We start from the raw sequence: 61,827 nt of genomic DNA, 5'->3' as shown, positions 1-61,827 counted from the left end.
ATTCCCCGACAACCCAACTCAGGCATCATCTCTTCCCCGACAACCCTAATGGGCGAGTGATTGATTCAATCATCACCACGCATCATCATCACCACACGTGTTTCTTCTTGGTAGTGCACTTCATCATCACCACGCATCATCAACATCTTTCATCAATGGTTTAATTAAGCTCAATCATGGCAGTTGGATTGATTCAATTTCATTCATACCGTACAATTTCACAAGCGAAATAATGAAGATTGAAAATATCTTACACTCAACCAAACAAACAGAGCCTATATTTGAAAAGGAAGAGGAGTGAAAGATTTATTATCCTTTATTTGGATAAATCATGAAGATTTGAAGACAGAGATTGAAAGGCTGAATCTCATTGTGTGGTTGTAACTGGGCACGGGGTTCGAGAAGGTGGTGGGTTGCCATTTTGGGAGTATCATAACTCCTATGGATTAAGGTGTGCCAATCACAGTGAACTCGGAAAATAACACAATAAACGTATATAAATGTAAGAACAGGTAACAGATTGCAAGGAAGAAAGAGTGAGAAATTAATTAATATTTTCTAATTTCTTGATTATGATTTTAACTCCAATTTTTAAAGATAATTGAAAATAATAATTTTATATAAACGCTCTAAGCATAAACCCACAATCGTGAATCGTGATAACAAACAGCTCACCAATCTAATCCCAGGAAATCAATCAAAACAGAGGCATTGGTTTCTTCCATCTAATCCAATTCAAAATCTCTAATGATCTCAATTAATATAAACTTAAATTTAATTAAATGGATCTAATTAATAATTATGTAAAAACTGTAGCAAATCAATTGAATAGTAGCAAATCCATGGCATAAATAAACAAAAAACAGACCTTGATCTCAACGATGAATTAAAAAAATAAAAAAAGTTTGACCGGTTTAACCGGTAATAGGTCAAAAGGATCGTTAATGGAAGATCCATGTTAAAGGTGGGATTGTTTCTAAAATTTCAAAAGGTGGGATTGTTTATGGAAGACCGACTAAAGGTGGGATTATTAGATTACAATTTTCCTTTTTAAAAAGAAATTTCCCTTCTAAAGTCCATATATTTTTTTTCCTAGATTCATTAATTTGCCTAATAATTTCAATCATCATTATGTATTTACAGCTCGTCTTATGTTTGGATGGCCACACCGTATGGCCACTTATATAAAAATAAAGTAACTCATATAACACTAACCAAGTAACTCTTGTAATATTGACCAAGTAACTCCTATAACATTGACCGAATAACCCTATAACCATGAGGAAGTAACCCCTTTAACAATGACCAAGTAACCCCTATAACACTAACGAATAGTAACCACTATAATAACTGACCACACGGTGTGGCCAGCCACATATAAGAATTTGTGATGTATTTATCTATATACCTATATTAAAGTGGTGTTTTTAAGGGAATTTTCCTTCTTAAACTCTATGTATGGTTCTTTTTCTTTATTGCAGATTTAGTAATTTTCCTAAAACGTTCATCATTCAAATTATTGTGATGATCATTAAGTTACATTTTTAAGAGACTTATATACAATTACTATTAATTCCAAATATCGAGCATGGCTCAGAAATAATATCCTTAATAAAGAGATTTTTTTAAAGTCATATGTTGGACACGTGATGGTTAGTGGCCGGAAAATAAATCAATCGTCGAAATCCGGTCAAAGGACCTCCTTACAACTTTAATGGGATGTAAGGAACTTTTTTGACCCAAATTCGATGTAAATAAATGTTGAACATAATGTGCACATTTTCTGATTTTCCAGAAAAATCAAAAAAATTTATTAGTTCAAAATCAATTTTGCACATTTAGTGAAAAAAATATGCACCTTTAGTGAAAAACTTGTGCACATTTCATCCTTCTCATTGGATCCTAATCTCCCCCCCCCCCCACACACACACAAAAGAACCTTTTCTCACAAAGTAGACCATTTAAAAGGACTTTTTTGACAAATTTATTACATATTACACATTACTAAATGTGAAACAAGAGAAACACATGACAGCGTTAAACTAAAAATTTTCCCTCCAAAAGTATTTGCAAAAAAAAAACCTTATTCTTACAAAAAAATATTCTTACCAAAAAAAAAAAAAAAAATAAATAAATAAAAAAAAAAAAGGATTGTATCTAAATTATAACATTCGCATTACATAAACTCTAAACTAAAATATTAACTTATTTATTATAACTATTATTTGTGGTTTTTTTTTTAAATTATACTTCATACTCTTTAATAATTGGTGTGTTGGTCCTTAATTTCATACTGTTTTTATTTGTTGTCATTAAAAGTATTTAACAACCGTGCATCTTCGGGATTTAACCTAGTTTTTTAGTAAAATAATGTTTCATTATTGCTTTCATGAATCATACAAATAATGCATCGATCTTAACTTTACAATGCCTTTTAGGAATGGATATACGTAGTTACACAAATCTATTAAACTTCAAAAATTACAAGGTAGGCGAAAATTCAACAAACATCAATGTTGATAATTTAAATCACAGAGGGCTAAATGCAATCCATCTTTGCAACATTGCTAAACATTCTTGCGACTTATATTCAGGGGCAATATGTCCCGCTCCCTACAAAATTAGCAATTTGACTAAGTATTAATTGTTCTAACTAAAACGAGATTAATGAACTGTGAAATTTGTCTGGCTAGCGTTACTAAGTAAAGCAATAAAAATGTTATCTAATTATTTAATAAAAATAAGTTTAGTTCGGTAAAAATAAATTTAGTTCTGAAAAAAGGTAATAAATTTAATTCAGTAAAATTAAGTTAAGCTCAGCAAAATTCAAGAAGTTTAGTAAAAATAAGTTAATTTCAATACAAATAAGTTAAGTTTAGTGAAATTAAGTTTTAATTAGTAAAATTCAATAACTCCAAAGAACAAATAATATATAATCAATAAAATAATTTGTTATTAATAAAAGCTATTTAAGTTTAGCAAAAATAATTTAATTATAAAAAGCTTATTTAAGTTTGGCAAAAGTACTAAAAATGATTTAAGTTTAGCAAATATAATTTAAGTTTAGTACATATCAATTACTAAATGAGTATTTAAAGGATTAGTTTTTTTTTTATATTTTTTTTTATTTTTGTTTTCTAGAAATTTAAAGGATTAGTTTAAGTAATGCTTATACCTTGATTGTAGTAAAGGTCAAACTGTAGTTGCCATTTGAATATTCTGTAACATATCTGTATGAAACAAGAAATTCTCAGTCTATAATATAACTACTTACATCATATACATAATGACCAAAATACCCTTACTTCCTTACAATATCAAATTAAATAAAAAAATTGCTAATCACCACCACACTCAAGCTGTCAAGCACCACCCACTACTAGCCACCAACACCACCAAGTCACCAACCACTCCCATGACTGACCGCCATATCATAGAAGCACCACTCTTCACTTCATCCAAACCACCAACTATTAGTTGCCACTGACTATCGTACATTCACTCACCTGCTCTCTCACGATCGCAACGAAAAATAACTTTATTAGATGCCACCGCCATGGTAGAAATGTCTAACTTAATTAGACACCTCAATAAAGATGGCATTATTAGGCTCTAGCGGTCTGAAGCATGGTACGACTCGACACAAGAAAAAAAAAAAAAGCACGGTGTACAAGGCACTTGGTATAGGCATACACGACATGTTACTGTGCGTGCTTAGCCTTGGCCGCGTTTATTTGAAAGAAGCACAACGAAGCACGCTAAACCAATGGAATTTGGCTTAGGCACCCAAAACTTACACGTCCCAGCATAATGGCATGTGGGCTTGGATCGTACGTGAGCCAACCTATTCAAACTTTCGGTATGACACATAGCTTGTGAGATAGTTCCTAATTAACTAAGCCCAAAGCAGGAGGTTGGCTTCAACATGAAGCACGGCCCACAACCGTCTTTACACCTCAACCACATAGGAGTTCAATTTTTTTTTATTTTTGCTATGGTTGTGACATTGTTGGCAGGGACACGAGACAACAAGTGGCATGGGGTGATATTTTAATACTAGCTTTTGGCCCGTGCAATGCACAGGTTGTATAAACTTGGGTTGAAATTAATATTTTTTTAAATATGATATGTATTCATTGACATTATTAAGTTTTAGAGAATTTGAAAGAAACATTATTAAATGCCTAGATTGAATTAGCAATAAAAATACAGAGTATTTTTTTGTTAAAAAAAATTAATTAAAGAGAACGATGACATTTAACGCTATTGGTTTGAGTTTTTATATAATAAGTATAGATTTGTCCCCTATAGTTTCCTTCAAAAGGATTGATGAAAAAGTGGAAACTAAGTAAAAAAACACAACAGACCAAACAAGATAAATAAAAAGATTCTTATTGGTTTATTTTTAGTTTTACACATAGCTTCTTTTGAGTTTCAGCAACTTTTGTGTGTGGCTGGCCATACCGCATAACCAGCTAACACACAAGTAATCCTTGACAGGTAACCCCTGACCAAGTAATCCCGGACCAAGTAACCCATGACTGACCGAGTAACCCTTGACTGAGTAACCCCTAACCAGGTAACCTCTGAGTAACCTCTAATCGAATAAGTAATTAACCCCAAATTGATCGAGTAACCCCGACAATTCTTAAAAAGAATAAAAATATATGTGGCTGGCCACACCGCACGGTGTGACCAGCCACATATAAAAGTTTGTGTAATTATGTTGTAGCGTTAGATCACTTTTGCCACACTCATCAAGATATAGATCCACTTAGATCGTAAATTCTCTTCTTTTATTTCACTTAATAAGTTAAGGTTCAGTCTATAGAGAAGACCCTGATGTATTTTACTTACCCCCCAAAAAATAAAGTAATAATTCAAAAGACAATTTCAAATAATAAGCAGAGAGAGATTTTGTAGGAACTTAATTTACCCTCCAACTTGGCCATTAAAAAACCAAGGCCTCCAATAATCATCTTTTGAGGCGATATTTAGCTTTTTGATCCAAGTCAATGTTGACATATATGGAACCAACATATCCTGGTCACCACTGTTAAACAAAGTCAACCAGTAAGCATAGTTAATGTAACGAACCAATGTCCAATTAATTGGATACTGTAACAATCTACTGCACTAATTTTCTGTTATAGTTGATATGTTTCTTTTACCACATTTGTTAATGCCACAAGTTTAATAATAATAAATAAAAATGCTATAAATATAATATATTTCTTCGTATTATTAAAAGTTGATATCCATTAATAAAATATAAATTGAGAAGATTCAAATAAGATCCTATATGATTTTGTTTAATCATAACTGTAAATCACAAATGCTACTCAAAATAAATTTTATGAGTGCTATCATAAGTCGAAATATGTTAGCTACAAAAGAATAGACGAAATACTAGTGAAAGATAATCTAATCATTTTAGTGAGATGAAGGTAGTGTATATGAGATAATAATACGAAGTATTGTAATTGTTATAACTAGCAAGTTACTTAGATCATTTATGGCCTTGCAATAAGGCATCCTACTAGTAGACCAGAGGTTCGATTCTCGTTAACCCCAACTTTATGGTTAGATATTGGACTAGTTTCATGGGTAAAGCACAATTTACAAATAGAGAGTATATATGAATTACCTGAAGATTAGTGCCCTAAGAGGCTTGGTGGTAAGATTTTGATGATAACTAACGCTACTTTCAATTTCATAATTGTACTCAAATATATCATCGCTACGACGACCGCGACAGCGAAACCATTTGTTAATTGTTCCCTAAACACAATCAATCTCAAGATTAGACCGCAAAACAGGGCAACATGATAATAGTACAACAACAATCTAATCAAAGTACTAATCTTTGGAACGTTCATTGATATATATGATTATCAAGATTAGAATGATGTTTGAAGAATTTTAGTACTAAAATCAATAAATAATTCATGCTGACCTAAAATGATACCTCGCTCTTGCATATCCTACTAGTAATATCTGTGCATGCATGGAACCAAACTAGTTTTACTAATAATTGCGAAATTTTGACACACCTGAGTGTGAGTGTGGAAGAAGAATTCAAAAGAGGTGTACAAAAATTAAAATTAGAAAGTATTTTTATTTTTATGGGAAAAACTATACAAGACTTCAGGAGATCCTATTTCTGAATCAATTACATACCACTCGAACATGAAGAGCTTTTTGGACGTTAATGTCATTTGCCCACGGTTGAGACATGCGATTACGATAGTATACCTGCACCACCATAAACACACACACAAATACGCACAAATAGTACAATATCATAAATTTGCTATTGATCACATAAAGTCTACTCTTTCCGTCTGTGGCAGTTTTTCCATTTTGAACATAAATTATCTCACAAACAAACAAAGTCAACAAATAAAAAAAACTTTTAAAAACGGATGAAGTACTTAAATTATGCCCCTTCAACTCTGAAAAATTGTGAACGAAAGAGGGAAGTTAAGCAATACCGACCCGACACCACTTATCAGGTGTTGATACATTGCATTTGGATTCCAGGATAAATGATTCTTCTACTGGATCCATGCACTGCATAGGCAAATCGCAGATCTTAGATATTAGTACATGAGATAGACCGATATAGTTAAGTTTACAACACATGTACGTATGGAACGAACTATATTCCACACTTTGAATTAGATTAACCTATTAAACTATATATATTACAAATGATTTTTTAGGTTCAGTCAACATATTCATTCTAAGGCATTAAAACAACGTTTACAGACTAATTAATTTAGGTATGTAACTAGAGCTAATCGTATCCAATCGATCTAGTGTAAAACATATCATTTTTGTGTCCTTTGTGTGTGATTTGTTGAATGTAGCTTACATTTGATATAGCTTCGAGATTCTCTTTGCACTGTTCATTTCCTTCGGCAACAATCGGCTGATAGTAGCCATGGCAACTTGACTTGGCCGACTAAAAATTGTAATATATATGATGCATTAGTGAAATGATAATAATACAAAGAACACAACAATAGAATTACATTAAAAATGCCTCATTCAAAGTGATTATTCATGGCAAGTATATATATATTTTCAAATAGAGAAACAAACAATAGTTTGAAATTCTCAAGTAATCCAACTCTTTCTTTTGTAAACAAGGCTAAATGGTGTACCAATGTTACTTAGGCCTAATTGAGTTACTACTAGGCCTAAATCTTACGAGGTATAATCCTTATTAAATCCTTACTACTGGACCAGGTACTACTTGGCCTAGTATTATCCTTTGATGATTGCCTTGTATTTCTTCCGTTCTATTATTTGTAACACTTCTCTTTACATGTTTGCCAATATATTATTTTAATCACTATTGTAATTAATTAGTTGTTAAAAATAAACATTATATAAATTTAATGTTATGAAAGTATGAATCAAGATGAAGGTAGCAAGATCCCAGGACACATGAATATATATTACCTTAAATTCATCAAATTTAGTCAAAGTAAGTATGTGAATACTGTATAAGTCGAAGTGTTCGTTGCAAGTAAATAAAAACGGTGGAAGTAAATATTTGTTGACATATTACCATTGCATTGTACAAACGGCAACCTAAAAAAGCGTTTCAAATAGTGATACAAACATGCTGATAATTAAGTACTAACACTACTAACCTCATAAAGCTCATCCGACAGTATAGATATACGGTGAGCATATTCGATTGCATGCTTTGAAAAGTAATTATCCGTTGACGGATTCCCAATAATATATCCCTGGATTCAAATGTTATGAAAGGAGATATCATTACAAATTTATATACAACTGAGAAATTCAAAATTGCCTTATGATCCTAGGGCGTAGTACCGATTAATTTCTTCCTAATTACTCTTTACATCACTGTTTGATTGTATAAATGTAAGTGTTCCCACATTGATAAAAGAAAAGAAAGTTCAACATTACATAAGGTTAAGGCTAGTCTTATTGTCATATGATTTTGAGATGAAACCTCTCAAACCTTTGAAACCTTATTAAAGGCTTAAATGACTTAAGTACACTGGGCTAATTAACTTATCCATTTGAATTGTTTGGTGGTTATCTCATACGGTGATACGTAGTAATATTGAATGGGAAAAAAAAAAAAAAAAAGGTATGGAGAGAGATTTTACTTTGTACTATACATCCCTTTAGGTTTTGAAGTATGGGTTTAAAACTTCTAATTTTCGTGTACTTTCTCCCAAAAAAAAAAAAAATTGATAACAGTACTTACCATAAGATTCATTCTTGGCCCAGATCTTGCTTCATTTCCTATAGAACAAGAAACACATACATATATTAGATAAATTGATGTCAATACAAATACGGAGTATGTTTCGGGGTTTTTGGAATCCTTCGGGAGAGTTACAATTCCAAGAATGTGCGTCAACTATCAGTACCTGCAAAACCACGGAAAACTCCGGTTGGGTGGAGTTCCGCCTTCGACGATCAAGTTAGTACATATCCGGATGTATAAAAGTGTGGAATATAAAGGTTTTTCTCTTGGAGAGAGAATTCTGCAATTAATATTGCTTGGGTTTAGTGTGTATATGAATCAATATGCAATAAATGAGGATTTTTCTCTATTTATAGTGTAAGGGGATCAGTTCCCCTTTCATGGGTTGGAGTGCCGCGTGTCACCAGAGGATCGGTTCTCTTAGGACCCCTCTGAAAACACGTGTATGCACATGATTGGTCCACGTGGACAGGGTAGTTTTACCCTAAACATTTGCCCCTCACAGGTGGCACGTGGCTTGCCACGTGGCACCTGTGGCAGGTGTCATGCTTTGAGGAGGTGAAGTTTCGTCTCTTTCTCTCTCTCTCTCTCTTTTTTTTTATTCTAATTTGAATTTGAATTGGGAAGGTGACGGTTCGCCTTCTGGGGTTCTCTATAAGTAGAGATTCCCCTCCCTCATTTTCAACACTTTGCCATTTTTTGAGAAATTTTTCTGAGAGAAAAAGAGCGCTTTGATACCGGCTGCTAGTTCTTGCGCAATCGTCTTCCTTTTCTTTACTCAACCGGTCACCGTCTAGGTGCTCATCACCCAAAACACATTAGAACCGCCTGGGGGTCCTTCGACTGATTCCCTTTGCTTTCAATACACCCACAGCTGGTCAACCGTGTGGGGTATCATCAAGCAACACTTCAAAGGAACGTTTGGGTTGTTCAGCAATTTTCAGTTGCTCTTCAAGTGGGTACATCCGGGCAACCGTTTGGGTATCTAGCAAGCAATACAGAGATTTCTGACTGCTGATCCACGTAGCCAACTTTCCCCACACTCAAAGTATCTTCAAGGTACCGTCTCTACCCCTTGCAACTTTTTTAGTTTTTTCCGGTTGTATAGCTTGTAAGGAATAATGGACTCACCCAACACACACACGGCACAACTTAGGACAATTGTCAGCCGGTCACCGGATACGGCTTAGTCTAGGACTGGGGATACCGTCTAGGGGTATTTGGCCCACCCTTACTCTTCTGCGAATTCGACCGTCTCTGTTCATGTGCAGAATAGAGGCTCGGACGAGACGGACGGCTGTAGACCCCAAATACCAATCAGACGGCTCAGCCGAAGCTCCGGCTGACATTGTACATTATGACCATCCGGGTGTACCTAGCACGCCCAATGATGATATCTTGGAAGAGTATGATGATATAGGTGGTGAAGAGATCGTCCAACAATCAGACTATTCAGAGTCTATCTTGGAACCAGATGCCCCCAAGAGGATGAGGAGGCGTATAAATGGCCCTTCACCAATAATCCAACAGAGGCGCACATGACCGTCAGGGATGTTGTTACTCTAAACGCCACCTTACCCGGATTTTTACAAAAGCGCCCGGTTGGGAAAGGATGGGAAATTGTGGTGCCGCCTGTAGAGGCAACCGTCGTCTGGAATGATGACCTTAACCATGCCGACGACTATTTCGGCTGTTATGAGGCGGCATTCAAAGCCGGCCTCCGGTTCCCCCTTCATAATACAATAAAAGCCATTCTAAGAGGCTACGACCTTGGTATTTGGCAGTTAACACCCAATTCTTGGGTGAATATATTAGGATACATTGCCGCCTGCGAGATGCAGGACATAACGCCTAGCTGGGAGGCATTTGCACATATGCACTACCTCAGCCGCGGCACGGCTGGAATGCGTGATATACATTGACCACGCATCCGAAATACATGATGACGCTTGACAAGTCGTCAAAGTGGAGCAGTTGGAAGAGCAAGTTTTACTTGGTTTCTTCCCCATCGTTGCGTCTAAACCACCGGTTGCGTTACTACAGTAAGCACCCCGCTCTCCTTGGAAAGAAATGCGCCCTTCCTAGAGTACCGGAAGAGGTTTGGACGCAAATAATGGAGACGGGGCTCTTCAAGAAAACCTCCCTGCCTTTGGATGATGGGACTAAAGTCATTGTCCCCAAGAACTGGGTCCCTCATCGGACTGGCTAAAGGACGAGGCGTTCCTTTCCACCTGTGGCCTTAGCACAATGTTTACCAGACGTATGTTGATTGATAACCAGCACTTTATGCCGTCTGTATCACGCTTGAATGGATTTTGACTTTGATTTTCTTCTTTTGCAAAGAAAGGATTAGAGATTGAGCCTCCAGAGAAGACGCCTGCTAAGTCTGCTGCTCAAATCCGGAATGATCAATTAGAGAAGAAAAGGACCCAACTGGCGGCCAAGGATGATGGGGTAAGCTCCGGCTGATATTATCGTTTGTATATTACCGGTTGCATTGTTTCTGTTTCAGACGGGGAGCAAGAATGTTCCTCGCTCCCTAACCAAGATGCTAAAAAGACCGGGCGAGGGGCCCTCCCAGCCACCTTCCAAGTCCAGCAGGACTCCCACTGCCCCTCCCTCATTTGGAAGGCCGCCTATGCCTGAAAGGCCCACCTCAGCAGGCAAAAGCCTGAAAGACCTTGGCCTAAGCACAGGGCCGGCTGATGCTGAGACGAGGGAGCCTAAAACTCCCTCAAGCCGGCAGCTTGCTGTAGCGATCGGTTCCAATGCGGCTGGGGGTGGGATGACCCCTCAGCCTGAAAATGAAGGTTTGGCTTTCACCTTTGATCCCGCCTGGCCGTCAGGGCCTATGCGAGTAAAGTCCCAAGCTACCCAATCAGGAGATTCTTCAGGCAGCCGGCAGAATGTAGGTGCCGCCTATGCTCAATACCCAACAAATAAATCTGTTGATGCAAATGTCTTTTCTCGTTGGCCTGACCTCTAACAATATGCTAAGAGGGTGCTGAGGACCCTCACCCGATCCGAAAAAGAGGCGGTGCCAAGTGTGCACCAGGTCAACATTGACCGCATCAACTCGCTGCTTGCTGAGGTAATTGGTCGGTTGGGGTGCTTTTGTACAATTTACTCTTTTGCAAGTTGTACCATAATTGAGAGGCTAACCCTTTTCCGGCTGGTTTTGCAGGTGATGTTAAGAGTAGAAGACCTCAAGGTTCCCTTAAGGAAGAAGGGAGAGAAGGTAAGAAACGCCAATAGGCGGGTGACTAACCTTATTGACGTTACTCAATACAACACTTTAATGTATGAAATACAAACTAAAAGCCGGGAGATGAAAAAGGAGGAGAAAATCAAGGAGCTCACTGCGGCTGCTGAAACGGCCAACAAGAAGGCGATTGATTTTTGAGCTACAAATTAAAAACCTCCACGACGTCAAAGCGCTGGGAGATGCCGACAAGGAGAACACCCAACTGAGGGCAGACGTCTCGCGGCTGAAGAATGAGTTGGCCTAGACGCAGGCTGATCACAAAGCCAAGCTGGAAGCCGAGCAGGACTGGCTGGTTGCTGAGAACGAGCGGGACTATGAGGCTCGCATGAAAATGGCCTGGATCCTCATCCACCTGGACACCGAATGGGCGTTTTTCGAGCTGAGGTACAAGTACGCCACCGAAGGTGTACGACGCTCAAACCCTTGGGCTTGAGAAGTCGGCTCCCTTCGATGAATAGGCTGGCATTGTCGAGGAAGATGAAGAGGAGCAGGCGGAAGAACGAGCGCCGGATAAGGCTAATGAAGCTCAACCCAGCAAACTCAAGATGCTCCTCTATCCGGCCAGGGCCAGACGTCTCAACCTCGCCGGCAACAGTGAATCTTGATTGGTTTTCTTTCTATCTCTAGCCTGTGAGCCGAGTATTTTATGTATTTTTCTTTTCCCCGGACGTAGTTCTGGCTGACAATGATTTTTTATTAATAGAATTTGCCAACTGAGTCGGTTTTGCCCATATTTGCCTTTGATATAAACTACTTTAATATTTGCAACTTTTCTAGTATGCTCGTACAAATCTTTTTCTTTTTGCAATTTAACCAAGCACATGCGGTATGCCGGATGCATTGGCTTTACCTGCCCCTGGACGGTTGTTTGCTTGGAATTGCCCCAACCTTAAGCAGCCAGCCGTCCAATCAAGCATCCGGACGGGTAGACAGATGGTCATTGACCATATTAAATGTAGAATTATTCTCGAGTTGGATTAGCAGACGGTGTCGGCTAGGGCCAACCTAGATTATTCGTTTAATCGGCTACGAGTTACCCTTTGGGTATCTGTCATCGCCGTTGTAAAGATGCAAGCGGCCATTGGCCGGGCGTAGGCATATTAACCAGGTTATGAATCAATTGCTAAGGTTTTGACCTTGCTTAATTTGGATTTGTAACCGGTTGTAGTGCCTTTGGGCAAAGACCGGTTATATTTGACCAAGATATCAGTTACCGTTTGTGTTGCGTTGAAGCAACGACCGGTTGTATCTAGGCTTCAACTGATTATTCAAACGGCCGTAAGTTATCTTTAACCTAGACAGTAGGTTAAAGCCGCTTGAGTTATGATTTATAGAACAATGTACCACCCAAATGGGAGATGCTCTCTTCGACGAATTCACCCAAATGGGCGTCGCCAGTTACCTGCTCATATTGGAGCAGACGGTTTAAAGGCTATCCGACCATTAGCCTTATAAATAACTGCTAAGTTTGAGACTTAGTCTATATCTACTCAATTTAAAGCAGACGTATGTCCGGTTTGCATTGCACAAATTGGACTGCAGAAGAAAACATAAATAAAGCATCTTTTCATTAATATACTCTATTTACAAAGATTTACAAGTCTTTAAAAGTAGTACTTTTTCAAGTTATCTAAATTCCAAGTTCTTATTAGCTGCCTGCCGTCTGGAGTTTCTAGGCGGTAGGTGCTGCCTCTAACTTCATCAAAAATCCGATAGGGGCCTTCCTAATTGGGGGTTAGCTTTCCTTGCTCATTGGCCCTACCGATGGCCCCCATTCTCCATAACACAAACTCTCCTACTTTTAAGGGTCGTTTGTGCACTCTTCTGTTGTAGGCTCTCGTCATTCTCAGACGTTATATCTCATGACGCAAGGCGGCATTACCCCTGCGCTCCGGGAGTGAATCCAATGCTAGACGCATGACCTCCCAATTAACCTCTTCATCATAGAACATGATTCGGAGTATTGGCTCGTAATGTTCAATAGGCAGGATGGTTTCAGTGTCGTATGTCATGAGAAACAGGGTTTCACCGGTTGCCCCTTTTCAGTTGTTCTGATGACCCATACGACATGAGGCAACTCATCTGCCCATAGACCGCCAGCTATTTCTATTTTCTTTTTAATGTCGTCTGAGATGAATTTGTTGAAGGCTTCAACTTGGTTGTTTGCTTGGGGACGGTCGACTGATGCAAAACAATGTAAGATCCCTTGATCTCCTAACCAGCTCTTGAGGGCAGGCGTTTCAAACTGAGGGCATTGTCAAAAACCATAGACATAGGTACCCCAAACCGGCACTGAGGGCATGATTTGAGACGGCCAAATACATATAGAGAACCTCTCCTGCTAGAGGGCTAACCAGCCGTGGCAATGAGTGGAGGTGCTCTTTCAATTTCTGGAATGTCGCCTCAGCATTTTCCCCCATTCGAATTTAGTCTTCTTTTTTATTGCCTAGAACAAGCAATGAGTGGAGGTGCTCCTTCAATTTCTGGAATGTCGCCTCAGCATTTTCCCCCATTCGAATTTAGTCTTCTTTTTTATTGCCTAGACACTTCTTGGGATTAAGCATAACCCTGTGCCGCCTGAGGGTGGTGAAGGTTTCTCGGAGGTCAACAAGGTGATCCGTCTGTAGCTTAGATTTGACTATCATGTCATCAATGTACGCCTCTACATTCCTCCCAATTTGATTAATGAAGACTGTATTAATCATTCGTTGGAAGGTAGTAGGCACATTTTTCAACTCAAACGGCATCACCGTGTAACAGAATAACCCTTGATCAATGACGAATGCCGTCTGCTCTTGATCTTTTTTCCACAAGGGGATCTTTTTTCCACAAGGGTATCTGATGGAAGCCTGAGTAAGCGTCCATGAAACTCATCAAGACATGACCGACTATAGAGTCGACCAGATTGTCGATCTTTGGAAGTGGATAGCTATCCTTCGGACATGCCTTGTTCAAATCTGTGTAATCAACACACATCCGCCAGGTACCATACGGCTTCTTAACGAGGACAACGTTCGCTACCCAATCCAGGTAGTAGCATTGCCGAATGAACCCGGCATCCATCAGCTTCTTGACATCGGCGGCAACCGCCTGAGATCTTTCCTTGCCGTTCTTTCTTTTCTTTTAGCCGGCTTCTTTTTTGGATCCACGGCGAGTTGTTGACAGCAAGATCCGGGCTGACGCCTGGCATCTCTTTCACTTCAAAGGCAAAAATATCTTTGAATTCTTTCAGCAGTTGGTGCAAATCTGCCCAACCTGGCAAAAGCAACTGTCCCCACCTTGACAGTTCGTTCTGGATGGCTGTCGTCAAGAACAATGTCAGTATTTTCACCAGCCTGCTGGGGACGGAGATCATCTGACCATTCCCCAATCAGTGATTGCTATTGCTTTTCTTTTTTGACAGCCACCAAGTGATCCGCCTTTCTCTTTTTGCCGACTGCTTTGGGAGTAGGCGCGGCTTCCTTGAAGTCATCAAGGTCAATAGATTCTTCGCCTCGGCCGGCTGCGGCCACAGTAGGCTGGACGTCTAAGAGGTAGCACTCCCATGCCATCTTCTAATCCCCATTCAGGGAACCTACTGACCCATCATCCCTCTCAAATTTAATCAGCATGAGGGATGGGATGATGACTGCCTTGGACTCGTTGAGGGTTGGACGGCACAAAATCAGATTGTAGCCGGTCAATTCCTCAACCAGCAAGAACTTGACGACCATGTGTCATCCCTCCCCCTTTTCTCCTACCTGGATGGGTAGGTCAATCCTCCCCACCGGATGCACTACTCCTCCCCCAAAACCAATTAAGGGGTGAGAGACTTTGTGCATGCTGCTAAGCTTGTACTTAAGCTTCGCCAAGCACCGATAGCTCCCGGTATCAATGAGGATCTGGCCCACTCGTTGGTTGGAAACCTTGCACTCGATGACTATAGTGTCATCATGAGGCCGCCTGACCTTGCCTCGGTCTTTCTCAAAGATGATGACCTCAGTGAAGGTGTCTTTCGACGCCTGGCCCTCATCCACTGAGTTGACCTCCAACTTTCTGATGTTGTCCTTGGTGCCCCGGATGGTAAGACCCCCTCCCGCGAAACCACCTGCTATAGTAAAGATTTGCTCTTCATCAGTGTCAAAGCTTATAGCAAGGTTGTCAGGCTTCTTGAACAGCTGTCCACTATTTTTTCTGGGGTTACCCTTGGACTTCAGAATATAGGACTTCAAAGCCCCCTCACCAGCCAGACGGTCCAGTAACCGCCTGAGGCTATAGCAGCCATTGGTGTCATGGCCTATATCCTCATGGAAATGACAATACTTGCTCTTGTCCCGGCTTTTGATGGGACTTTTCATTGCAGCCGGTTTCACAATGGTCAACTGGTCTTTAATCTTCATGAGGATGGAGGAGAAGTCCTTGTTGAACTCGTACTTGGAGACGTACGGCTTCAACTCTTTCTGTTTCTTCTGGGACGGCTGACTAGGATTGTCCGCCACCTAGACTTCTTTTCTTTTCTTGCTCTCTTCTGTTTTGACCGGCTGAGCTAACCGGCTCTCTTTTTTGTCGGACTTTTTAGGAACTGACGGCTGCTTGATGGCACAAAGCTCCGTCGCCTGTATATAGGCTTCGGCTTCCATCAGAGCTTCTTGGAGGGTAGCCACCATCTTTCTGACCAAGTCGAATTTGAAAATCGACCCGTCTTTCAGACCCTTGAAGATGTCTGTGTAGGCTAATTCGTCAGACAACCCCTGGATCTGAATTCTCATCAGATTGAACCGCCTGACATATGACCTTAGCTCTTCTCTATCTCCTTGATGAATAGCCCCCAAATCAAGATTTGTCTTTTTGGCTGTGATGTTCATAGAGAAGTTGGACGCGAACTAGTATGCAAGCGTCTTGAAGTTGTAGATGCAACCAGCTGGCAGATTGTCAAACCAACGTTGGGTTATGCCCTTCAACGTCGCTGGGAAGCATCGACACCAGGCGGCGTCATCCAACCCCTGTAAGTACATGAGGTTGGTATAAGCCATTAGGTGGTCTTCCGGGTTGGTGGTACCGTCATAGGTACCAACCAACACATTCTTAACATGCGGTTATCTCCTGGAGAACGCCGACGGCTGATCTCCAAGGTTTAACAGCCGGAGCTGCCAGTCCATGGGCTGGACATTTTGTGCCGCTTGACCCTCAAAAAGGGCCGGCTGCATGTAGGGTGATCCATACGGCATGTATGGCTGTTTGGGCACATACGGAGCCGTCAAGATAATCTGAGGGCCAGTACGTGTGAACATGCCGCGTGACTGACTCTCTCGGTTTGTTTCCGAATACCTCATCGAAGTGTTCCGGAAACTATCTGGGTAAGTCGACGTTGAAGCCGACTCAGACAATCGTTGATTTCTATTCCGCTGGATTAACATACGTGCATCCGAGTAAGTCTTTTTTTATCCATCCGGTTGGATCTGCCGAATGGCCTTCCTTTTTCTTACTTCAGGGAAACGAAATATTGATAGATAAAACATGGGCCCATCCATCCCCTTTGGCTTAGGGTGAGGAGCAAGCACTCGATCCTTCACTTCCTTCTTTCAAAAGGGAGAAGGCTTTTTGGCCTACTGACCCTTGTTGGTGCCAGTAGACTTGTTTATAAGGTCCTTAATTTCCCCTTTGAAACTCATCATGAATTTCATGAGTTCGTCTCTTGTAACGGGGGTAGCACCCTTTGCTGCCTGGGGTGTCTCAGCCGGCTTGACGGTTGGGTTGTTTGGACCAGCTTTGTCTTCGTCCCGTTCCCTTGTTTCCTTGGAACGGGTGCGTCTTGTTCTGAATGACTCGTCTAGGGCCACATAGGTGTCGACTTCAAGGTCGTCACTGCTATCTTGGCCCATGTGGACCTCGGCTTCGGCCGTAGGCTGTTTGCCTTTAGTAGGCGGTACAGACTCTGATGCCATCTCAGAAGTACTCTCCCCACAGACGGCGCCAAATGTTTCGGGGTTTTTTGTATCCCTCGGGAGAGTTACAATTCCAAGAACGTGCGTCAACCATCTGTACCTGCAAAACTGTACCTGCAAAACCACAGAAAACTCCGGTTGGGTGGAGTTCCGCCTCCGACGATCAAGTTAGAACATATCCGGATGCATAAAAGTGCAGAATGTAAAGGTTTTTCTCTCGAATTCCGAGAGAATTCTGTAATTAATATTGCTCGGGTTTAGTGTGTATATGAATCAATATGCAATAAATGAGGATTTTCCTCTATTTATAGTGTAAGAGGATCAGTTCTCCTTTCATGGGTTGGAGTGCCACTTGTCACCAGATGATTGGTTCTCTTAGGACCCCTCTGAGGCTAACACGTGTTAGCACACGATTGGTCCACGTGGACAGAGTAGTTTTACCTTAAACAGAGTACATATCATCATAATTCATAATTTAACTAAATAATTAGTACCAAATTCACTACGAGCAACGGAAAGGGGACACAATCTATCAAATGATAAATAATTTATTGAGTATATACCCTTGTTCCTTTTATTTTATTTATGTTGAACAAATATTATTTTTGCTAAATTCAAACTATTACTTAATTTTACTGATTCTTTAGTATATTAGTTCTTTAAAATTACCGATTTTATTGATTACAACTTCATGAATGAAATTACTTTTGCTAAATTGAAATTACTTTTAATAAATATTATTTGAAGAAGGTAAAGAGAACAAGAGCACCAAATTTACTAAGTCAAATATTAACAAAAGAAAAAAAATGTTAAAACAATTACATTTATTAAATATTTACAGTAATTACAATAAAAAATTTGGCAAGCTAAGCATTAAACACCGAATTTTCAACATGCAACCTATATAATTTCACAAAGCCAAAATTATACATGATCTCATTTTGTTTATTGTTGAATAGTTTATTATATAATTACTCCTTTTTGTTTTCCTAAGTTATACCCAATTTTCCTTTTCATCCGTTATTCTATGTTCTACTTACTTTTACCTTTTTCCTTTTTTATGACAACTTTTTATTCATTTTTTTACCAATTATTACAACCCCACTTTGTGAGATTTAATTATACTACCTCCGTTAATTTTTAGTTGCAACTTTTACTATATATGAATGCTTACTATTAGTTGCAACCTTTCCATTTTTTTCCATTTTTAGTAAAATTTTTTAAATGAAATCTCCAAAATACCCTTACTTAAAATTTCTTAATTCAAATTACAATCCTAAATTAGAACTTAATGAAACTAAAAATTTCAACCCAAATTTAATTCATCACCTCCAAAGTAGTAAATTAATTCATCTACTAACCTTCAACTTCCCAAATTAATTGATCAAATCATAACCCATCATCATCATCTTTATCTTTCTCTCTCCTGTTTTAGATTTTCTCGCTTTCTCTCTCCACCATCTTGTTTGAATCTGAGTGGTCTTTCAGATTTGTTCACTTTCAGACTCCGGCAAACACTACCAACAACATCGCCGTGGCTATGGTGGTTTTGTAGCAAGAAGGGAAGCAACATCCATGGTTGTTTTCGTGGGTTTCATGGATGTGATTTTCGTGGGTTTGTGGGTAGTTGGGTTTAAGGATTTCAGTGGGTTTGTGGGTGGTTTCGGTGATTTTTGGTGGGTTTGTTGGTGGTTTCGGTGATTTTCGGTGGGTTTGTGGGTGGTTTCACTGGGTTTGTGGGTGGTTTTGAGATTTTTGGTGGGTGTTGGTGGTGGTGATGGTCTGGGTTTATGGGTTTTGGTGGTGTCGGTGGTGGTGGTCTGGGTTTGGGGTTTCGGTGGTTGTGGTGGTCTGGGTTTGGGGGTTTCGGTGGTGTCAGTGGTGGTGGTGGTCTAGGTTTGGGGGTTATGGTGGTGTTGGTTGTGGTGGATGGTCTGGGTTTAGGGGGTTTTGGTGGTGGTGACCTGGTCACCTGGTAAGTGGCTTGTGTGGTTAATTAATTATGTTTATTATATCTCTCTCCTCCTTAATCACATACCCTTTATCCCATAATCACCATTATAAAATTTTGACTTGAGATCCATGTTGTACCTTCAAGTTGCAACTAAAACTTAACAGAAGTAGTAATAAAGATTCTCTTACTTTCTATCTCTTCTCTTTAAAGCAAAAGAGTCAAATACATGAACTCTATTTTCACTTTTCGTTACGGTCATAACATAGAACTTAAAGATAGAAAGCGAGTATATTACTTGTACCATAAATTAACGCTTACATCACATGCACATATGGCTAGCTAGTTAATAAAAATATCAAGTCAAAACTAGATAAGTCAATTTTCATATTCAGGTTAGGTTCAAGTTGGGTCAACTTAGGTTTCATGTCAAAGTCATAACAAGGGTAGGGGGTCAGGTCATTTACCCTATTAGGTGTAAGTATGGTCCGATTCAAGTCATATTTGTGTCTAATTCCATTTCAAGTTCGGGTTATATCGAGTTGGGTTTGGAGTATGTTTATGACCAATAAATTTGGGTTTGGAGTATGTTTGTGACCGATAAATTTGGGTAGAGATTATAAATAATTGAGTCGTGTCAAACATAAGTATATGAAAACACTAGTGCCCAAACTCGCAAAATAAGGTCAAGCAAAGATGGGTTTAGCCTTTTCGGGATTTTTTTTTTTGGCTAGACTTGAGTTTTGGTCTATAAACAATTTTAGAGCGGCCCAAAATCACGCCTTTTTCGAACCAGATTGTTGATTACTGGCCTCAAGGTTTGGGTTTAATAATTATTAGGTTAGATAATGATCAACATAGGTTTAATCAAGTTCAACCTATAGAATTAGGCCTTAATATGCTATTAAACCTATTTAATTGCGAACATAAACAAGGTCAAGACATCTTGTTCCATATTTAATTTTCTGTTTTGTTCAATATGGTAGGTCGAGTTATCAAAGATGAGACGAATAAGTTTGAGTTATGTTACATGTCACCACAGGTGAGGTAAATAACAAATTATGTCTCAATTTGGGTTCTAATTAGGCTAGGTCCTTGTTCGGGTATAGATCATTGTTGGGTCGGGCTAAATCAATTGTAAATTGAAATCAAATTGGGTGCAAGTTCGAGTTTGAGTCATAGAGTATTAGGTCGAAACCATTTTTGTTAATACTAGGTCAGTTTAATTAGGTCAAGTTATGGGTCACTAGTTTCAACTCATTGGTTGGGTGCAAGTTGGATTCAAGTCATTTTTGGTACATGTTGATTTCTCGGGTCGGTTTAGCTTATGAAAACTCAGGCAAAACCATTACGTGAATAACGAAAGGTCAAACTATGACATTAAAAAACGAAAGGAGTATATGTAAGTGAATAAATCGTCGAAAGTACCATTCATAATCTCTAACACAAGTGATGGAATGACTTTTCCAGCATATGAAGCACCGGTGATGTACATAGGATTTCTTGCAAATTCGGGATGCTCGATAAGCCACTGTATGAACCAAGATTTCAATTAACAAAACACAAAGTATTAAGCGTGTTCGTTTATTCGCAAATCTAACCACCTAAAGACTATGTATATGTCCAATAAAACTTATGTAAAATGTCTAAAAACTTATATAAAATGTCCAATATTTTATATGTGTCTCATCATGAACTCGGACAACTTACACATACTTTCTTACTAGACAAAAGGTCAGATTAGACTAATGATAATACAGAGTACTCTTTTATTTTAGTAATTGGAAATTATAACTAGATTATATTAGTAAATTGAAAAAAAATTATTGTTGAACATTGATAAGATGAGTCTATATCGAAGAAAAACGTTAAAATGAAATTGAAAGTGTTTGGAAAAAGGGAAAAAGACAGGGACAATAACGTTTGGGAAGGAGAAGGGGAATAATTAAACTAGAGAAAGTGAGAAACATGATACTAGCAAGTAGCAACTAGCAAGGAACCATTAGAAATAATACATCAAATTTAACCTCTTAGGCCATGTTTGGATTGAGGACAATGATTTAAAGATTAATAAAGTCAAACTTGGAAAAATATAAGCGATTACAAGTGATGTTATAGGAGATAAATTGTTTACAAATAAGATAACAAAGTATTTGTTATGTGAGGAAAAGAGAGAAATAGAGAATTATTATTCTCATAATAAAGGTAATAGATATACACCCCCTATAAGATAACTATTACCCCCCAGAATGAGAGGAATAGTTCACTTTTCTTCACCTTTCACAACATTACTATCTCATCCTTCCTTATACAAAGTATTCAATTGTATTATTTTCTTTAATTTGACTTTTATTACTCTTATAATACATTACTCAATTTCAATCCAAGCATGCCCTCAGTAAAAGCACACTAATTCACTAATAAATGAACTAACCTTCTTCAAAAACTCATATGCTTGTTTTACCGTGTTTGTATCACTAGGAATGTAAGATTTGTTGATTGCATAGGAATACCCAGCTCCAACAGGTGAATCTGGAAATAATACATTTGCAACCTAAAACACATTCATTGTATGGTTAGTTTACATAATAAACAGTAGAAAAACTTCATATAGTGAGTATATATGATGCCTTACTTTACAATAAATATTTACTTTAAATATGTAAATCGCACACTTTATTATGTTTTGGATTTACACTTTATTTATTTTAAATTTCACAATAAATATTTTGGCAGCCTAAGGATAAGGGCATGAAATCAAGGAAGGGATTGAGGGGAAAAGGAAAGGAAATGAAACTCTTTGATTGTTAGTTGATGTGGTGTGAGTTGATGTAGTGGTGGATGATATACTTACAAATCTTCAATATGTATGGATTTTCTATATTTATTTTTTTAACTCTATAACTTTTGTTTTGTTTTAAGAAAGATACTATAATTATTCAAATATCTCTCTTCTGCTAATAAAAAGTTAGATCACTCAGCTCCCTCTCATAATAAATTAAGAATTAATTCACTTTATCTTTGATCTCAATTACTGCCTCAATTAAATATTATGTGCAACTTTTGCCATTTCGGGATAATCAGGGTTATGTGCAACTCTCTGTTTTCTTTCCATTTTTAGTAAAAAAAACCCTAGAAATTACATATTTAACCTTACTTAAAAAAATTAATTTTCTTAATTTTACCCTTATCTTATTTTAATCACAATAACCTTTTTTAATCTAATCTAAAATCATGAACCTAATTCTACCCACCCCATCTACTCATCTCCTAGTTTACCTACCACCCATTTATCTCTCTCACCTTCATCCTCTTCATCTATTTCACCATCACCATTCTTTCACCACCACCATTCTCTCTCCTCCTTCACCGACCACCGCCCCTCCCACCACCATTCACTCTCCTCCTTCACGAGTCACCGCCCCTCCCACCACCATCCTCTCTCCTCCTTCATGACCGCCGCCCCTCCCATTACCATTCTCTCTCCTCCTTCACGACTGCCGCCCCTCCTACCACCATTCTCTCTTCTCCTTCACGATTCACGACCACCACCCCTCCCACCACCATTCTCTCTCCTCCTTCACGACCACCTTCCATCCCCCCACCGCCTTTCTCCTCCCTATGACCACGGTCCTTAGCTCCCACCAACGCTGTCTCTCTCTTCGAATTTTCAGCCGGATTTGCTTTGGGCTTGGAACTTGGTTCTCGAATTTCAGCCGGATCTGCTTTGGGCTTTGATTTTGGGTGATTTACATTCGAATTTTCTAGGTTTTTTTTTCAGTTTTATGGGTTTCAATTTTATGGGTATTGATTTTATGGGTTTCGATTTTATAGGTTTTGATTTTCTGGGTTTCTACGCTGGTGGGTAGGGTGGTGGGTGGGTTAGGATTAAGGGGTTTTCTACGGTGGTGGGTGGGTCTGGGTACATGGGTGGTGGGGTGGTTTGGTGGGGTGGTCTGGGCTGGTGGTGGAGGGGAAGGTTAGATTTCTGGGTTTTCGTGAGGGTGGTGGTGGTTTCGTGGGGTGGTAGTGGTTTCATGGGGTTGGTAGTGGTGGTGGTTTCGTGGGGGGTTGGTAGTGGTGGTGGTTTCGTGGGGGTGATGAAGGTGGCGATGGTGTTGTTGAAGGCGGTGTGGGTGGTGTTGCCTGGTCTTGGTGGTGGTGGTGGCAGTGGATTTTGATCAATTAATCTCTCTCCACCTTAATTACATATCACAAGTGCATTAACTTTTCCTAAACTTTGCCCTTTATGTTTTGCATTGGCAACCGCACACTCCAGTTTTGTTGCACAAAACAATTAACGAAGGTAGTATATTTTATAAAATGATAAAATGTAATCTACAACTAGTATTTTGTATCACATTTATTTACATTCATGTGAAATAATAATTGATAACATATCATCCACTTATCACATAAGACTAGGGGTGAGTATAACAGGATACCCTGTTAAATTTTATGGAAGCGAAACCGAAACCTGTTACGACAGATTCCTAAAAATGAGAATCGGAACCGAAACCTGTTGCACAGGTTCCTGAAAATTGAGAACCGGAACTAGAGGTTCCAATTCAGGGTACCCTCTCTTTTACTATATTTCGTACTTTTTTGCAATTATTTTTTTTTTAAATTGTAGGGTCATAAATTTACAGTTTGCAAATATAACAACCAAAAATAGTTGTTTACCAAATTTAATATATATAGTTATAACAATTTATTTTATTTATATTAAGTAAAAATTGGGCTTAAATTGATATGTGATTTGGGCTTAAGTAACACTTTTATTAGGTTACAAGGTACCCTATAGGTTTCGGTTCCAAAAAACGAGAACCTGAACCGAAACTTGTTGCAACAGGTTCTCTATTTTACTTCCCGGAACCTGGAACCGAAACCTCTTGTACAGGTTCCGATTCCGAAACCTACGATTCCTAACAGGTTTCGATTTCGATTCAGGTTACCCTGAATTTTTGCTCACCCCTACCTAAAACTATGTACTAATACAATTTTTTTAACAACATACGTACTCATATAAATATTAGGATAAATCCAGGATGGAGTGAACTTTCTTAGAGCAATATAGATAAATTATATGTACATAAAAACCGCGGTAATAAATAGATAGATAGTTGAATTACCTTAGTCCATGAATAAGGATTTGATTCAAGTCTCGGTAGACCATCCTCCCATTGTGATGATATGTTGAACGATAGAGGACCTTTTTTGTCATCACAACATTAGTTTATTAGGATTTAAAAGCTTATATTTTAATTAAAGTTGAGGATGGGCCTCAAATTATTATTTTGTTTTTTTTTTTCTTTTTCTTTTTTTGAAAAAAAGGTCGTGTGTGCTAACATATTTCAATTGTTACTATGGCTTCATGCCTCCATTTGGTAGGAGATAGATACTAATTAAATTAAGGTAGTTAGTCTAATAATAATGAATTTAGTTGTAACATTACAAGAAAATTATCATATACTTCGTGTGACTACTACTCCGTATTCAATAGAACCCCTCGAGGCCTCAAATAATAGTGACGGTAAATTTTTTATTTTATTTTATTTTTATTTTTATTTTTATTTTTTTTATGTGCAATTTTAACTTGCAAAACTAGAGGCATAAACTACGAGTTACAAATTTTTATACATATTATAATTGAATTCATTTCATTACTACAATTTATTATCATTTATCAAACGGACAATTAAAGTTAAGTAAGATGATGAGATGATATTGAGACACATAAAGTGGATTTATCCCCTCAAGAAGATAATAAACAAAAGAAAAGGTGAATTTACCAATATGTCCGAAAACAAGATCCGTAAAGGAAGAGCAGCCAGGTCCTCCAGCAAACCAAACCAAAAGTGGATCTGTTTTTGGGTTATTCTCGGATTTTATAAAGTAGTAAAATAGTTGCATTTGCTCCTCCCATACTCCAGTATATCTACAATAATAATAATATTGTTGATCAGTGCCGAATCCAGAAATTTTAAGTAGGGATAGCATTTAGCCATTGAATAATAAGAGAAAAAAAAAGGTATAAACGAGTTATTATATACATTAGCGTTAATTAGCCTTTAATGAAAAAACATTTGTTTTGTTTCATAAAATTTCGTTTTACGAACATGGAATAATTTATATTCTAGTTATCAATATAATACAATGATTAAATTAAAAAGTACTCTATAAGTTCAATAGATTATCTTTCTATGTACTCCGTTGTCTCCGTACATCATAAGTTTAAAAAACTAATTTTTTTTCTTTGAAAACAAGTTTTAAAACTACTTTGTACATGGTAATTTATGCTATTATATACTAGGAGTATATATTTTCTTATTGTTTTACTCATATAAAACTAAATATTGAGAAGTAAATAAATTATTTACTAAATATGTGTATTGAAATAAAAGTGCAATAAAATAGGAAGAATTTCATCAAATGAAGGAGTTTTTAAGAATAATAAGCTACTCATTTAAAAAAAAAATTATAATTGGTATCATATACGATGAATAAAAAATAATTAAAGCATGAGTATATATTTATTTTATAATTTAAAAATCATAAATTCTAATACTTGATTTTTCATAAATTAAATGAAAGACTTAAAAAAAAAAAATAGTTGAATACATAATTAGTTATGCAAACATATAAAGTAGAAGCAAAAGTAAAAAAAAAAAAAAAGGAAAAAAAAAAAAAAGAACCTAAGAGACTTGTTGTTATACACAACAGGTCTCTTTAGTTTAAAGCTAAGATCAGCAGAAGTTTGTACGCAGTACTGTGAATTTGCTATGCTGAATGAAAGAGACCCGCTATCGATAATAACAGATCTCTTTGATCAACAGTAGTTTTTTTTTTCTTTTCTTTTTTGTGGCTACCCCTTGTGCCTTAGATCCGCCAGTGTTGTTGAATGTTGATATTAAATTATTCATGCTACCCAACAAATTAGTAAATTTGTAATAAAAATAACATAACATACTACTCCGTATATTAATATTTGGACCGAATGATTTATCAGCCTATGACATGGTCAGTGTCAATTGTCAAACACATCATTAATTTAGAAAAAAAAAAACTATTTCAATACTTGTCTATAACTTAATGATAGTAAGCAATGTAACATTACATCAAGTTTCTTCATGTGACAAAGCAATTTGTCTCACCCAAGGTACAAGGACTACGTGTAGAACCGTAGGAGTGAGGGATTGTTTCGTCTGGTTACTTTCACTCTAGGGAAACTTTAAAAAAACATTTCTAATCTTTTAATTGCATTATTAGAATTTTCCCCATAACACATTTCTTATTAACCTTCTTTTGTGATCTGTGAAGAAAAATATATTTGTGAGGATCTGTTCGACTTATCTCAAATTTGATCATTAAACCAGGGATCTTTTGATGAAATAGTCATTCTAACCAAACTATTTATCAGTATAATTGTTTTTAAATTCTATTCCTAATCTAACAAAGTTATTTTCAATATAGCCATTGACCGAACAAAACTCAACTACTTAAGCATGGACTAAAATCATAATCATCTGATTCCAAAAAAAATAAAAAATAAAATAAAAAATAAAATAAAAACAAACAACTCATAACCATGTTGTTTTTGCGTGCTTGATTGAATTTAACATGTTTTGTCATGTTATAAATTTCTCATAGTATAATGTGCACCATCGTTATCATGCTATGCCCACTCGTGTCCTTGTCATGCTGTGTTACATAAATTATACTCCGTATAAATTACGTAGTTGTACTATCGTTTAAAGTTCAAAGGAAACAATAATATTGAAAAACAAAAATAGTTAAGTTAGACACTGCCACACACAAAAGAAGTGTAATAATTTGGTACGTCTTTTAATTTAAATTCAATTCTTTATTTTTAATTTTTTTTTTTAAAACAATTCAAGTCAATATTTGTGGCTAATGATATAATCTAATCAACCAACTCAATGACTTTGTTGGATTAGGGAGTAATGGAGTATATATATTTAAAAGCTTTTAAAATAATGAATAAAATTTTGGGTCTATTCTGTTCACCTTATTTTCACTTATGTTAGATTTAATAAGTTCAGATAAATTTAGTTTAAGAAAAATAAGTTTTGATAAGGGTTGCTCAATTTCAAATTACAACAAAAATAAGTTTAACTACTAGCAATCTCAATTGAAATACATACAAAGTACTAAATGCTTCGTATAAGTTTTTCAAGAAACAGAGTTACTTAAGTCCTACATACTCCGTAAAACTTTGTAAAATAGGTAGCAATATAAACAATATACAAAATATAAAACAAATGTTTTACAATGTACAATTTGTAGTTCAAAAATTAAAATACTCCTTCCATTTTTAAATACTTGCTCCACTTTTTATTTTCGACATTTTTTAAATACTTGCTTCAAAACTTTTGCAATATTTAATTCACTTCTTTCAGCTAGTTAACCTAACATAAATTATATTTTATTAATTTTACGTTCTCTCTCCTCCAATTCTCTTAACTAATTTTGCTTTTTACATTTTTTTTATTCTTTTACCTATCCTACTACCTCTATATTTTATTACTTTTTCCAATTTCTCTTAGAAATGGAGCAAGTATTTATATATGGAGAGAGTATAATTCACCATTTGAAAATATAATCCAAAAAAAAGGCCGAAAAAAGAAGTAATCAGTTATGCAGAAGCGTATGAATGTTATAAAGTATAATAACTCGAAGCATCTGAATTTATAATTACAAGTAGTTAGAGTTTTAAATTTCAAAGTAGTAATTTTGAATATGGTTAGCAAAAGACCCATTAAATTAACAACGTTTTCCTATAACTTGTAGCATAAATTGTGAATTAACAAGCATAAACATCTAAATAAGTTTCACCAAAAAAAAAAAAAAAAAAAAAAAAAGAGAGAAATTAATCGAGGACGTACATGGAAACATACCCAGTTTGAAGATTGAAAGGGAGAACTCCAGGGAAGCCAGGTAGATATCGAACAGTATTTGAATTTGAATTTGAATGCGATGTATTTGAATTTGATGTGGTATGATAATTGTTAGACAACGCAAATGATACCATACTCATCGTCAATACTAAGATTAGATGAGTTACGATTTTCATATTCATCATTTTCGGTTCTTAAAATTTAAGGGAAGAAACAAATTGTGAAATACAGAGATAGAAAGAGAAGTTCAACGAACTATGGAGGTCTCCTGCTCTTTTAACATTATTCGTCATTATTACTCCATAAGTGATTCGTCTGAAACTCCGGGCCCAATGATGACACTTAAGTGTCTTTTGATAAAGTAAAAAAAAAACATTTCGGAGTAATTTTTACTGGACGAAGCCCGTACGATGTATGATTATTTGTATTTTTAAAACAAATTTTTTTTATGTATTTTTGTGATAAAATTTGTTATTTTATTCGTTGTATGTACTACATTATTTAATATTTTATTTTATAATAAATTGTGAATTTTCGGTTAAACATTAAAATAAAATTCCAAATTTCAAAAGATAATATATTATATTTCATTAATTTAAATTTTAAAATATCATTCGCCAATTTTGCTTATGTGGCATTTGAATTATTTAATTCTAAGAAAATTTACAAATCTTTTATTTAATTGGCTATCACTAAAATTTATTATCTTATAAGGCCTTGATCCTGTATGTTACTGTAGACACCTGATTGTGTCTCCCCAAAAACAAAACTCAGTGATGAGTATTTTTCACATCTTTGATTATCGAGTTAAGTGTAGAGTTGAAAAGTCTCTTGAAATTCCCTTTAACCTTGACCATTTCTAACCTTTCCTTAAATGTTTTAAACCAAAATAATTCATTTCGTGCCTTTAAACCCAAAATCATTCATTTTGTGCCTTTAAACTTAAAATCATTCATTTCGTGTCCAAACCAGTTTATTTTGCTCCATAATCATGGTCCAATTATTGTTTAGTTGGATGGGGTTTGAAAAGAGCTTTCCAACAATATATTATAAGCCCAAATCCGACTTATAACGAATAGTTTATGGCCAAAATACTAAACTAAGCCCAAATCGGACCTATGTCCACCTTACCTACGACCCAATGATCATGTGAGGGTCCAAATACCTTAATCACAATCCTAAACCAATTAGGATTCATTAGGAATTCTAGAAGTCTCTAGAAGATTCTAATCTATCTTTTCCGAAAGATAAAGATCAAAGAGTTTGAAATTGAATAAAACTCCTCTTTTTGATATTCCTCGTTCTATTCGAATTTAAAGACGTTCAGATATAATTTTTGTACCTTATATTTTTTATCCAAATCTTATATGGTTGGATAGCTCTTGAAATTATCTTTCTAATGATAAATCATAATCTCAATTCCGAGCTATAACGAAAAATATATGAATGAAATACCTAACTTTATCCCAAACTGACACTTCTCCACTATTTCGATCATATCTTTTAATCTACAAAATATATCAATCTGATTCTAATTGGGTTAGAAAGTAGACTTCTAGATCTTTCCTACGATATATTATTTATCTTAGTCCAGTTTCTAGATCAAAAGTTATGACAAAAACCTCAAAAACTGCTATCTATCACGCTGCGATGGACCTATCGCACTGCGATAAGCCTGTCGCGCCTCGATAAAAAGAGTTTTATTCCGATTCAAATTCTGACTCTTTTTTGATCCTTCGACTCTCTTTTTCCTTATAAATAGAGGTCGTTTTACCCCGTTTTCAATCATCAACAAGCTTGATCACCAACAATAATCATCATCTAATCCTTTCTATAATACTTTTTCTCTCTCTTGATTCTTTTCTTAGCCTAGCCTAAACACGTCCTAACATATCCTTGATTCTTTTCCCAATCACACATCGTACCTCCATCACGAGCTTTGAATACTCCAAGCCAATCTCGAAGTTGTCTTCGACCTCGACGTGAAAGGTTGATAGTTTTGAGGGTTTGGTGCCAAATCTATATTTCAATTCTTGTTTGATTTATTTGGTTTATTTGAATTAATCTTTCTTGAAGCTACTAACGTGTGTATTGTTTTGATAGAAAGAAATACGAGGCATCACAGTGAGTAATTTGATCTCCCTAGTATTTATTCCTTTGATATAAAAATCATGTTAGGATCTTATTTTAATTCCTAGTATCATGTTAGGATCTTATTTTAATTCCTAGTATCATGCTTAGAATAGTATTTTAATTCCTAGTATCATGTTAGGATGTTGATTTTGATTCCTAGTATCATGTTTAGGGTGTTAATTAGTATTTCTAATATCATGTTGATTTCTAGTATCATGTTTAGGCTAATAGTTTGATTATGATTTTTATCAATGAAATGCTAGGGTTTGTTATTAATCCGTTTAGTATCATGCCTAGGATCTTACTAATAATATCATGTTTTGATGTTATTATGATAATGATTGTTGTGTCAATTAATTACGTTGCTCGATTATTTATTGTTATTGCTTGATCACACCCCTTCTTGCATGTTTAAAGGGAATTTGTACTTGAAATCACGCCTAATAAGATTATTGATAATTTGTTTTAGGCTTAATATGATTTTAATTCAAGTGATCACCAATATTAGATTTATTTGTGCATTAATAATCAACCAACGTAGATTAAATATGCTTTGCATTAATTTATTGAATGTATGTTGATTGAAAAGCGCACATTAATATCATATGAATTAAGTAGAGGCCGATTTAGGGCGGTTCAATCTCTTTTAGGTTGGATTCGTACCATCATCCCCAAATATCCAGTCATGGTTTCGGACCACTATGGAGTTAACGATCTCCATGATCGTGAATGGGGTGTAACCTTCACACCCGTGAACGGTTTACAAGTTCCTAAAGCTTATTGGCGACTCTTTTACCTCTAGTGTCTTTCCCTTTGGACGCCACCATGCTTGAAAGCATGATCACAGTGGGGCTCATGGTTGAGTTTGAAAAATTCCCTACAGTTTTTTGGCGACTCCATTGGGGAGGATTTCTAATTTTGGTTCTTAAAATTTATTTTGGCAATTGATTTAGAATGAGTGGATGAGACTTGAAAGATTCTAAATGTTCATGTGCGTAATTTTGATTAACATTGTGGCATAAGCATAAAAAAGTCCGCATTGGAAAGACCATCCGTAATGCGTAAAAAATATAGGAATTTTACACGTAGGAAAAGCTGGAAATATCTTTCACAACTAGAATCGAAAAGATACTACGAAAATCGGAAAAAAACTTAGAACATAGAAAACTGCCGCGACGCTTTGGAATTGTCGCGAGACGGCAGAGTTTGTCGCCAAACGACAACTTTATCGCGGCGCCCAGTTCTCGCGACATTGCGCCAAGAGTTTGTCTTCTTGTTTTGACCGATTCTAATATTGTCTCGACGATTCTAGTTCATGATTGAGTTTTTTCCGACTTTTCCGAACCCATATGTGTTCTACATATGGTCTTAGCCCCTAGGAATTCACGCTCCATCCACCCTAATGAACGCTCCGTGCAACAATGGGTGCATCTAAGTTTGTGAATTCACCAAACTATGGAAGCAAGTCTAAATTGCGGGGTCTCATTCATCGTGCCAACCCTTTCAAAGGTAAGGCTTCCGCACGATGCATCCGGACTCATAACCATGGGCCCTCTTGGACACCATAATTCTTGACCTTTAGAGAACTAGAGCCATGGTTAGGTTGCAAACTCATTGCATCATATTGTGACTATTTTACTACTTGTGCATCTATTACTTGTGCATACCTTACTTGTGATTAAACTAACCCTTTTTGTTGACTCGTTTTGTTTGTAAATAAAGTCTTAATGAACTAACCAAGGACTAAAAAAGGACTTTGCTTAATTAATTGGTTAATTAATTTGAACTTATGAAGTCAAAACGTACGTGACGTAGTAAGACTATAGGCTTAAACCTTTGAAAGACCACCGAAAAAAAATTAGATTGACATTCCACTATTTGGTGCGAAAATATGATTTGTGCCGCAGAACGCCAAGTTTATCGCGCCGCGACAGGACTGGCGTTCCGCGACAATTTCATCGCCACACGATGGTTCGGTTTTTTCCTTTCCGAGTCTTCATATCGAGTCTAATTTCCATAATTAACCGTTTAATGTTTAAACAAGGTCTTAAATTAGTCTTTGATTTATTCTAATCACATATTTAGTCCCATGGTCATCACACGAGTCTTGAACATGTCATTTTCACTCACGAGTCAATGCACACACTTTGTATTTTCACCATGACCATGTATAGAGTCTTGTGTGCGTTTTTCCGTCATTTTTTTAGCGGGGTAATTCGGATATTATCCTCCCAACATAAACCATGTTGCTTAAAAACTTGATTTGGTCCCCATACTTTGATTCTAAACATAAACCATGTTGCTTAAAAACTTGATTTGGTCCCCATACTTTGATTCTAAACATAAACCATGTTGCTTAAAAACTTGATTTAATCCCCATACTTTGTTTCCCAAAATATGCACCCATTTTTTGCTTTTCCAATCCAATAAAAATACGAGTCAATTCGAGTCAAGTCATTAAAAGAGTCAATGGTTTAATTTTACAGCACTTGGTCAAGGAGAGAAGGGCGTTTAATCAAGGACAACACTTTCGTTCAAGTACTACTCTTTGATAAACCGATTCGACAGAGAAGAAAGTACGTAATAATGGCCAGTCAAGAAGATTTCGAGAAACTTCAAGAAACTGTGAATGGACTTGCTGAAATGCTCAAGGGATTCACCACTCGAGTCGAAGATCCTAACAAGCAAGTACTCATTGAAACCATCAAGCGCATGGAGGATAGCTTGAGTTAAATCTCCAATGACTACAAGTACTTTGGAATAAGCTCTAAGGAAGTCTAAGTGGATAAGGAACTTCTTCCGGACTAGTTTTTTGCCGATGACATCCTTAAGTTCAAAGCTACTGACAATCCCTATTTTCATTTGAGGGCTTTTGAAATAATCATGGAAGTCAAGGGGATTGACAAGAAAGTTTTCCCCTCGCTTTTCCTTCTTTCTCTTGAACCAGTTGCCAACAATGGTTATTTTCCATAGGCATTGAGAAGATCACTACTTGGGATTCTATTACACGTGTTTACATTGATAGATACAAATGTAATATTCAAATAGAAACTGATCATAGGGAACTTGAAATTCTTAAACAAAAAGAGAATGAAGGTTTCACTGCTTTTTATAGTAGGTGGAAGGAAACTTTCGCTAAGGTGATTGAAGTTCCAAGTGAGAAGGAATCTGTAAGGATGTTCATTAAGAATCTCCAAGAAAAATATCAAAAACATTGAAATATCAATGCAATTTAAACACTTTCAAAGTTGTCTATAACATAGGCATTGAAATCGAAGATGACCTTGCAAAATTGAAAGCTGCTAACAATAGTAATAACAGTAGTTGGAAAGGAAAGAAGAACGACAATACTTCTTCTTCCGAAAATACTTAATGACGTCTTAGCCATGAATAGTCAAGGGGAAAATAGGAAATTAAGAAAGGAGTTTACCCTTATTGGGATGAGCTACGACACTGCCTTCGATTGTCTCCATGCCAAGGGACTCATCACTCCCATTGGACCCATTCAAGATCCTGCACCTGAAAAGAGGCTGCCCATTTGGAATCCAAATGCACACCTGGAAATACCACCAAGGTAGAGGCCACTCTACCGAGAGTTGTTGGACACAAAAGGAGGCCATCCAATATTTGATTGATAATAACAAGCTTCCCGTTCCTCTAGCCGGTAAGAAGACCGAGCGATGATAAGCGCAAAGCACAAGACGAGCTTCAATGACAGGATTTCATGATTCCTTTCTTATTTTTGATTTTCCCTTCCCTAATAAGTCTAGCATAGGCACCCTTCATCTTCCTTAGATTTATTTCATAAGTTTGATTTTTTTTTCCTTTTCTATTTTCAATAAAATGAGCATTTTATTTCTTTGCATATGATCATTGCATTTCATTCAAAAACATAAAAATAAAATAAATTCACGCTGAGCTAAACACAAGGTATACCAATGATTTGAGGCACCCTTTGTAGCCACATCATATCACCTTTACCCTTTTCATTACATGATCCCTTCTTGATAAACCACTTTGATCCTCGTCTAACAATTGGCCTTTCTTTCTTCAACCCACATCTACCTAACCTTGGGATGGGATGGTGTGCAATTTATGCAATTTTCAAATCCAAGTACAAAAGCTTGAGTGATTGTCTCCTAAAAATTCAAAAGTTCAAAAAAGCAATAAAAGTGTGCAAAAGGGCAAGTGTTCCAATGTCTTTCATATGAACACGTCTCAGATTGCGTATTTTATCGAGTGCTCAGCACCGTGCCTGAGAAACATGAATGCCAAGTGAGTGATAGACTGCATGATCGGGATTTCCCACACTTATCCAAAGAAAATTCAAATACAAATTTCAAATGCAAAAACAAATAAAAGAGAGTTCAAAAGTGAGAAAACCTCAAGCATACAAATACCAAGATTCAAATGCAAGGTTGCACACCTTGGGGGCTTATTTTGGGTCTTAAGCCTTTATCCCTTCTTCTTCAAACCTTTAGCCTAACCCCATTACAACCCTTGAAAGACCTCTTTGAGGTATACACACACTTGTGCAAGGTACAGCTAGAGCTACGTTCGGCCTGATTCCTAACGGATACGTAGGCAACCTCACACTAAGGTGCGACCGTAATAAAAATGCATTCACTTATATTTATATTCACATCGAGATCATATCGAGGGATCTCCAATGTTCATCCCTATCCAGTTAGAGCAAGACTTGGGGGCTTGATCCCTACGCCATTTGTCTATCCAGCCTAAGAGTCACCATCATTTGACTCTTCTCAAAATATTTTTCCACACCCTAAGCCTTTGCAGCCTAACTTTAGTGTCACTTTCACACACATCACAATTACATAGTGAAATAATCCTTCCTTTAGGAACCCTTTGTCATGAAATCTTGATATAACCATGAAGCATGCCTTGTCATCTTAAGATCATTCATTATTATCATCGAATCACAAAGTATGAAATACTTAGCATCCGTGCCTAAGTTACCCAAATACTTTCATTATCGAGTCATCAATAGGGATAGTCTAGGATGTTACAATCCTTGCACCATGAGATACAACATTAACGCATACACTTGATTAATCTCACTCAACAAGCACCAGCGCTTGCTTGATTCATCTTGAGGAAGTTCGAAAACTTCACCCCTTTTGATTTTCACCTACCTTCGACCTATTTTCACGTCTTTTTTTTCGGGAGAAAGTCGGTACCCTCCGCAAAAATGAAAAATGACAGAAAATTTTTGCTTTTCTACATTTTCGAGTTGTACGAGCACAATCACAACACAATCACCACATCGAGTTGATTATACACATTAAGTCCCATCACATCGAGTTGAGTCATGCAAATTGGGTTGTTATCACGTCGAGCCGAGTTTGCACACATCAAGTCATAACCCATCGAGTCGAGTTGAGTATATTGAGTCACACAATGAGTCAAGAACACTAAGCCTTGAGTCAACCTTAAGCCAATCAACCACAATGAGCTGAGTACACCAAGCCTTGGGTCAACCTCAAGAAAGCTACAAATACGAGCAAAGTCTTATAGTCCAAAATATAGATGTAGGTACACTAAGTCTCCAACGGACGAGTAACCTTTACAAGAGATTTGAGGCGATTTGATTGAGCAAAAAGGCACAACTAACAACAACGAATCCGAACGGGCAGAATGAGTCTGACCTTGATTCCAGCGCAGCACGATAGAAACAACGCGGTGCGACAACACTATCGCTGCGCGATGAAACCTGACATGGAACGTCGGACTTCAATTCTTGCAGATCGATTTGCTGGACGACAATTATCTACTCAAGCCTCGTGATGAGCAATCTATTCCTTCCAAAGCAGATGATTATGCATTTGAGCCTCTTAATGAGCATATGAGCCTTTTGAGCATCGTGATGAGCAATCGATTCCTTCCAAAGCAGATGATTATGCATTTGAGCCTCTTAATGAGCATATGAGCCTTTTGAGCATCGTGATGAGCGATAAATGATTTGATTTGATTAGTAATCAGCCCGATTACAACTTGATTGATGATCGGCCTGATGACGATCATCTTATTGATTGATTGAGTACGCCTAAGCATTGGCTGAATACAATTGAGTATTGATTGAGAATGCCTAAGCATTGGATAAGCACATTTGAGTAACACCTAAGCATTGGTTGAGCACATTTCTAGTACACCTAACCATCGGTTGATTCCCCTAAAGCATTGGTGGAGTACATTGATTGAGTAGTGATTGATCATAATCACAAAGAATTCCTAAGATGGAAGATTTCTACGGAAATAAATTTAAAGCTCGGTAGGACCTTGAGAGATGAGTTTTTTACGGTAGATTTTCCAAAGATGGAGGAGATACCAATTCTAGGAGTGAAGGCGAGAAGATTTGAAGATGGCTAAGCATTGCGATCTTTGACAGCGTTCCCTAAGATTGCGGAGGTTGTCACCCGATTTTTGAAGACGGCTCGTGATGAGGCGATCTTCGACAACATTCCCTAAAGTTGCGGAGGTTGTCACCCGATTTTTGAAGACGACTCGTGATGAGGTGGTATTCGATAGCATTCCCTAAGATTGCGGAGGTTGTCACCCAATTTTTGAAGACGACTCGAGATGAGTTGGTCTTCAACAAGTTCCCTAAGATTGCGGAGGTTTTCACCTGATTTTTGAAGACGACTCGAGATGAGCTGATCTTCGACGGTGTTCCCTAATATTGTGGAGGTTGTCAAAACAAGTTTGATCTGACCAGATGTCGCCCTGAGGCGTGTACCCAACAGTGCAAGATACGCGTTTCTTTCCCTTAACTCCTTTATTTGTAGAATTAATGCTTTCTACAGGTATCGGTGTTAAAAAGAATGATTTAGGATCGCAATACGTTTTGAATTATTCTTCGTCCCCTATCGATTTACTTTGACTTTAGTTCTCGAAACTTACGTTTCCCCAAAATCAGTCAAAGTAGGGGCTTCTGTAGACATCTAATTGTGTCTCCCCAAAAACCAAACCTAGTGATGAGTACCTTTCACATCTTTGATTATCGAGTTAGGTGAAGAGTTGAAGAGTCTCGTGAATTTCCCTCTGGCCTTGACCATTTCTAACCTTTCCTTAAATATTTTAAACTAAAATCATTCATTTCATGCCTTTAAACCCAAAATCATTCAATTTGTGCCTGGTCCAAACCTTAAAAACGTCCAAACCAGTTTATTTTGGTCCATGATCCTGGTCCAATTATTGTTTAGTTATATGGGGCTTGAAAAGACCTTTCCAACGATATATTATAAGCCCAAATCCGACTTATAACGAATAGCTTATGGCCAAAATACTAGAGTAAGCCCAAACCGAACCTAGGTCCACCTTAGCTACGACCCAATCATCATGTGAGGGTTCAAATACCTTAATCCCAATCCTAAACCAATTAGGATTCATTAGGAACTTCTAGAAGTCTCTAGAAGATTCTAATCATCTTTTTCGAAGATAAAGATCAAAGAGTTTGAAATTGAATAAAACTCCTTTTTTATAGTCCTTTTTCTAAGAATTTAAAGACGTTCAGATATGATTTTTGCGCCTTATAATTTTTATTCAAATATTGAATAATTGGATAGCCCTTGAAATTATCTTTCCATGATATATCATAAGCCCAATTCCGAGCTATAACGAAAAAGATATGAATGAAATACCAAACTCTATCCAAAACTGACATTGTTTCACTATTTCGATCATATCTTTTATTCTAAAAAAGATATCAATCTAATTCTAGTTGGATTGGAAATTAAACGTCAATATCTATCCAATGATATATTATTTATCTTATTCCGATTTCTGGATCAAAAGTTATGATAAAAACAAAACCGCAAAAACCGCTAACTATCGTGCCACGATGGACTTGTCGCGCCGTGTTAAGTCTGTGGCGCCGCAATTCAAATTCTGAATCTTTTCTGATCCTTCAAATCTCTTTTTCCTTATAAATAGAGGTCGTTTCACCCCTTTTTCAATCATCAACAAGCTTGATCACAAACAATAATTATCATCTAATCCTTTCTATAATACTTTTTCTCTCTCTTGATTCTTTTCTTAGCCTAGCCTAAACACGTCCTAACACATCCTTGATTCTTTTCCCAATCACACACCGTACCTCCATCACGAACTTTGAATACTCCAAGCCAATCTCGAAGTTGCCTTCGACCTCGACGTGAAAGATTGATAGTTCTGAGGGTTTAGTCCCAAATCTATATTTCAATTCTTATTTGATTTATTTAGTTTATTTGATTTGATCTTTCTTGAAGTTACTAACGTGTGTATTGTTTTGATACAAAGAAATACGAGGCATCACAGTGAGTAATTTGATCTCCCTAATATTTATTCCTTTGATATATAAATCATGTTAGGATCTTATTTTAATTCCTAGTATCATGTTAGGATCTTATATTAATTCCTAATATCATGCTTAGAATAGTATTTTAATTCCTAGTATCATGTTAGGATGTTGACTTTGACTCCTAGTATCATGTTTAGGGTGTTAACTAGTATTTCTAATATCATGTTGATTTCTATTATCATGTTTAGGCTAATGCTTTGATTATGATTTTTATTAGTGACATGCTAGGGTTTGTTATTAATCAGTTTAGTATCATACCTAGGATCTTGCTAATAATATCATGTTTTGATGTTATTATGATGATGATTGTTGTGTCAATTAATTATGTTGATTGATTATTTATTGTTACTGCTTGATGATGCCCCTTCTTGTTGGTTTACAGGGAATTTGTACTTGAAATCACGCCTAATAAGATAATTGATAATTTGTTTTTGGCTTAATATGATTTTGATTTAAGTGATCACCAATATTAGATTTATTTGTGCATTAATAATCAACCAACGTAGATTAAATATTCTTAGGATTAATTTATTGAATGTATGTTGATCGGAAAGCGCATATGAATATCATAAGAATTTTGTAGAGGCCGATTTAGGGCGGGTTCAATCTCTTTTAGGTTGGATTCGTACCATCATCCCCAAATATCCAGTCATGGTTCTGGACCACTATAGAGTTAGCGATCTCCGTGATCGTGAATGGGGTGTAACATTCACACCCATGAACGGTTTACTAGTTCCTAAAACTTGTTGGCAACTCTTTTATCTCTAGATTTCTTCCCTTCGGACGCCACCATGCTTAAAAGCATGATCACAGTGGGGCTCAAGGTTGAGTTTGAAAAATTCCCTACAGTCACGAATAGCTCTGCATCCATTCTGATTGGCTACCAGAAGGGATAAAAACTATGCTTTGACCGAGAGACACTTCTACCGCCGTTACGTTGGGAAACTCTACCCTTTCCGCTGAGACGGTCAATATTGGTGAACGGGGAACGTGCTTAGTGATGATACATTAGAGAATTTTGAAGTGCTCTTGGATTGGCACTGGGGTTGCCATTCGATGACAATTACTGGTTTCACTACCGATCCCACGTTGAAATCTCTATCGACTTATCCTCGGCAATTAGGCTTGAGCTGCAAACCAAACTACACAAGCCAAAAGTGGGGCTCTAACGCTAGTTTAGGACCCTTCGCTAGGAATTACCCTGATTAGCATAGCATCCAAACGTAGCTTTTTTGGACCTATTTTTGAAGCAATTGAGGCTCAATCTCCACAAAGTACCCCTCAAGTTGCATTTTCGGTCTTTTATCCCTTCTATTTAGACAACTTAAACTCACTAGGCTTACGCCTTAGGATCCCTTACTTGAGTTGAGCTTTAGGAGAATATTTTAAAGCTAAAGCTCCATCTCTTTATAATGGGCGTTACTTCACTTCCTTTCAAACGGGCGTATACGTGACATTAAAGCTCTCTTCTTCTTCTCTCAGATGTCCAAACGAATCTATACTTAGTGAGATTTTGAGACGAGCTTTCCTTAGCCGCAGGATACATGCTGGGGGGTTTCATATCCATATGGATTCTGACTGGCTGCTCCGTGATCCGAGACAAGAGATTGATCTTTGGGGGAACTTTGAAGAGTTGGAAATGGCTAGAGATGCTTAAGGGCGTTGTTCAGGAAGTCGTTTAGCTGGTGCTTAAGTGTACCCGTGCAGCTAGTGAAAGGGACATAGATCAAGAGTAGAGTCCAGCCAAGGAATATCATTCATTCACCTATTACCATTCCCAATGTTCCCGTCATCCCTTTCATCAGCCGACTTCAGGATAGAGCTCCGTTGCTTTTAAAGAGTCCACCAACGAAGTAAAGATCTGGGTATTGTAACACAGTCTATTTGAATCTTGGGGCAAAAGGGACATCTCCATAGTTGTGACCTTCCTTACTTGCTATTGGGGAAAGGGCGAATCTTCCTTGAGCTAACTAAAACTAGCCCATCGTTGTCTGATAAGGTGCTTTAATACCCCGGGGAGGGGGTCCTGGCCTTAAACCATTCTTAAACTCATAATAAACTCATAATAGAAAGCCTGGGTTTAGCGCTTTAAAAAGACCTATCAATAAAGAACCTAAGAAAGCATAGTTAGACAAGATATTTCTATCCCTTTGTTTAGGTAATGAGAAGGCTCTTGCTACAGCTATTCTTTCTGCTCCACTGAATTATTATTAGCCATCGCTTCCTTAGCTCTCCTCGTCCATCTTTGGCTGCCTATGAGGAGGTTTATGTTGGACCTCTGCCATGTCTTCTTCTGATACAGGTGTGTTTTGTTCTTCACCATCAGTCCTCCTCTTCTTGGATTTTTATCCCGGCGCTTTGCCAGACGGTAAATTGGTGACAAACGCACCCGAGGTCATGAACCCATTTATTTGGAAACTTAGAAGACCCCTCTCAATGTAGTAAAGTAACCTGATTGAAGAGGAATAAGAGATTCGATTTAAAAAGGTTGTAAAGGCCAAAGCCAGATGGATTGCTTGACACGACACCGATTCCAAGATCAGGCCATATCTGATACCGGTTGGACATATTCATTAGTGAAGGACCAGGCCCATGCCAGCACATGGCACTGATAGAAATCTATATATTGAAGAAGGATTTTCCCGAAGGCAAAAGTAAGAACCATCGCACACAGGAAGCTTAAGTTAAAAGCGATCACCTGCTGGCTCTCAAGATATGGGAAAAATTCGTCGTTTTAACTCATGTTTTCGACCCCCTCGTGTTGACCCTTATTGGGGTTTGAAATTCGCGTTATTCCGCATTCTTTTTTGCCTCTTATTGTTTGCACCTATTGTTTTGTTAGAGTCGGTCATTCTGTTGTAAATGAGGGAGTTTGGACAACCAACAATCAGGCATTGTACATGTACTGAACCAAGGACCAGTCATTGGGTTCTTTCTATTGTAGTTTGTAAAGCCACTTGGAAGCTTTAATCAATGATGGATCGTGCCAGGCTGAGGTACTCGCTTGTGGACTTGTTGCACTTCAACGAGATGGCTCAATTGAATATGAATAAAGGCGAGCGCCAACCCTCCATAGGTGTGGACCAATGAGAGGGGCTAAAGTGATGTTAGAACGGTCGGAACATCAGACTTAGAAGAAGCAGCTCCTGCACGAGAACTTTAAAACCTTCATTTTCTTTTTCATTCTGTCTTCTTTGTAACAGATTTTCCATTATTAGTACCACGTGGTGAATCCGTACTATTCTATTTGAATTCAATTTTTCTTCTCTCTTCCATAGAGGGAAGAAGAAGTTTGAAGGTTCAATGGGCACTCAAGAGGGGGGGGGGGGTGAATTGAGTGTTAAGTAATCGTTGGCTAATTTTGCTTCTTTTCGGATTATGTGTGAGGAACCAGTTGTGCTGGTTCCCGTACGCAGCGGAATATAAATAAGCAATAAAGAAGACAACAAATTTAACGAAACAAAGCAATAAAGAACACAACAAATTTAACGAGGTTCAGCCAACTCAGGCCTACGTCCTCCTATCCTAAGTTCTTTATTAATCTACTCCGAAAAACAAAGACAAAGAACACTCTGCTGTTCCCTACTCCGGGAACCAGCAAACCCCACACTCTACTCCGAGTGTGCTCTCGACTTACACTCGTAAGCCCAATGTGTTTGAACTCACAAACACTCACCCAGCCTTTAACCCCTTTGTTAAAGACTCAATACAAGAATCAAAAACTCCCCTTTTGATCTCACTTCTACGAAGCTAATTAAGAGAAAAAGTTTAAGTACTAGAATGCTCTTGTATATGACTTGATGAATGGGATTAGTGCTTAAGTATATGCTCTCAAATAATTGCTCTTTTAATTTCTGGAGAGGCACACGAAATATGTGAAATAAGATGAGTTTATATAAGCTTAGATTCCTAAAACCTAGTTTCCTTAAATCACACAATCTTAGAGAATAAGATATAATGTAATTTTAGGAAAGTTTTTATCTTATTTGATTTAATCACAAAGATAGAATCAATTAAGATAAATACTCCTAGATTTTAGGTAACCAAGAATATTTCATCTTATTTCCAGCTGCACAAAATATTTTCAAGATAATCTTTTCGAAAAAATCTTTTTGTAAAATCTTTTTCCAAAACGGCAGCTCGAATACAGTGAACCTGGTTTCCCGACCTGGTTCCCTGAATTGAAACATGTTATGAAACCTGTTCCAACTTTGTACCAGATTTCATATCATACTTCAATATATTTTTAAGCACTTATATAACCCAAACATGCAAGCATACTACGGAGCATATTACATGAAAACCTAGATAACATATTAAAGCATAAATCGTCTTTTCTTCATGTAATCTTCAAGACTTGAATCTTCCTTGAATACTTCTATTATGAGCAAACAATCTTTCTTCGAAATATCTTCGAAAGGCTTCTATGCTCCAAGTCTTGGAATCAACTCAACTACTGCACATGTAACATGGTTAATGCACAATAAAGAGTATGTGACTGCTTTACCACGTAGCAACCATGGAAACATTACATACTGGTTCCCTACCAGTACATAACACTTTTATCATATAACTGTTCCCTGTATAAAGACAAGTTAGTTCAATAAGAAAACTCATGTAAGTAATAACTTGTCTGGGGAAACAGTGTTCTATGTTAGCTGGTTCCCCCAACTATATCGAACACTTTCAAGGACCTGTTTCCCTTAGCTGTTTGTCATCATTCAAAACTATCAATCAAAACCTAAGGGACTCAACAAATTCCCCCTTTTTGATGATGACAAACTTTTGAAGTTCCTGAACCTGTGAACATGCTCAAAAGGAAAACCGTCAAAAACTTCAAGGACTCAAGACTCTTTGGAACAAGTCAGTTAGGCCAACTGGTTCCCTAAACAGAAAATAGAAAATACGAAATAAAAAGACTCAAACTGACTCAATCTAAACTAGCTAAACCTTAGGCTTCAACTTCAGACTACTTCCCCCTTTTGGCATCATTAAAAAGTATCCACAAGTAAAAGCAATGTGCACAAGTTAATGTGCTTATCCATACAATGGCATCAACCACCATTCAAGCATTATGCTGCAAAAAGAGATTAGTCAAACAGTTCATACCATAGCAGAGTTAGTAGTTCATACAAGCCAACAAAGTTCAACCAAAGAAGCCCAAATCCATCCAAAAAGAAAGTTCATGGAATGGAGAGAAGTAGACAGACCAACAAAATCAGTTATTTTAGAATAAACATGAGGGTGAGGAAACAAGAACAGAAACAGCATCACTCCTCATCATCATTCTCGTTCCCTTCCTCCTCCTCGAACTTTGCAACATCTTCTGCATCATTATCTGGTTCCTCTTCATCCCACTCAACCTTGTCATCATGCTCTACTTGAACCAATCGCATTATCTTACTAAGCATATTCTCATGGTTCTTCAATCTGTTTCAGAACCACTTCCTGACCTGCTGGTTCCTCTATTTTTTTTTTTTTTTTTTTTTTTTTTTTTTTTTTTTTTTTTTTTTGTTTAAAGAAAGCATGAGAGATATGTACAGATTCAGAATGTTCTCCTTGTTGCATAACGAGTGCAAAACTGTTCTCCTTGTTGCATAACGAGTGCAAAACTAGCATCACATCAATCAAGCAAAGAGGTTCTTGCTGGTACCCTTTTTCTCTTGGTTCCTGGAACAGCGTCAATGGACTGTTCCTCCTGCACCTTCTCAGTGAACTTCTTTAATTGAGTTACTCTACTTCGTACCATGGTCTTAGCAGTGGGTGTCTCCTCATAATAACCAACAACCTCTATTTCATCCTTTTCACTTTGACTTTTCTGAATTTCCTCCAACTTCGGGCTTAAGGACATTTATGCTTCCTTCTGATGTTCCCCCTGAGACTGAGCTGGTTCCTTGAGTGAACAGTAACCAAATGAACAATGATGAATTTAAAGCATACGAGAGAGAGAAAGAGAATTTCGAGTGATGATGATTGATGATCTGCACAAAGGGTTAGTGTATATTTTAACAATGAAGCACAAAGAGAGAAGAAGGAAAGAAAAGAGTTAGTTGAGCCAATAAAAAGCAACTGTAAAGGATATTTTTAAAATTGAAATCAAAAATTTGGTAATTATCTTTTACCATAATTATCTCAACCAACTATAAATAAGGCATATGATATGTTTGCCTTTTATATGGGATTAAATAACTGAAATAAGATAAATTCCTTCCAAAAGGAAATATCTTATAGTAATCTTCCGAAAATAAAAGATATTATCGGATGACATATCAGAGCTGGTCTGCTGTTTTCCTTTGCTGGTACCTGTATAGAACCATGTCACGCTGTTTCTGGCAATTCAGCCTGATTTCACCTGTTTCTTACAACAATGATTCTCAATCCTTTTGAGATTTTGAACCATCTACACAACACTTGAAAGATATCAACATAAGTATGTACACACACTATACAAGAGAATACCATTCTAACCAATCATTGAAGGAAGTAATTGAAGCCAATACCTAAAATCTAACTAGACCTAAAAGGACTCTTAACCTACAAAAAGACTCTCTACACAAAGGCTTTGTGAAGATATCAGCAATTTGATCTTCACTTTTACAAAACAACATCTCCACCAATCCTTTTTCCACATTGTCTCTTAAAAAATGGTGTCTTATTTCAATGTGTTTTGTCTTGGAGTGTTGCACAGGATTCTTTGAAATATTGATTGCACTAGTGTTATCACAAAAAATAGGAACACTTTTATAAATAACACCAAAATCTTTCAGCTGGTTCCTTATCCACAGTAGCTGGGAACAGCATGAAGCTGCAGCTATATATTCAGACTCTGCCGTGGATAGGGCCACTGAATTTTGCTTTTTAGAACCCCATGAAATTAGACAAGAGCCAAGAAAGTGTGCCATACCTGATGTGCTCTTTCTATCAACTAAGAAACCAGCATAATCTGCATCTGTGTATCCAATAAGATCAATGGTACTGCCTTTGGGGTACCACAATCCCAGATTTGCTGTTCCTACAAGATACCTAAGTATCCTTCTAACAGCCTTCAAGTGAGATTCCTTTGGATTGCTTTGAAACCTAGCACACAAACCAACAGAAAACACAATGTCAGGTCTACTAGCTGTTAGGTAAAGTAGAGAACCTATCATTCCTCTATAAAGAGAAGCTTCAACATCTTTTCCCTTAAGATCAGCATCTAATTTTGTAGATGGGGGAACAGGTGTATCATAAGCTTTGCTGTTCTCCATGCCGAATTTTTTCAGCAACTCTTTTAAGTACTTTTGTTGATGGATCATTATTCCATCATCCATTTGCTTAATCTGCAGCCCTAGGAAGAATCCTAGTTCTCCCATCATGCTCATTTCAAATTCACTCTGCATAAGATTAGCAAATTCATCACATAAAACCTGATTAGTAGCACCAAATAAAATATCATCAACATAAATTTGTACTACAATCAAGTGTTTCCCCCTGGTTCTTATGAACAAGGTCTTGTCTACTGTTCCCCTCTTGTAATCATTTGCCATCAAGAAATTGGACAATCTTTCATACCAAGCCCTCGGAGCTTGTTTCAACCCATATAATGCTTTGTCCAACTTGTACACATGTTGGGGGAACAGTGCATCTTCAAAACCAGGTGGCTGCTCCACATATACTTCTTCCTTTAAATATCCATTGAGGAAGGCAGTCTTAACATCCATCTGAAACAGCTTAAAATTCATGTGAGCAGCATAAGCAATTAAAATCCTAATAGCCTCTAGCCTAGCTACTGGTGCAAACGTCTCATCATAATCAATTCCTTCTTGTTGATTGTACCCTTGCACCACTAGCCTTGCTTTGTTTCTGACTATAGTACCAAGGTCATCTAACTTGTTTCTAAAGACCCATCTAGTGCCAATGACTGATCTTTCCTTGGGACGGGGAACCAGGTGCCAAACCTGGTTCCTCTGAAACTGATTTAACTCATCTTGCATAGCTAGTACCCAATCAGGATCAGTCAATGCCATTTTATAGTCAGTAGGCTCTACATTAGACAGGAAAGAATAGAAAGCACAAAAGTTTTGAAAAACATTTGTTCTCGTTTAAATCCCCTTATTTATATCACTAATTATTTGATCAGTGGGATGAGAAGATTGATATCTATAACTTTTAAAATTAAGACTGTTTTGTGCTTTCTCATTAAGTTGGGAACCAGCATGTTCATGGATCTCTCCTTCTTCTGAGGAGCCAGGAGGATTCACATTCATGCTGTTTCCTCTATCATTACTTACCTCAGGTTCAGGGGTGGTACCTTCTTCTGTTCCCCCTGAACTCATTACCTGTCTATTATTTGAGGAACCATCAGGACTTGGTTCCCCTTCAGAGTCCTCATTATCTTCATTTTCTTCTCTAGGCACTTCATCATTATCATCTGGTGGAGTATTTGGTAGGCCTAGATCTGCTTGCACTTCATCCGTGGGACCAGTATACTGGTTCCCCGTGAAATCCATCAATCCAATCACTTCATCAGGTTGTACCTGCGCAATCTCAGAAGACATGTTAAATTCATCAAAAATGACATGGACACTCTCCTCAACACGAAGAGTCCTTTTATTAAAGACTCTATATGCTTTGCTGTGAGAAGAGTATCCAAGGAAGATTCCCTCATCACTTCTAGGATCAAATTTATCAAGCTGGTCCTTCCCATTATTATGCACATAGCATTTACATCCAAAGACACGAAAGTATGTGATGTTGGGCTTTCGACCTTTAAGAAGTTCATAGGGAGTCTTATTTAACTTTGGTCTAATGAGACCTCTATTCAATATATAGCAAGCAGTGTCAACAGCTTCTCCCCAAAAACTCTTTGGGAGACCACTCTCAATGAGCATCGTCCTCGCCATCTCCTCAAGAGTTCTATTCTTCCTTTCTACAACACCATTTTGTTGAGGTGTTCTAGGGGCTGAGAAGTTGTGATTAACTCCATGTTCCCTACAATAATCAATAAAGTTAGCATTTTCAAATTCAGTACCATGGTCTGATCTTACCGAGACCAGCTTGTGGGTGAGCTGGTTCTCCACTTGTTTCACCAATGTTACCCATTCTTCAAACGTTTCATCCTTTGTGTGTAACATCATTACCCAAGTGTACCTGGAATAATCATCAACCATAACACAGACATATCTATGACCTCTTCGACTTTGTACTCTCATGGGACCACACAAATCAATGTGTACAAGTTCGAAGGGTCTGCTGGTACTCAAAACAGTTTTAGACTTAAAAGAATTTTTGACCTGTTTCCCCCTTACACATTCAGAACAAACTTTATCAGCTTCATACTTAATGTTAGGAAGACCTACAACTAAGTCACGTGTTTTAAGTTTGTTTAGAAGTGTTAGGCTAGCATGTCCAAACCTCTTATGCCAAATCCATTGATTATTGTCAGAAACAGCTCTCAAACAGATGGACTTGTCTTGAGGGATTTTATCTAAGAAGGTAATGTAAACATCATGCTTCCTGGTTCCCTCACATACAAGTTCTCCTGTTTGTGAGTTAACTATGTGACATAGGTTGGCTTGAAACTCAACTATATTACCTTTGTCACATAATTGAGAAATACTCAAGAGATTATGTTGCAAGCCTTCAACATAATAAACATCATCTATTGCGTTAGAAAGTGTCTTACCAACCTTACCTAAACCAGTGATGGTTCCCTTGTTGTTATCCCCAAAGGTGACACTTCCTCCATCAAAGGCCACTAGTGAAAGGAATTGATCTTTATCCCCGGACATGTGTCTTGAACAACCACTGTCCAAATACCAATAGGTGTCTCCCTTCACTCTAGCCTGCAAGAGCAAATCAAACATTAGTTTTAGGAACCCAAACATACTTGGGTCCCTTTTCAACAACATTAACATCTTGTTGATCCTTTCTTCTCCACACATATTTTACACCCTTGCTGTTCTTATTAGCACTAATTTTCTTAGCTGGACATTCATGTATCTTATGTCCATTTTTACCACAATGAAAACACACATGCATTTCTTTAGTCATGACATACTTGCCTCGTTGATATTCTTTGATCCAGGTGGTTTCTCTGGGAGACCAGTTAGTCCTGGTTCTCTGTCTAGTATAACCAAGACCAACTTTTCCTCTGTTTCCTCTTGATGAAGTCAGGTAATTTAAGGATTCTTGAGCATTCAATAATTTGTCCACATGTCTATGACTATCATTAAGTTCTTTTTCTCTGGTTTCAAGTGTTTTAGTTAACAATTCGTTTTTCTCTTTAAGAAAATCAAAGTTACTTTTTAAAGCTTCGAATTGTAGATTAAGTTTTGAAACCATAGAGTCAATAGACATGTCAACAGTCACTGGTTGCTTGTCCTTTTTCAGTTGATTGATTTCCGCATGCAAATCACAAATATTACTTTCATACTTATCAATCGTATTACTGACATCTACACTGGTACCTGTAGGGGAAACAGTGAACTGTGCAGCTTTAAGTGAAGCAATTTCCTTGTGAGAGTTTTCCAGGTTGTAAGCCAATGTTTCAAAGGCCTTCAACAAGGAAGTTCTAGTACACAAATTTGCTTTACTTATAGCTACTGAAAAATCAAGAGTATCACTAGTGGTTGATAAGTCTCTAGGGAACCAGGAGGTCAGATCCTCTTCACCATCAATTGGTTCAAACGATCTTTCCTTTTCTAGTTCCACTTTACACTTGTCCAATTCAACCTCTAGTTCTGCTACTTGATTTTTTAGTTCATAACAGACTCCTTCTAGATGATCACAACTAGCAATAGCAATATTACATTCACCACGTTTTTCTTTTAATTCTCTTTTGCAAGTTATGTATGTTTCACTTAGTTTATAGCATTCATCTAGTAAGGAATCAATACAAGCAAGCATATTTTCTCTATCATATTCATGCATATCTTCTCTAATTTGCTCTAAGCTTACCTTGCGTTCATGTAGTACATCCTTCTTTGCCATAAAGCATTTGTTGAATGTACTGGTTCCCCCTCTGGTTCCTGGACCAGTGCTGTTTTCCTTGATGTTTGTAAAGGCAGTTAGGCAAACATCTGAGTTGGGTGATCCTTCTTCTTCATCTGACCCTGAGTCAGAGTCTCCCCACATGGAAGCTATCATGGCATTCTTGTATGCTTGTTTATCTCCGGATTTAGACTGTTTGTCATTCCACTTAGGACAATCTCGAATAAGATGTCCTTTTTCTCCACACTTGAAACATCCTGTAGAAGAAGAATTAGAGTTAGATTTTTTATAGTTTTTAAAATGCTTACCTTTGAAATTCTTTCTTTGATCTCGAAGAGATCTCTCAAATCTTTTTGCAATCATGCTAATTTCATCTTCATCATCTTCTACTGTTCCCTTAAGCGCCATGCCTCTTGCTGGTTCCTTCTCAGACTTAGAGTCAATCAGCATCTCATGAGTCATAAGGGAACCAATCAGCTGTTCCAGAGACAAGGTAGACAGATCCTTTGCTTCATATACTGCTGTTACCTTGGCTGTCCATGCATCTGTTAAACTACGCAATAATTTTCTCACAAGATCCTCGTCAGATAAATTTTTACCAAGAGATCTAAGATCATTTACAATAGTCATAAACCTACGAAAGCAGTCATTGATTTTTTCATTTTTATTCATGGCAAACAATTCATATTTAGACATGATTAAATCAATTTTAGACCGTTTTACCTCGCTGGTTCCCTCAAACGCAAGTTCAAGGGTGTCCCATATCTCCTTAGCACTACTACAGCCAGAGATACGATTTGTTTCGGTCTCACCTATTGCTTGTTGTAGTATTGACATTGCCTTAGCATTCTTTTCCAGCAACTTGTAATCAGCAATGACCAATTCGCTATCCTTCTTGGGAACCTGGTTCCCCTCAACATCTGTCTTGAGAATGATATTAGGACCATTTTTAACTACGAGCCAGCATTCATAATCAATACCCATGATAACATTCTGGATCCTGTTCTTCCACCAAGCATAATTATTTCCATTAAACTTGGGTGACTTGTTGTCATAACCGATTGCACTTAATTCTTGAGTACTCATTCTTAACTCCTCTAGATGTTACTCTTTCGAGAAGCTTAGGCTCTGATACCAATTGAAGGTTCAATGGGCACTCAAGAGGGGGGGGGGGGTGAATTGAGTGTTAAGTAATCGTTGGCTAATTTTGCTTCTTTTCGGATTATGTGTGAGGAACCAGTTGTGCTGGTTCCCGTACGCAGCGGAATATAAATAAGCAATAAAGAAGACAACAAATTTAACGAAACAAAGCAATAAAGAACACAACAAATTTAACGAGGTTCAGCCAACTCAGGCCTACGTCCTCCTATCCTAAGTTCTTTATTAATCTACTCCGAAAAACAAAGACAAAGAACACTCTGCTGTTCCCTACTCCGGGAACCAGCAAACCCCACACTCTACTCCGAGTGTGCTCTCGACTTACACTCGTAAGCCCAATGTGTTTGAACTCACAAACACTCACCCAGCCTTTAACCCCTTTGTTAAAGACTCAATACAAGAATCAAAAACTCCCCTTTTGATCTCACTTCTACGAAGCTAATTAAGAGAAAAAGTTTAAGTACTAGAATGCTCTTGTATATGACTTGATGAATGGGATTAGTGCTTAAGTATATGCTCTCAAATAATTGCTCTTTTAATTTCTGGAGAGGCACACGAAATATGTGAAATAAGATGAGTTTATATAAGCTTAGATTCCTAAAACCTAGTTTCCTTAAATCACACAATCTTAGAGAATAAGATATAATGTAATTTTAGGAAAGTTTTTATCTTATTTGATTTAATCACAAAGATAGAATCAATTAAGATAAATACTCCTAGATTTTAGGTAACCAAGAATATTTCATCTTATTTCCAGCTGCACAAAATATTTTCAAGATAATCTTTTCGAAAAAATCTTTTTGTAAAATCTTTTTCCAAAACGGCAGCTCGAATACAGTGAACCTGGTTCCCCGACCTGGTTCCCTGAATTGAAACATGTTATGAAACCTGTTCCAACTTTGTACCAGATTTCATATCATACTTCAATATATTTTTAAGCACTTATATAACCCAAACATGCAAGCATACTACGGAGCATATTACATGAAAACCTAGATAACATATTAAAGCATAAATCGTCTTTTCTTCATGTAATCTTCAAGACTTGAATCTTCCTTGAATACTTCTATTATGAGCAAACAATCTTTCTTCGAAATATCTTCGAAAGGCTTCTATGCTCCAAGTCTTGGAATCAACTCAACTACTGCACATGTAACATGGTTAATGCACAATAAAGAGTATGTGACTGCTTTACCACGTAGCAACCATGGAAACATTACATACTGGTTCCCTACCAGTACATAACACTTTTATCATATAACTGTTCCCTGTATAAAGACAAGTTAGTTCAATAAGAAAACTCATGTAAGTAATAACTTGTCTGGGGAAACAGTGTTCTATGTTAGCTGGTTCCCCCAACTATATCGAACACTTTCAAGGACCTGTTTCCCTTAGCTGTTTGTCATCATTCAAAACTATCAATCAAAACCTAAGGGACTCAACAAAGTTGGTGCCTCGGGTCCTCAATAATGAAAGTGTCGGAGTCACCGAAGTATTTGGGTCGCAAGACCATCTCGCAGCGCAAGAGGTGACCTCAATGATATAGTGATTAGGGGTCAACGCATGTCACCCTTATTCATTCAGATGCCTTTAGCAGTAGTTTTCTAGGCCTCTTCTACCATGATAATGGGGTCAGACTGCGGATTGTCAAGCACCTTTCATACGTAAGCTAAACCTACGCTTGTTGTCATGCGATGATTATAGATAGAATGAGCACCCGTGTGTAGATAAATCATGGCTAGGACTCCCCTCCGATCGCTCTCTTTAGCCCTGCTAAATGCCTAAGGAAGAGAGGAAGAATCTATGTTATTGATTTATATGCTCCAACTCTTCTTAATAAGCACTTTCTCCCATTCCTCGAAAGAGGTGGCGCTTCTTATTCACTAAACTAAAGGGAGTCCCCTAACTGTACTTAAAGAGAGCTCAAATCTTTGTGGGATTCAATAGAATCACTCCTGTCCGGTATGCTGCTCGCTAAGGGATCCCCTTTCTTCTCAACAGGGAGGGAGGAAGATTCATTTTGGTTGGGCGTGAGCACTTCTATTGTTGATGCAAACTATCCGTATTTCTCCTCAGAGGAAATGGCAAGAGAATAGAGTCCGAGAGGTGTTACAAAAGAGACATAGATTTCTCCCCTTCTTCTTATGTTATGGCATTTCTCCTCAGAAAGAGGTGCCTTTTCACGAGACTTTTTTGAATCCGGGATACGAACTAAGATATCTCGTTCAAAGTGAAGCTATTCAATAGTGTCTTCCTTAGAAAGAATTTCCACAAGGTTGGTGCCAAACTCTGGATGCTCTAGAAGGCTCCAATCTTGCGTTCTAACGAGACTATAGGACACCTCTTGGCTGATTCCCTGAAAGGGGTGATAAAAAATCTTTCTTTATGCAAAAAGGTGCTTCGGTGTAGCTTTTCCACTAAGTAGAGCCCTTATTCATGTTGGGCTAACCCCTTTCCTTTAGCATCCTTACACCATTATGCTTACTTAAAGGTAAGGAGGAAGGATCCTTTCAAGTGGAAAGTGATAGATCAATAAGTTCATCACATTCGAGTGCATTTAACTTCGAGCCAGTACCCTTTATAGACAAGGGATAACACAAAGTATCTGTTATTCACTAGTAGTCCATGTGACTTTTTCTTCCCTTTTCAAGCAGCTAGTTTCTTATCATCCATATATATATATATATATATATATATATATATATATATATATATATATATATATATATAGTGAGTTATAAGGCTAGACCGCAAATAAGCTAGTTCAGTTCCATCACTTATCCCATCCTTAACCAGAACAGTTAGAAAAGCATTAAAAGGAGGATTCTTTCAAGTGAAATCCATACTTGTTGTTTAAGTAAGCAAGTAAACTACCATTAGATCTAGGCGATAAAAATCTATGTTTATAGCCCATGTGACAATCTTTCAAGTCCTATCTCTATGGGAAGGACAAACGGTTCATCCCTTAGAAACCCTTGAACCCTATCCTCTCATATTTAGAAAAAGATGATCTTGCTTGGGCAGCTGAAGAAGAAGGTTTTTTGAATCTTGATGAATTGGACTTGGCATTCTTGCTATATCTTGAATGCTTTGATCCATCTAAGCCCATTGACAAGCAGGAAGAGCAGAAATTGGGGGACTCATGGGATAATAATGGTTTTGAAGATACTGAATTGCAAAGCCCACGTCCGAGTCTAAAATGGAATGGAATTACTTGGGAAGAGTTGATGGGGGACATAGAAATTTCCAAGGTATGTAGTTGCTTATTAGAAGCATGAGGAAAGCCCAAATGAAAACAAATAAGAGCGGTCATGGAGAAGGGGACTCATTGTACTGAAAAAGCTATTGCTAGTGCTAGTGTTGTACCGACTTACTCTATACCGGTCTTAGTGGACTGACAGAGTGAGCTAGAAAGGGGCTTTTCCGTCTTTTCGGGGAAAGAAAAGAAAGAGAGCTAGCTTCGGTCTCACATAGCTCACCTAAGAAAGGACGGAGATGTCGAGTGAGGATTGGGCGAGGGAAGTTCCAGATGTACCCAGGTACAAATCAACCAATAAAAAAAAAGACAAGTAGAAGCGAGTTCAATCGGAGTAGGCAAGGCTAAATAGCGCAAGTAGGTTACGTAAACGAGGTATATAGTCGCTTATTAGAAGGTTAAAGACTAATCACATGCTTTTTGTACTGGTCAGCTTTGAGATGTCGAGTAAGGAGTGCTCTATCTCTTAAGAAAGGGGCTTTGGAAACCTGCCTTATTAGACGAGAAAGGGGAGTACTCTCTGGTGTGCATTCTATTATTACCTCCTCTTCCTGAGGGAGCGATCGAAATTAAGCCGCATGGAGGTACCCGCCAGAAAAAAAAGAGACTATTTTATTCGTTTTTGGGGCAGGGCTTTTCGAACTCCAATCCGCACGAAGCGAATTATTAAGCACACTAAAATCTAGTGGATCTGGTTCCATTCATGAAAAGCCAGGGTTGAAATATGTTATGAAACTAAGACAACAATTATTTATTACTAATAATAAGAAAGAGTTAAGCGCTTCCAATGCCTATAAATAGAAGCTTTTTTCAGTCTATATTTTCAAAGAGAGAGGTAGAATAAAAACTTTAAGTAAAAAAAAATGGATATCCCTACCTCAGAAAGGCTAGCAACAATTCAGAATCAAATCCGCTTGGTAGAAGCCGAGAAGCTCGAATGTGAGCAAAGGCTTGTTCTGTTCTGGGAACACCTGTCTCCCATCGATCCAGCGCTTGTGGTTGTAGCTATGCTACGAATCCAGCGCCGCATTCGCGCTCTGGAAGACAGCAAACGGGACCTCCTCAAAGAGCAACAAGCCCTAATTATGCAGGCCACCACCCACCTTGCCCCCAGTCACCGAGAAGACTAGAATAGAAGAGTCTGCCGACTCTTTCTAGAATATTTAAATATGTGTCTAATGATTATATATTGTTAATGAGATGTTTCTGCTTTTATGTGTCCTTATCATCCCGCTCTTTTCGTTTAATCGAATGTTGTTTAATAAAAGATTCTAGAATAATTTGGTTCCCTAGAGATGTTGAATTCTGTCTTTCTTATCATGGTTTTTTACTAGCTTAGTGTTTGAATTAAGGATGTTGCGAGTCACTTACTCGATATGTAAAAGAATATTGAAACGTAGAATTCGGATATCTAAGCTAGAAGTGTCTTGTGCTAGAGGTATCTTTAGAGATGGATAATTTGTGGGATAGGGAATAAAGTATTGAAATGCTTCTTTTCCAATGAAGTCTGACTCCGATCGATAAATCTGTTTACTGAAGAATCAATATTGGCACAGATCCTCTTATTATCGGAGTGAAAAAACCATGCAGGCTTCTATTCTTACTGAATTTCTACCTAACGGTAGTTAGGTAGAAATTCAAGCTATCGAATAAGGGAGAAGGCTGTGATTTGACTTAGCTAGAAGGCCAATATAAATCCTTATCCTAAAAGGCTTCTGCTCCTTCAAAGGTGAGTTTGAAGATAGAGTATACCTTTGCTCTATGTAACAAGAAATTGAAGCTTTCTATTCGCCTTACCCTTTAGCCTCCATAGTTCGGCTAAGCAATTTCATAAAGTATATGTACACTCACTTAGGGGGGTTTAAATAGTTCTTAGTTGCTCAGGTAGCTAAGCTGTTCAAAGGCCTCAAACATTAGTTTTATAGCTCAAAATATTTCCCTATAGTAATCCCAAAAGTAAGAAAAATTTTAAAGTAATAAAAAGTTACTCAAAAAGTTAATGAAAATTTATTAAAAGTAAAGCATAAAATTTACAAGTATAAGATTTACACGAAGGGAATCTCAGATGCTTTAATCACCTTGTATTGATATCAAAAATCAAGTACACATCAGTTACATACAAAGCAAATATATAATTGACTGATTTAACCATAGACATGGAAAATGAAAAAGAATCATTAATCAATAGAACAACTATTCTATACCCTAACTCCACCATGTAGTGTTTCTCATTACAAGTTGCAGTTGCGTACTCTCATTATGAGTATATGACATCAAACAACTATACCCAGAATTCAAAAGCATAACCATTCAAAAAGACCAAATAATTTAGATGTCTATCATTTTCAGTCGCTGGAATATAGCGAGAACCCTAATTTCAAAAAACTCAAATCAATAAAAACACAAACCCTAATCGAATAAAAAAGAACAAAAAAAAAACAAAAAAAAAACAAACACAAACCCTAAATTCAAACTCGAATTAATCGTAACCAAATCGAAAGCAAACTTAGAGCTTGAATTAATTAAACTGATTCAAGAAAATTAAAAAATAAATTGAAATTTACATACCTTACCAGATTAGCGCGAGAGATTAATGAACAAAGACATAGAAATTGAAGAGCGAAATTGAAGAGTAGCGAAGAAAAACAATCGCCTCTTCAGAGAACTTGGAGGAAGAGGGAGAAAATCTAAAAAAGAGAGAGAAAAAAATGAGGAAAACCTAGGTAGTCATTCAAAGCGCAATATTACAAAAATGCCCTTAATGAGGCAGGTGGAATGTGAGCCGTTAGATTAAGCATGATCAACGGTCCAGATGAGTTCCTAGTTCCTATTATAGACCTAGGTTCTCACATGATCTTGGTTCAATATATATATATATATATATATATATATATATATATATATATATATATATATATATATATATAGGGTCGGGATCCGGTGAGAACCACCCTTTATGTGAGAACTAGCATTTATATGAGAACCAATACCAACCGTTAGATTTTACGAAATTCAACCTCTAAGATCTACACTCTCACGTTCTCTTTCCTCTCCATTCTCATCTCCTTTCTCTCTCCTCCTCTCCATTTTCTCACGCATCTCTCCTCTCCATTGTCTTTGAAGCTTCAGAAGCGGCTCGCCGCCGATATTCTCAAGTGTGGTCGTGGTAAGGTTTGGCTTGATCCTAATGAAGGCAATGAAATCTCCATGGCTAACTCTCGTAATTTCTTTCTCTCTTCTTTGATTTCAATTTTCTTCAGTTGTCTTTTTGTTTTAGTTATTTTCAATCGACCGTCAGATTTTATTGTTTTTCTACTTTTTCTGATGATTATCTTAATTAGAACCCTATAAATTCTTACGGTAGTTGATGTAGTGCTTTTTTATGTGATTTTCTGGAAAATAGTGATCGTTTGATGTATCATTGATCGAATTGTAGGAAGTATTATGAAAACATTGTAATTTTTTGTGAATTATATTTGTTGATTGATTTCATTAGTGTTTATTCTAAAAACTTGAATTTGCAAATGTCGATATATCTGCGAATTTCGGTTTTAATTTTAGAAGAAATTATTTAATTGATCAAGTTGAATGATTTAGTTCGTATTATGAATAAGTTATATGTTGTTATATTTACCTTGATGATTTTGTGATCTTGTAATGGTTTTGTAAAGTTCATTGGAGTTGATATGGCTTCATTATGCAATTGAAGTTTATATTATGTTGATTGTTTTGGTAATTAGTTTTTTTTTTTTAAAGATATGAATGAATAGGAATTTATGTTTAATTGATTTGTTTAGGTCAAAGTTGGTTAAGGATGGTTTCATTATAAGGAAGCCTGCCAAGATTCATTCAAGGTCTCGTGCTCGTCGTATGATGAAGGCGAAGAGGAAGGGTCGTCACTCAGGATACGGTATACGCACCATTAACCTGTGTTAATTGTCGAATTTTCTTCTGTCTAAATTTGTTGGTTTGTGTATTGACTTAATGTGTAGCTGTTGTGTATGAAGCTCCTCACATTAAGTAGATTAGCTACCAGAAACACTAATCATCACTTAGAGAGCATTCAACAATAGTGGCTTGTGATTTAAATCTTGGTCTGATATTTCTTCTGGTGTGCCGTGTGATGTCTTGGCTAGTTTAATGATAATTCTGTGCTAGATCTCATAGTTTAAACTTCAAATAGTTGAGGGATGGCTGACAAATGTCTTGTGTAAACTTATAATTCTAATTTTATACGTGTTCATTCTAATTGGAAACTCTTTGTGCTGTATAGAGTCATCAGCCATTGTGTCATGGGCTTTCAAGAAAGAGTTGTGGAGCATGGTGATGTGAAGCAAGATGATCAATCAAGGGCTCTCAGCCTGCATGCATTTTCTGATTTGTCATGCGTTTCACCCGTTGTATTTCTTTTTTTATTAAAAGAATCTTATATCTATGGTAGTACTTCTTTGTTGCACAATATTATTAGGTGGTAGTTAATCACGATTATTTCTCATGTTCTTTACTCTTCTTTAAATATTTTTTGTGAACTAACTATTGTCTTGTGGACTCTTGCCTTTTCCTGTTCTATTGAGTTACTTCAAATACTTTAATCTGTATCATACAGGTAGGCGGCAAGTTCATTTGTTCCTTGCTCTAAAGTTATAGGCATCTGAAATTCTGGTTGTAATAAATGCTGATTTATGTTTTTTTTTTATTTTCCTGGAGCATTCGGTATAGTGCATAGTCATTAGTCATGCATTTCTCTTGCTTGTTTATAAATTTTATCAGTTGACAAGTTGTTTTTTTTTATCAATAAGGGAACTATGATTCTGGCTTGGCTGATAAAAATTGATGTTAATGAGGTTCAGCAAATAGGCATTGCAAGTAGAGTAGTAATGTCCAACTTTTACTAATTTATTATAGCCTTCTTTGCCAAAGAAGGTGAAGAGAGGAAGAGGTGACTTACAAACTTTATGTGTTTTGGAACGTGGTTTCTGCCGTTGTACACGCTGTAAATTACAGGGCTGTTTTGTCAAAAAAAAAAAAAATTTATTACAGGGCTGTGCTTTCCTATATAGCAGTTAACATAGTACGACTATATGAGCAATCACTTTTGTTAAAGCTAAAACCCTAAGATTTCCTATTTGCAGTGTAGTTGGATTTTAAATATGCAACATGTCATATGTGAACCTATTAGCTCAATTGGTAGAGCACTATGCAAATGCATAGGAGATGTAGGTTCAATTCCTACATAGGTTATCTTTATAAACAAAATTCATTAAAAAAAAAAAAATCAAATTCGTACTAATTATATGAGCAAAAAATTGGTTTGAAATAATTTATAACTATATAAACTTTGTTACAATTAAACTCTCATACAAACTTGTGTCTCCACTTACATAAATGAACCTACGTGGGATTCGAACCCACATCTTTTGTGCATTTACACAATGCTCTACCCCTGAGCTAGTAGGCTGACGTATTTAAAACATTCAAACACTCTCACAAATGAGCATTAATTTGACAAAATAATCAAGAATCATTTGCCCATTTAAAAATGAGCATTAAATAGTTTGCTCATTTGACAAAAGAGCATTGAATTTTTTTGCTCATTTGACAAATGAACAAAAATATTTTTTGCGCATTTGTCAAATGAGAAAATAATTAATTGCTCATTTGAAAAATGAGCATTAAATAGTTTGCTCATTTGACAAAGGAGCATTGAATTTTTTTGCTCATTTGTCAAATGTCAAATGAGAAAAAAAATTCAAAGCTCCTTTGTCAAATGAGCATTAAATAGTTTGCTCATTTGACAAAGGAGCATTGAATTTTTTTGCTCATTTGACAAATGAGCACAAAATAATTGCTCATTTGACAAATGAGAAATAATTAATTGCTCATTTGACATGATAAGAGGTTGAGAGAGATAGTCGAAGTACATTAGTACAAAATATCATTCACACACATTTATCTCATTTACATATGGCTGATAAAATTTTCATGATTTGAAGTACTTTTTGCCTGAAGCTCAAAATGCTAAATAAGATCTTCTTTCATTGACATTTATATTTCATAAAGAGATAGTCACTGGTTAAAAGTGCCAGTTACAGGACATATATACTAATTCATTACTTTTGCTAAAACAACGGTACCTGAAATTGAATTTACAAACCAAAATAGACACATGTCCCTTAAATTGCAACTTTAATAAAACTGAAGCAAATAATAAGTAACTGGAGCAGAAGCCACTTGGTCTATACACCAGGATTAAGAAATGTAGAGCATAAGTGGTCAGATGTGTACTCTTTAAGTTGAACCTAAAAATCACACAAAACAGTTCATCTATCAAGGAAACAAACTAGCAAACTTTTAGCCATTCAAGGTCAAATTTATATTACTAGTCGTCAACTATGTGTTCAGGACAAGGACCCTCCCTCACCTCCATATTGTACCTTTCTTACATTGATACATACATTTGACTGAGAAGAACATTATGCGAGAATACGGGTTGGACAAAAATTCCAGTTTTAGACAATGTGATTTGCCCATTTCTCGTTAGTTAATCCAATTAGAAGGTACGCCATAACAGTAATACAATTAGAATATGTCACAGCAGCATGAATGATATTGTATAAAACCATTTAATCTAATCAATTATTCAGTTGAGACAAGTAGAACAAGATTAAGAAAAGCCATCCAATTCATATATGTTATTATAAGTCCAGCAAATTGATTGGGGGAGGGGGCCTCTAGAAGTCTAGAATATCCGAGCAATTACCTATAACTTCAGATACAAGAGGCCTGATAATTTCATGAAACAAACAAGTATTTTATGGCAATGTTTGTTACTTTATCTAATTATATATACTGTATATAAAATAGCCAAGATTATAAGGAAACAGATCACATACTTCTTCCAGTCGACGAGCTATCTCCTTTGTTGTGTGAAGAAGCTCATTATCAGTCTTCAAATGCGGTTTATCCATGTAAGCAATGACATTATACTTGCTCACACTTCCTAAAAACATTCTGCCACCAAAAAAAGTTCACAAATTAGCAGCAGTATGAATAAGTATTAGCCTAAAATATCATCCAGGTGAACTCAAAAGTCAGAAGAGAAAATTATATGCTCGAGTGTATGCTTTTGAATGATAACATCCTGATTAGGAATCAAGTGAGAATATCACTTATTCATAGACAGAAAACAATCTTGGGGAATATTAAATAAGAAGATCATCAATTAAATATGTACTACATTTGAAATTGGTAAAATAATAGGATTCATTGGGGAATATTGTCAAACACTTAGTGTGCATTAAAATTTAAGTACAAATTAGTGAAATGCAAGTACCAAAATTGACAAAATCAATATCTATAACCATTCATAACCTCAGAAATTATAAATAAAAGTTCGAATTACACTATAAAGAACCCTAAATTAACAAAATCATTTAACGATAAACTACTGAAATTGAAATTCGTGATTTAAAAAAAAGAAGAGAAAAATATCTTGAAATCTAAAGAAAACAAGGGGATGTTAGTAAACAACACAAATAACAAACGGAATTAACAACATTAACTTCCTAATCGACAATCCAATAAGTTATAATTTATGAATTTCAATTAATCTTGACATTTTCAATTGGAATTTTT

The 61,827-nt window shown here is 36.8% G+C and overlaps 1 protein-coding gene and 1 long non-coding RNA gene across 4 annotated transcripts; one reads left to right on the top strand and one right to left on the bottom strand.

Moving 5' to 3' along the window:
* Positions 1–2,363: 2,363 nt before the first annotated feature.
* On the bottom strand, positions 2,364–28,641 carry LOC110717872 (serine carboxypeptidase-like 16). 3 transcript variants are annotated; one of them, XM_021896655.1, is made up of 14 exons: positions 28,307–28,638; positions 25,193–25,338; positions 24,533–24,612; positions 21,835–21,954; positions 20,829–20,931; positions 8,258–8,295; positions 7,665–7,763; positions 6,878–6,967; positions 6,499–6,573; positions 6,181–6,255; positions 5,648–5,781; positions 4,937–5,053; positions 3,176–3,230; positions 2,364–2,613 (listed from the first exon to the last, which is right to left on the bottom strand). In XM_021896655.1, exons 1-14 carry the CDS (start codon positions 28,501–28,503, stop codon positions 2,530–2,532), a joined length of 1,413 nt encoding a protein of 470 aa, XP_021752347.1. In that variant the 5' UTR covers positions 28,504–28,638; the 3' UTR covers positions 2,364–2,529. The 3 variants fall into 3 exon arrangements, with proteins under 3 accessions (XP_021752347.1, XP_021752348.1, XP_021752349.1); XM_021896656.1 differs by having other exon boundaries at positions 28,319–28,637; XM_021896657.1 differs by lacking the exons at positions 2,364–2,613; positions 3,176–3,230 and adding an exon at positions 5,957–5,997 and having other exon boundaries at positions 28,307–28,641.
* Positions 28,642–57,618: 28,977 nt separating this feature from the next.
* Positions 57,619–59,223, top strand: LOC110717887. Its single transcript, XR_002510817.1, has 2 exons — positions 57,619–58,102; positions 58,466–59,223. It is a non-coding gene; the product is annotated as an uncharacterized LOC110717887 (long non-coding RNA).
* The last annotated feature ends 2,604 nt before the right edge of the window (positions 59,224–61,827 follow it).

The sequence above is a fragment of the Chenopodium quinoa genome, unplaced genomic scaffold (genome assembly GCF_001683475.1).
Source record: "Chenopodium quinoa cultivar QQ74 unplaced genomic scaffold, ASM168347v1, whole genome shotgun sequence".
Lineage (NCBI taxonomy): Eukaryota > Viridiplantae > Streptophyta > Magnoliopsida > Caryophyllales > Amaranthaceae > Chenopodium > Chenopodium quinoa.
Note: the sequence above shows the minus strand (reverse complement) of the source record. Positions and strands in the feature narration are given on the sequence as shown.

Coding starts and splice junctions, on each gene's coding strand:
- LOC110717872 (XM_021896655.1), bottom strand. CDS start 28,503: ATGATGAATATGAAAATCGTAACTCATCTAATCTTAGTATTGACGATG. Junction 21,955..24,532: donor ATCCTTATTCATGGACTAAG/GTAATTCAACTA, acceptor AATGTGTTTTAG/GTTGCAAATGTATTATTTCC. Junction 6,968..7,664: donor TGTCGGATGAGCTTTATGAG/GTTAGTAGTGTT, acceptor TACAATTTTTAG/TCGGCCAAGTCAAGTTGCCA.